This window comes from Dermacentor silvarum, chromosome 9 (assembly GCF_013339745.2).
Source record: "Dermacentor silvarum isolate Dsil-2018 chromosome 9, BIME_Dsil_1.4, whole genome shotgun sequence".
NCBI classification, from domain to species: domain Eukaryota; kingdom Metazoa; phylum Arthropoda; class Arachnida; order Ixodida; family Ixodidae; genus Dermacentor; species Dermacentor silvarum.
In genome coordinates, this window is record NC_051162.1 from 11,689,678 (window position 1) to 11,761,766 (window position 72,089).

General features: G+C 48.8%; 1 long non-coding RNA gene across 1 annotated transcript; it reads left to right on the forward strand.

Annotated features, from left to right (window-relative positions):
• The first annotated feature begins 12,880 nt into the window (after positions 1-12,880).
• Positions 12,881-57,774, forward strand: LOC125940172 (uncharacterized). Its single transcript, XR_007463406.1, has 3 exons — positions 12,881-12,943; positions 49,894-50,000; positions 57,754-57,774. It is a non-coding gene; the product is annotated as an uncharacterized LOC125940172 (long non-coding RNA).
• The last annotated feature ends 14,315 nt before the right edge of the window (positions 57,775-72,089 follow it).

Sequence of the window (72,089 nt, forward strand, 5' to 3'; positions counted from 1 at the left end):
TTCCCATCGAGGCAGGCCCTTTCATGAGCGTCGCCGAGACGGCGACAGTGCCAGACACCGACGAGACAGGCAAACAAGCGCCCCAACTAGGCAGTGCGCATTCTTTAGGTGCTTCCCCCGATGCCACCCCCTTCATCAGCCGCCGCCTACTTGTCGACGCGGCGCGACACCAGCTGGGACGCGATGACAAAGAAGCTCACGAAGCTTGCCCCCCTTCGTTAGACGCGGAGATTAGTGCAAAGGCCATTCTCCTGACCCGGGCAAGCTGACCGTCGGAGGGCAAGAAACAGGTCACCGACTTTCGTAGGAGTGTCAACCCCCTGTTTCCGGATTGCCTCGTCCTTGCTTCGAAGGTGCAACATTCGAGGCGGAGTTCAGCGAACAAGACGGCCCGTCTGATTGGCCGCATCAAGGTCATCTGATTCCCTAGTCGGGTCAACTAGGGAAGACCGATGTTTTATAAGGAGACACCTTGCGTGCAGTGGTGTGTCCTGACGTGTTCCGATATGTGCTCAGACATGTAGTGAGCTTAGACTTTCAAAGTGCTCCCCCATGGAGTGGGCTTCGATATTTGGAGCCACTGTAATTATGTAAAATAAACCCTTTTTTCTCTCGCTCTTACTCCCGGACGTACTCATCCCTCTGGCTGAAGGATCACCGGCCTAAACGTTACCCGAGTCTCAACAAACTGGCAGCAGTGGCGGGATAAATTTCCGACCCGCAACAACGGACGGCAGCGCTGAGATGAAACGCCAACCCGTCCATCACAAACTGGATGGCAGCTATGGGATGAATCCTAGCCCCGAGCAACTGGATGGCCATGGTGAGATCGACCCTTCAGTCAACGCCAGTCGCCGGCATCTCTTTCGCGACCAACTGGATGGCCGTGGTGAGATGGACGCTGCAGCCGACGCCAGTCACCAACAACTGATTCACGAGCGACAGGATGACAACGACAAGATGGAACCTGCAGCCAACGCCAATCGCCAACTGGTTCGCGAGCGGTTGGATGAATGCAGCGCAGCATGACTGCACGGTACAGGGTGAGTGCCTGGCTTTGCGCTTGAGTCATCGGATCTTTTAGCCTAGACTTTCTAAAAACCGATGAAGCGTGTACAACTGCCCATTTGATACTGTGGTTGTTGCGCATCCAAGCAGAAAGCAGCTTTCAGCATAGATCTGAACCAGCTACTAAAGCCAGACCTCATTCTTGTGTGGGAGTAATTGGGAAGTGGAGAACTACCGTAATTCTTATCATTTAAAGGCGGCCCAGGATTTTCGTCTTCTTTGAATTGATTCGATGCGGTGGAGCAGTACTTGGCGACTTGGTACTACTTCTGTGTGTAGGCATTTGGTTTTTGCTATATTTTCCAGGCTTCAAGTTCTCTTGGGAAAACAGAATTGAACCGCTGGTAGTTTTTTTTTACTTGCATTGTGATTTGTGCGGGTTTTGCAGCAAGTATTGTGGAATAGCTGAGCCAAAGCCTAAAGTAGTGACCATGGACCTCATGAGTTTGACTAGAGCTAGCTTGTTGCGTTTGTGTGAAGAGCTCGACGTAGAAATAGAGGATGATAAATCAGAAGCCGAAATTAGAGCCATTTTAGAAAGCAACAGGAATCAGGAATACTTTGAATACTTCGGCAACTCAATTCTAAAAGAGCAGGAACAGGAAGCAATTGAGAATGAGGAGGAGTTGAAAAGACAGGATTGGATTAGGCAACAACACGAAGAGATAGAAGCTCTCAGTCAGGAGGTTGAAAGATTTGAACATCGTTTTGAAGTGGAGGAACAGAAATGTCAGGCACCCGTAAAAGTAGAGCACGGAAAGTGCAAACAAGTAGCACGCACGGTTCTACCGATGGTAGAAAGCAAGGCTGATGCCCGTGAGCCTTATGGTACGTTCACAGGTGTGGACAGATCCGTAGACCGTGGCGTAGCTGTTGAGGAGACCGTTAATGGCGACCGTATTGAGCGCGACGAGATACTGTGCCAATGGAATACTAGAGAAGCAGCTAGGCCAGCTGTGGACGATTTGGCACAGTTATCCGAAGCCCGAAGTGGCCCCGAGTCGTCAGACAAGAGCACCAGTGCAGAACCCAATCGGTCAGGAAAGTGCGTTAAAGCACAATTTAGGCAGGGCAGTGCAGTTGTGGACAGCTCCCATGAATACGAGCTACTTTGCGCAAATGTAAATAGCTGCATTGACCCTGAGTGTTTGAAGCTCTCCGCCAGTCGAGGTAGCATTGCGAGGAATGATTTACCCGCAAATCATTCAGACTGTGCGGTTGAGACGGAAATAGTGACCGATGAAATAAGTGCCGGTCAGCACGAGATTCAAGCGGAAGGCTTGAAAATGAGCACTACAAAGCGTGCTAGGATGAAGCGGCGTCGCAAACTCAGGAATGCGGCAGACAGGGCAACGCGGCCGAATAAAGGCGCTAAACCCAGTGGGGAGCGCAGGCAAAGAGTTGGAGCGGCGCGTTTGTTTCTTGGAATGTTTTCAGAGAGAATAGCGTCCGAACCGCCGAAGGACGAAGAAGGGAAAGGGCCGTTCGGCGCGGAAGTTGACAAAAGCGAAGGCGGCGCGAAGGGGGCAATTAGGTTCCCCCTCGTTCGGTTCTTTTCGAAGTGCACAGGAGAGCGAGCCGGTACGGCGACGCGAATCGGTCGCGCGCGGCAGCGAAGTCGTCGCACGGCGCTCAGACGGTATGATGCCTGCTTGCACAGTGTCGAAGGTGGGCAGTGAGGAGATTAACCTACGTGCCCTTTGTATTCCCTCATTGACAAGACAGGCTCTCAGACCGCGCCCGCCTCGAGTAAGGCTCAAAGATATGGCGCCACCATAAGCTACTCGGACTCAAAAGCGACTCAGGTTTTGTGGAACATAATTTTATTGGTTTGTTTCTTTATTTTTGTGTTTGGTTATACGTTTTAAGATCTCCGGAATACAGATCGTTTCGATAGGCAAGTTTTGAGCTTTTGTTTAGTTTGTTTATTCTAGAAACTCAGCAATATTCCGAGATGGTTTGCGCGCGTTTAAATTTTTGAAACATTTTTCGACGTGTCGTTCTTTTTTAAGCCGACAGTCTTCTTTTTTTGTGTGTGAGCTACGCTTGCCGCGTCAGGTCCAGTCTATTGGTTTAAAGCCTGTAGTGGCACGCTTGATTATCACTTCACTTTTTAGAAATGTTCGCCAGTCTTGTAGTGTTAACGCAAGATTTTTTGTTGTTGTTGTTTCTTTAGTGTGTGTCCTATATATGGACAAGAGAAAGAAATTGTTAGTGCGTGAGTCGCACGTTTTACATGTGAGTTTCACGCAAAGTTGAAGCGACTCTGACAGTGCATCCGTGATGCTAATAATGTGGCTCTGCGTGGCACTAGTACGTGCGATGCTAGCGGATGTAAGGCAGTTCATCGCGTTTGTGCTGCGTATGATATATGATATTTCATTTATCATTTATTTAGAGCATTTTAAAGTATTCTACATTTGCTCTCTGCAGCACAGTGATCTGGTTTTGGCGAACTCAGAGGTTCATGAGAGCTCGCTTTGACGGCACAAAATTTTGGGTCCAAATTATTGGGTCAAGCGAAGCCTGGTGGATTGAACGGATTTCGGGCGCTTGAGCGCTATGTGGTGCTTTGTCACCAGGACTGCTCTTCTCTGTCGGAGGTTGCGAGAAGATTGTGAATCCTGGTCTAATCTCAAAATGGTGGGCTTCAGCGAAGGTTCAGTGATTTGATGGCTGCTTTGGTGCTATTATTAGATAAGGGCAGGTGCGTTGATTTGCTCGCTGCACCCGATGGCTCTCGGTGCGAGCACGGCGCTTTCCTGTGCCCTGTGGTCGTGTGTGTGCTTGTGTATTCCCAGGGAGAAGGCCACAACGAGGTTAATGCTGGGACCTCATGCTCGAGTGTGTCATCGGCCATCATTTCAAGAAGAAACCCCGAGCTCTCGACCGAGCACCGACGCTTCGGGCAACCTGACAGCTGGTCACCCTCAGGTCGGATCTTCCGGCGGCGGAGGAGTCTGTTGCGTCCCGAATCGGCCGGGCGCATTCTTTGATTGTTTCCCATCGAGGCAGGCCCTTTCATGAGCGTCGCCGAGACGGCGACAGTGCCAGACACCGACGAGACAGGCAAACAAGCGCCCCAACTAGGCAGTGCGCATTCTTTAGGTGCTTCCCCCGATGCCACCCCCTTCATCAGCCGCCGCCTACTTGTCGACGCGGCGCGACACCAGCTGGGACGCGATGACAAAGAAGCTCACGAAGCTTGCCCCCCTTCGTTAGACGCGGAGATTAGTGCAAAGGCCATTCTCCTGACCCGGGCAAGCTGACCGTCGGAGGGCAAGAAACAGGTCACCGACTTTCGTAGAAGGAGTGTCAACCCCCTGTTTCCGGATTGCCTCGTCCTTGCTTCGAAGGTGCAACATTGGAGGCGGAGTTCAGCGAACAAGACGGCCCGTCTGATTGGCCGCATCAAGGTCATCTGATTCCCTAGTCGGGTCAACTAGGGAAGACCGATGTTTTATAAGGAGACACCTTGCGTGCAGTGGTGTGTCCTGACGTGTTCCGATATGTGCTCAGACATGTAGTGAGCTTAGACTTTCAAAGTGCTCCCCCATGGAGTGGGCTTCGATATTTGGAGCCACTGTAATTATGTAAAATAAACCCTTTTTTCTCTCGCTCTTACTCCCGGACGTACTCATCCCTCTGGCTGAAGGATCACCGGCATAAACGCTACCCGAGTCTCAACAAACTGGCAGCAGCGGCGGGATAAATTTCCGACCCGCAACAACGGACGGCAGCGCTGAGATGAAACGCCAACCCGTCCATAACACCGCGCACTCTGATAACCCGTTCTTCGCGAACACAATCGGCTCGACCTGGCTGGCGTACCCTCCGTTACCGTCACTACGTCACACTAACTGAAAATGGCGCACCTGCGTTCTTACTTCTGCAAAAAGGAAACGCAATAATTATACTATAGCGCATTCGATTATCCTTCCTTTGATAAAGCCGGTGGGCCGGCAATATCTGTGTTTCCAAAGACTAGAAGGGCAAGAGGGGACGAAACAGCAGCGGTCCTCCACGCGCTACGTGCCGTGGCTACCGATCTTGAGATAACGGCAGACGACGAGCGAGTACCAAGTACGTCCACCGCAAGTACGAAGTGCGACAGTGCGCCCGTGCCTGTGCCGAAGTTCGTGATCATGTGGGAGCCTCATGCAGGACATTCACGCTACCTTAAAATATCCTCCTTCTCAACTGCAATATTTTAAATTCTGAATAGCTTTATGCTTTGCAGCTGGAATGCGGAATGAATTTCTGACATATTGTAATAGTGTAAGAAATTTGCCGAATTTCTTACTCCATTTCGAAACAACGCACCACCAGACGCTCTTAAAACCAAATATGCGCATAAAGTACAATTTACCTTTGAAAGAGGGGTCCTTCTCCAATTCCTTCATATATGCACGGCTGTATTTCGCCTACTTGCCCATGCTTAGTTTTGAGGATGGTATTCTTACTGAACCACATGTGCAGCGGCAGCAGATGGCGCCGAAACCAAAACAAAAAGAGAGCTTAGCCTGGGAAGACGTGTAAACACGCCAGCGATGACTTAACGCTATCCACTCAGCGCCGACATTGCCTAAAAAAATGTCACAGTTTCGCCCTAAGGGCGAAGCGATGAATGCGATAGCAACACAGCAATGTCATACGAAGTAAGGTGAGCGGCTTTGGTAGCAATATGAATTGTAGTAAACATGAGCTGATTAAGTAAGCAGGTGTGCTGCGGCGTAAGTAGACCGACATGAAGAGAGACTCGATGACCACGAGAAGGCGCGTGTGAAATCGTGGTGTTGATGAGAAGCGCTTCCCGTGGGCAGCGCGTGCGAAGGGACACACCTGTAGCGCTGCACTGCCGATCCGGGCAGCATTGCATGTGTAGCGTGCGTTGGAAAATGTGGCCCGACTATTACTAACTGATTGAAGAAGCGTGGTGTGAGCGCGCACAAACAAACATGAATAGATCACACTGAATGACTGCAGACAACGACCGTCAAAACGCTGGCAGCGAGCGGATATATACGCAGCAGGAGCGGGCGAAGGTACGTGCGGTCTATCGCTTCAACGGAAACTGAGCGGCGAATGCGCATAAAGGTCAGAGCCGTGTGGAGATAAGAGACGGCGCGGTCGAACGAACGACGAGCGCGGTTGTTGGCAGCGTAGAAGTGCGCCCCCCCCCCCCCCCCCCCCCCGCTCCTTCCGGCGCTGGCTTCCCGCTTCCTTGCTTGCGCGTGGGAGAGATAAGAGACTGTGCGGACGAGCGACGAGCGCGGTTGTTGGCAGAGAAGTGCCGGCGCTGGCTTTCCGCTTCCTTGCTTGCGCGTGGGAGATTGAGTGCGTTCGCTCTCCGTGATAGCGCGCGTCCCCGCACGCTGCCTCTGGGGCATACGGCGCGCGGCGAAGATTTTATCTATACGGAACCTCACGGCGACGGCGACGGCGACGGCGACGCCGACGGCAGAAATCCGGTTGAAGTGTCCATATAATTGCTATCGCAATAAAACACGGTCTTTGAGATTGCGTACATAAGTTTTTCGCAGCAATGAGCTTTGGGTTTTCATAAACCGTCGTTCCCAAATTTTGTCAGTGCTGACGTCCTTAATACAAAAATAGCCCAAATATTATAGCCATGTAGCCAACTCGGAATTTTAGACGCCAAGCCGGATAAAAAGTAGCCCAGTTTGGCTATTAATAGCCCAATCTGGCAACCCTACACACAAGCTGGTACCGCGGACTGACCTCAGCAACTGACGCCGCGGACGAGTGCAGCCCTCCTCCCATCAGGCCACTCTGTCGTCCGCCTCCCCCCCTTCCGAAGTGCAGATGAGATCGCCCACGCGGCGGATGCCGTGGCCGCCGGCAACTCAGCGCGTGCGCAAGCCGCCGCCCCTCCGCACCTCCTCCGTTTTCCGCGTCACGTTCACACCGAAGGCGTACCCGCCAAAGCGGGCAGGCGGGTGCGCGCAAAGCGTCGAAAACCTCCTCGCCGAGCGGGTATACCAGGCGGAAAACGCGGCGGCAAGCCCGATCGCTCTCGGACCGATTTTTTCCGCCCCGCCGGAATTCCCGCTTTGCCGCAGCCAATCAGAAAGCCAGACGACGGTAGCGCTGGTGTATCTCGGCGCGAGATCTGCGCGCGGGCGGACGACCGACGCCACGAGATGGCGACACGTCCCCCGCGAAAGTAGGGTGCCTCGATGCCAGCGCCGCTGGGCATCGAGGCACCCTACGCGAAAGCGCTTGATGCTCCGCCTCCTCGGCGGCGCGGGCAACCAGGCAAGCCGCCTGGTCTGAACAAGCCCGCGCGCTCGCCGAATCGCCGCGTTGAAAACCCGCTTGGCCGCTTAGACGCTCCGCTTTCGGTGTGAACGTGCCCTAATCTCCCGCTGCGCTCCGCGTTCGCTTTCATCTTTCTCCTAGCTCGTCCGCTCGGTTACGAGGTACGACGCCAAGGCGCGCGACGCACAGCGCAGGAACGGGCGCCTAAGAGCTGCGCTCTAAAATATTTGGCCGTTAGCCTATATTGCTTTACTATACAACGAGTTGTCTGTCCAATCTAATATACATGTTTACGTAAGCCAGGTAAATGAGCATAGCTGTAATGAATAGGTTATTCATAAGCTTGCATAAACATAGCACCAATGTATCTTAACAGTCACCTGGGAAATACAAATCACGGTCAAGACGAATAGAAATCAAAATCATTAAAATAAAAAAAAAACACCGCCCAAGCACTCTGTACAGATGGTTAACCATCGAAGCTGAAACGTGCGCCCCGGTGTTTAGCAGTGGGTTAATCCCGACGCTGTATTGAAGCGTTTCTCGATTATTGGTTACATGTTTGTGTTTCTAATGGAAAGCAAGCGCCAATGGCGGGCGAATGCTGCTAACCACGACGCCAAGCTACCTCGAGATATCGAACGCTTGCGACAACGGCGAGCCGAGGAGGAGGCGTTGCGGGCAGAGCAGGTACGACGCAGAGAACGACGTCACTAACGGCGCTGCCAATAGCGCGCGCGCTTAGGTGCGACGTAGAGAACGACGTAACTGACGGCGCAGCCAATGGAGACGTTTAGAGAAACATGGGACGAAAGGTTTTTTCGTTTCGCCTAGCCATATACAGCTTTCGCTATAAAAACAATGTCACGTAGTAGTGACATTGATGAAAACTGTCGCAAAACTGTGAATGACGAAACGGACTTTTTATTGGGTGAACCTGTGCCCACAAAAGGAAGCAAAAGCAACAGCTCATTTTGGTTTCAAGAAAAATAGAAACACAATCGCACTCCTGGAAGAATTTTGATTACGTTCATAATGTTATTGTAAACAACCGTGTCGCTTTAGCAATTTTCACGAACCTGACCAAGGCATTCGATACTGTAGACCACGCTTTAATGATAAGCAAGCTTAATAGTTTAGGCTTTAGAGGTCCGTTTAACAGGTTCCTTGCTAACTAGTTTTCCAATCGATTACAGTGGCTTAGAATTGAGAATGAATACAGTAGCTATAAACTTATAAAGTAATAAAATACGGTCTACCGCAAGGTAGTCCTTTGGGACCAATACTTTTTAACATTTATGTCACTGACTTGGGCAATTTACAACTAACTCCAAAATATTTCAATATGCAGATGACACCGCGCTTATTCTAGGTACCACGGAATATGAGAGAGGATGCACGCGCCTTCAAGAAGATATACATAAAATCATGGAGTGGTTTGGGAAAAATAGTATTTTTGTCAATCCTCATAAAACCAAATTTTTTATGTTTCAGAAATCCACATAAAGATGTATGCCTTGACCGACCCTTATACTTGCACAAATCTACCTGCGGCCCTTGTGAATGTGTTCCCCTGCAGATTGATTCAGTGGTAAAATATTTAGGACTTTTTCTGAACGAACACCTAACTTGGAATAATCATGTGGAACACACTTGCGCAAAAGGTTACGAACTATGGCTGCTTTAATTTATAATTTGCGTGGGAAATGTCCTCTCAATTTAAGAATTACAATATACAAAGCATTAGTGGAGTCTGTTTTGCGCTATGGAATAACTTTATATGACACATGCTCAGAATACAAAAGGCAAACGATTAATAAACTTATCAAACGAATAGTAAATAGTATATCTTATAGAATAATCTTACACGCGGCTTCTGCGAAAGAAAAATACTCTAAACTAGGCATACTCAAGGTAAGCGAAATGTTTCGGTTTTCAGTGGTTCTGCGGCACTATTTCAGGGTAGCTGTCCATAAAGAATAAACACTGAGGAAAACAGACACATACGTTAAGCCAAGAGTTTTCGCAAACTATGGTAAAAAAAAAAACGAGGAAGTATTATGTCCCAGCGGTATTTAATGATCTCAGTGACTATTTATGCAATATTGTAAAAACAAGAACACTGGTGAAAAAGATAAGAAAGTGGTGCTTAGAAACAATGCAAGAATGACATTTCTGTGTGGCTTCAGGGTTATGAGCCGTTGCATGTTTACTTATACTTCATGCGTCTAGTCTACGTATCGCTGCTTGTCAAGTTATACTTGCTTTCTGTTCATCGATTGTTTTTCTTTATTTATTTCTATTTCCTTTTTATGTCGCGCCGGACGGGATCCTGCTATCCGATCTTTGTGTTGTGCATCATTGAGCCTTTGTAACTGCTGATGTATCCACCAGTCGCCAGGCCAGCCAACAAGCGCTATGTGCTTAGGCTGACCAGCAGATTCATGTGTATGAAAAACGGGCGAATAAACTGTATTGTATTGTATTGGATTGTAAGTGATTTTATTTATTCATTCGCCGGGCATAACGCCACAAAAGTGGTGACTCTTGGACCATGAATCCGGGGACTGAGAGCGACGAGCCCGAGCTGCCTGTTGATCGACCAGCACTCGAAGTTCCTTCGGTAACCTTACATGTGCCGAAGTTCTCGCGCTCCTATCCACACTTCTGGCTGGTCCAGGGGTACACCCAGTCCGCCGTTGCAAGGGTCTCGTGGCAGACGCCCATTATGATGTTCCCGCCCTGTGGGCCGAGATTGTTAGCCAGCTAGGCGACCTGTTTCTGTCGACTCCACAGTCCAACCCACATGGCACTTTGACGTCCTAGCTTAATTCTGCAGAGCGCAAACCTTGTCCTGGGATTATCGACTGTTTGGCAGTAAAACTTTCACAGGTAATTGGTATTGATTGTCGCAATCACCATGTACTGCCACAAAAAGTCATGATGCTTATTTTTAACAGTGTTTCAACCTCGCCTTAATTGTTGTCATTTAGTTTCGGCTACTACCACTCAAGAAAATCTGCACAAGATTCATGTCTTGCAAAAACGGTTCTTACGTATAATTGGAAATGTCCCTAGTTACTTCCATACCCATGAAGTTTACGTAAATGATAACGTCATGCCAATCGCAACAATGTACGATTACCGACTGTGTAGAGCATATAAACAAGAGTTAAAAACTGGATCGGGTTTTCTTAAGCAAACTGGCCAAGTTACAAAACAATACCACTATATATGCAACACGCAAAAATGAATCCTGGAAAGTACCAACAGTAAAAACAACATATGGACAACAGACGCTTCTAACTAACCTATAAAGATTACTAAATAGATTAAACAGTGAAGCGATAGTATGTACTTGCTTACAAATACGTATGTTTTTTTATGCTAAGTTGCGAACGAGATTTTTTTTCTTTCGTACTAACCAAGTGTTGCTTTCAATCTATACTGTTTTTCTATATGCTCTATGTGTTCCTTATATTTATACTGTGCATTAATGTGTCATTAACAAGCTTACTGCCACTTACATATTTGTAAATGACCCCACTACTAGCCTTTGGCTAAGGGGCCATACAGTGTTTGCACACAATTTGTACTAACTTTAGAGAAATAAACTTGAAAATTGAAACTTGAATTGGAGAACCCGACCTTTAAGGCTATTCGTAGTTACTTAAACTTAAACTAGATAAAGTTCATTGAATGTTTTTTTTTCTGAGCAAATATTGTTGTTGGTCTGGTGCTTTTTTTTCTTTTTCTTTTTTCTTTTGATTTGGGCAACAGTATGTTTGCTTTGTTTTCGTTCTTGCTCTGCGTCAAGCAGAAATATATTTGCATAATAATGTATATACCTTGTGCATTTTTTTGCGTCTTTTTAGAAGAATATTTGTTTGTATGGGAATATGTGATTGTAGTCCTGTAAGGGGGTATAACGTTATCTCTGTTTTTTTTACAGCGAAGCTGAATACCTCTCGTTGGTCGGAAAATTTGGTGGTGTAAACCAAAACGCCAGATTAACAATTGAAGGCATACGGCATATCTTATTTTGCAATCAGGCATACAACATATGTATATATATATATATATATATATATATATATATATAGCTAGTAGTGGGGCCATTTACATATATATATATATATATATATATATATATATATACATAGTGACGTCACCACGCTTTCATATATAAAAGGGAGACCCGTCTAGCAACTCATTCAGTTCATTCTAAGACTGCCATGGGTAGACCACAGAAATATAAAAACAACAAAGAACAGTGTCAATACAATGCACGACCATGTGTGGTGTTAGATACAGCTTCGCTGGAGATTCACGTTCGCCGGGCGGGATGGCGGCCTATTTTTTTACACACACTTTTTTGTAGTTATTTGTGCAACTTTTGTAAATTTTAACGCGATAGCGTTTAGGGCCCCATGTCACAGAAAATCCGGCGTCGGCCACCAGCGTGTGATCGCGGGTGGCGGAGAAAATCATCCAACCACATCGACCGCGCAGACCCTCCACGTGGTGCAAGGTTTTGGTGAACAAAAATTGAATTTCTCACAGTGAAATTCCTCAGAAAAATGGTAAAGGACGACTTTACCATTCGTAGTCGGATTCGCCGTCGGATTGTTTACCAATCGGCATCGGATTGTAATTTGAATGTACGAGAAAACCTAATTCTGCTACGAGGAAACTCAAACACTTCTACCAGACCTGTACGCGTTGGGGCAATAGCAAACAATTAATAAAATAATAAAGAAATGTGCTAGGGCCTTCACATTTTAATATAAGACCACTTATATTGCCCCTGGAAAAACGTCTGTCCAGCAATGCAGTTTAAAAGTGAAGCCGACTTTAAGGGGATCGGTGTAAGCTTGGTCTTTGTAAGCTGCTTTTCCCAGGTTCAGTGTTGTAGTGAATGAAGCCTACTTGTCGCATGCGAACGATGCGATGCGAACGGGTGCCGATAACGCTATCGCGTTCTATTCTTGAAGGCGAAGCTTAAGCGTTCTCCAAGTTTTGTATAATTCTAAAATGTTATAGGCTGATTGTGCTAAAGTCAGTGCCATGAACGCCAATGCGGGGGCCTGCGGCTTAAGAATAAAAAAAAGCCGTCGAAATGACAGCTTTTTCCGCACACTCCTTCGTGTCATTACGCTGTACTGATGCGAAAATAAACATCATTGTCATTGTCATATCGGTTGTTCTCATCTCATAATACAACTTATTTTATTTGTGGCACGCGTCCGTCTTCGGCTCACTCAGCACATTTTCTGTCGTCTCCTTCTTTGTTTTCAGACTTTGTGCGTTGCCCCCCTCAGTATTCAGTATGTCCACACATTGCTTTCTCAGCTTCCTCTAGAAACGCTTTCACAGTCTATACATTCCTAGGAAAACTTCCTATTGTTTCTTTCGAGTCACGTTTATCAACCTTTTATCGGAACTCTTCTTATCAATCTCCTAGCTAGATTGTTCTTGCAACCGGCACGTTATAACAATAGCGGAAGATATCTCCTCTGCGAGCGTGGATCACTTGTAGCATGCAGGAGCGTAGTCGCCAGGTTGGGGAGCAGAAGACTTAGCTGCATCTCCGGTAAGCAGTCCCGTGTCTCTTGGCATTTACTGTCTTTTTAATACTGCGCCGACACTCTCTATATTGAGCGAATGGGTGTTTGAGCGGTATTTCGGCGCCACGTGTTTTTTATAAGCGTAATCGAACGTGCCTTCATCGCTTCGGCTTGAATGTTGCTTACTATTTATTTAAAACTATTTTGTCCTGCATGCCATAGAGTCCCACCTGCAATGAGGACGAGCACATAGATCACTTACTTTTAGTGATGGGTGACAATTGAAAGTTCCAATATGAATCGAATACTGTACATTAACTACTGGTACATTCGTATCCTATAGCGAACAATTCCGTATTTTATAATACTGGAAGCTAACCAAACATTTCGCAATAACCAGTTTGGTAGAGTTTGTTTATTAACTGCACAAATTGTATTTACTGGACTACCGTCTGCTTATCAAGGCAACGAAAATTATCACAAGTGAGACAACGACAAAATTTTCGGAGCAATGCAGAAGCAAAATGGTTAATGCAAGCTTTGTTTTTGGTTTCGCGGCGGAAAACCTGTGATTTTTGCTTGCATATTCATAATCTGTCATTCCGTGTTTTTGGAATTCTAGTAACGTAGCAGTTTTATTCTTCACGTTACAACCTGTGATGTTTTCGTTGCGACGGGCTCTTTTAGATATGTCTACGGCAAAGAAGTCCTTCAGCAGCTTTTTTTAAATTAAAAAAAAACATTCCTTTAGCGTTTTTACAAAGTAAGTCGTACATGGACATTCTGTCTTCAAAAGCTTATTTGCAGCCAAGCTCTAAAATTCTTAAAAGGCTATTCGTGCCGATTTTTTTCTCTGATTACAATTATTTAAATAAATTCTGGGGTTTTAGTTGCCAAAACCACAATCTGATTTAAGGTACAACGTAGTACGGGACTGCGGAATAATTCAGACCACCTGGGCTTTTTTTACCGCGCACCCAATTCACGGTATACACGAGCGTTTTTGCACTGCTCCCCGCATCCGAACGCGGCGGCCGCAGCCGGGATCGAACCCGTGACCTCGAACTCAGCTGCGCACCACCATAGCCTTTGGTCTGCTGCGGAGGGTGACAATTGGTGACCGTGTTCTTAAAACTGATCCTTTGTCCCTGATAGCTGTCTTCTTTAGACGTGCACCTCAGTACAAACGCGGTATCCAATTATACTGAAATAAATATGCTTGCTGAAAATGTATGTGTCTGCGTTTGAATAATACATATTACAGAGTTTTATATTAGGGGGACGCAAGCGTAAGGGCCCTCTAGCGCTTCGGGCCGCAGTACTGCGCACGTGCAGACCGGTCTACGCATGCGCAGTACCGCGGTCCCAAGCGCCAGGGGGCCCCTACGCTTCGGTCCCCCTAATCTAAAACGCTCTATTAACGCGATAGCGTTAAGGGCCCCGTGTCGCAGAAAATCCGGCGTCGGCGTGGATGTCCGCGTCCGTGGCAGACAAAATCATGCCCAACCACCCCGACCGCGCAGGCCCTCCGCGTGGCGCAAGATGTTAGCGAAGGAGAAAATCATCCCGAACCACCCCGACAGCGCAGGCCGTCCAGGTGGTGCAAGGTATTGGTGAATAAAAATTGAATTTCTCACAGAGAAATCCATCAGAAGAATGGTAAAATACAACTTAACCACAACATACAGACATGGTGGCGTCGTATTGTAATTTGCATGTACGAGAAAACATAATTCTGTTACGAGGACACTCAAACACAAACCCCTTTTGCCATCATTTCTAATATACCAACAGCGGTGCGCTCGGGTAGTTTACTTGCGAAAATCCTATACAGATGGCGCTCGCATCCTCGGCAGGTCAAATTGGAACTTCGCCTGCCTAATGCGTTTTGGACACGCGCGCGCGTCGGGGCAATAGCAAACAAATAATAAAATAATAAAAAAGGTGCTAGGCCCTTCACATTTTAATATATAAGATGACTTATATTGCGCCTGGAAAAACGTCTTCCCAGCAATGCACTTCTGTTTAAAAGTGAAGCCAACTTTAAGGTTAGGTAGGTAGGTAGGTAGGTAGGTACAACTTTATTCGACGACAGGTGTCGTTCAAGGGGGGAGGTGGTCTGTCAGGTCGTGCCTGCCAGCCACCTCCCCGGCTCTGTCCACGATCCGGAGCTGATCCTCCAGGCTGGTCACGGCGACGATATTATTCCATGCCCGGGATGAGGGAGTGGCCATGAGAGAGTGGGGGGAGGGTTCTTACGGCAGTCCCAGATAATGTGGTTGAGAGTGGCGATCTCTCCACATAGTTTACAGTGGGGGTCGATTAGCTCCGGGTATATGTAGGAGAGGATCTGTGGGCAAGGAAACGAATGCGTCTGTAGGCGACGCCAGGTGATTGCTTTACACTTGGTCAATTTAGGGTGAGGTGGTGGTCTCGATCGTCTCGAGATTCTATAGTAGGTGGTGATGTCACTGCATGAGGTCAAAGGTTCTCGATTCAAGTCCTCCGGGTCGGAGGCCTGTCCTGCCGCTCGGTGGACGAATCCTCGAGCATGTTGATGGGCACCCTCGTTCCCCGGCTTCCCCGAATGGGCCGGGACCCATACAAGTTCGATGGGGCAAGTGAAAACCTCCGCGTCATCATAGTCCTCCCCGCTTCCATACTCAGGGCGAAATTAAGAACGAGAAGAGAGAAGGGGGTGAAGTAGTCGTAGCGTTGTAGGAGCTACGACGCCACGAGTGAAGTTGCTCATGGCGGCCTTGGAGTCGCTCAGAATTGTGGTGAAGCCTGCCGCTGCTGCAAGTGCGATGGCGACCTCTTCGGCTTCAATTGCGTTGGGGGCTCTCAGCGAGCATGCTGTGCGTAGACGGGACTCGTAGTCCCAGTTGTTAGGAAGAGAGACCACACTGATTGCAAAGTTTTTATTGGTTGGGTATTTGACGGCATCTACGTAAGCCGCTGAAGAATTCTATACTGACCTGTACAGTACCCAAAACAGCCAACCTACTTTCATTCGAAATAGTGATGAACCGGATACAGAGGCTCCTTCCATAACTAGCGATGAAGTTAGAAGGGCCTTGAAAGACATGACCTGGGGAAAAGCTGCTGGAGTAGATGGAATAAGAGTAGATTTAATCAAACGTGGAGGAGCTATCATGCTTGAAAAGCTTGCGGCTCTTTATACGCAATGCCTCACAACTTCAAGTGTACCAGAGAGCTGGAAGAACGCCAACATTATACTAATCCATAAGAAGGGAGACGTTAAAGAATTGAAGAATTATAGACCCATTAGCTTGCTTTCAGTATTGTATAATATATTCACCAAGATAATTTCCAATAGAATCAGGGCAACACTTCATCCAACCAAGAGAACAGGCTGGCTTCAGGAAGGGATATTCTACGATTGATCATATCCATGTCATCAATCAGGTAATCGAGAAATCTGCGGAGTACAATCAACCTCTCTATATGGCTTTCATAGATTATGAAAATGCATTTGATTCAGTAGAGATACCAGCAGTCATAGAGGCATTGCATAATCAAGGATTGCAAGAGGCATACGTGAATATCTTAGCAAATATCTACAAGGATTCCACAGCTACCTTGGTTCTCCACAAGAAAAGTAGAAAGTTATCTATCAAGAAAGCGGTCAGGCAAGGAGACACAATCTCTCAAATGCTATTCACTGCATGCTTCGAAGTATTAAGCTCTTAGACTGGGAAGGCTTAGGAGTGAGGATCAACGGCGAATATCTCAGCAACATTCAGTTTGCAGATGACATTGTCCTATTCAGCAACAATGGAGACGAGTTACAGCAAATGATTGAGGACCTTAATCGAGAAAGTGTAAGAATTGGGTTGAAGATTAATATGTAGAAGACAAAGATAATGTTCAATTGCCTGGTAAGGGGACAAGAATTCAGGATCGCCAGTCAGCCTTTAGAGTCTGTAAAGGAGTACGTTTATCTAGGTCAATTACTCACAGGGGACCCTGATCACGAGAAAGATAATTCACAGAAGAATAAAATTGGGTTGGAGTGCATACGGCCGGCATTGCCAAATCCTGACTGGGAGCTTACCACTGTCGTTGAAAAGAAAAGTGTACAATCATTGCATTCTACCGGTGCTAACATATGGGGTAGAAACTTCGAGGTTAACAAAGAAGCTCGAGAACAAGTTAAGGGCCGCACAAAGAGCAATGGAACGAAAAATCCTAGGACCAACGTTAAGAGACAGGAAGAGAGCGGTGTGGTTCAGAGAACAAACGGGGATAGCCGATATTCTAGTTGACATTAAGCGGAAGAAATGGAGCTGGGCAAGACACGTAATGCGTAGGATGGATAACCGATGGACCATTAGGGTAACAGAATGGATATCAAGAGAAGGTAAGCGCAGTCGAGGTCGGCAGAAAACCAGATGGGGTGATGAAGTTAGGAAATTTGCAGGCGCAAGTTGGAATACGCTAGCGCAAGACAGGGATAATTGGAGATCGCAGGGGGAGGCCTTCGTCCTGCAGTGGACATAAAATATAGGCTGATGATGATGATGATGAGGTAAGCCGCTTCCGGGTTAGACCCGTGAGTTTTGTGGAGAGTCCTTGCTCTCGCTTTTCTTCTTCTATCGTGGTGGCCGGCCAACATGTTCTTTGGCATTGGCTTGATGAGTAATTTCCTCCTAATTTCTGGTGGAATGGTGGCAGGTTCATTGCGCGTTGGAGAAACCCTGTGCCCAATGCGGTTCAGGATCCGATGACCCGTCCTGCTTCCTTAAAGCCGGTATATTTGCGCAGTCCCTTGCGCTTCTAGGAGTTCCTCCAGGGTGTTGTGTAGGCCCAAACTGAGGAGGCGTTCAGTTGAGTTATTACGGGGAAGTCCCAGGGCGGTCTTATAAGCCTTGCGTATCAGGCGGTCTAGGCGATCGCGTTCGCTTTGTCGGAGTTGTAGGTATGGCAAAGCGTACGTGAAGCTCGGCATGACAAAGGCCTGAATGATCTGGAATAATTCCTTCTTCATGCCCTGCCTGCGCACGCTCACCCTGTGTATCAAGCGAGCCGTCTGATTTACCGATATGGCAAGGTGGTCTAGTGTGATATTGTTGTGGTGGTTTTTCTGCACGATGAGGCCAAGTATCCAAATGTGCTCCACTTGGGGTATTTGCATACCATTAACCAGTACGTTGATAATGGGCAGTGGAGATCTTATTCTTCGTAGGTCGGGAGGTCGGAGGATCATCAATTCAGACGTGCTTTGTGAACACTCGAGGCCTGCGCCACCAACATGTTGGATGACTACGTCCGCGGCCCTCTGGAGGGTCTCCGCGATCTGCCCGTCGGACCCGGTGGTCGTCCATAACGTGATGTCGTCCGCATAAAGTATGTGGCGGAGGCCCGGGGTTGAGTCCAGCTTGGGGGGTAGTGACCTCATTGCGAGGTTGAAGAGAAATGGTGAGAGAATGGCTCCCTGAGGGGTGCCGCCGTCACCGAGTTTGATCAGCTGGGAAGTGAGGCAGCCCACCGATAGCTCAACCGTTCTCTCGGAGAGAAAGGTACTAATATAATTGTATGTGCGCTCTCCAGGTTGTAGCGCGGCTAGACTGCTGACAATGGAGGAGTGCTTCACGTTGTCGAAGGCATTGTGAAGGTCGAGTTGCAATAGAGCTTTGGTGTTTTTGCCACTGTCTGGTTTGATGAGGTCATGGGGCAGCTGGATGAGGACATCCTGGGTAGAAAGATGTGCACGGAAGCCCAGCATCGTGGGGGGAAGAAGGTTGTGCTCTTCTGCGTAATTTTGTAGGTGACAGAGCACTACGAGCGCCATCAGCTTACCCAGGCACGAGGTAAGGGAGATGGGTCGGAGGTTGCCGAGCTCGAGTTTCTTGCCCGGTTTCGGAATGAAGGAGACCCTGGCGTGCTTCCACTCTGCAGGTATTTGGCCAGATCTCCAGCATTTATTCTGTACTGAAGGCCCTGGGCCACGGTGCTGGTGAAGGAAGAAGACAAGAAACGCTTGCTCGCCCGCTCCACCATAGCTCCCATTGACTTGTTTCGCTCTACCGGGGAAACGCTAGGTCGAGTGCTGCTAGACAAACATCCCCATTGCATCTGGTGGAGGCGCTGGGTTTCTCTTCCACATCCTGGAACTCCGCAGTCGGACGCTACCACCTGCTCCTGCGATGAGTGATCCCGGACCATCCCAGGCTGCTGCTCCCGTACCCACGACCATTGTCTGCCTGGCGTCATTCGGCAGCGCGATCCTGCTATATTTAGCGGAGCAGATGACCTCGACATCGAGGACTGGCTCACTGAATGCGACCGTGTAAGCGCATATAATAAGTGGGCCGACCGCGACAAGCTCACTAATGTAGGCTTTTATTTGATGGGCGTGGCGAACCTATGGTTCAGAAATCATTAATCAAGTTTTACCACCTGGTCCGCTTTCACGAGCACTTTGACTGAGGTCTTCAGCCGTCCCGCCGTTCGCCGCCTCCGTGCTGAGCAGCGATTGCGTGGTCGGGCTCAACGCAATGACGAGAGCTTTACCAGCTACGTTGAAGACGTGCTCTCGCTCTGCAGGCGCGTCAACTAATCCATGGACGAAGCTCACAAGATCAAGCACGTCATGAAAGGCATCGATGACCACGCCTTCCAGATGCTGGTCGCCAAGAGTGCCCAGACGGTTGCCGAGGTCATTCAGCTCTGTCAGCAGTACGACCAGCTGCGCAAGCAGCGAGCCTCAACACGCTGCGCTGCTCAGCAAGATACCGCGGATCTCGCTCCCTTGGATTTCAGCCGCGACGCTGCCGACACTTCTGCTTTAATGCCGCAGATAAAGCAGTTCACCTGCCAGGAACTCGCGCGGCAACTGTCTCTGGCGACCAGCCCTCCTGAGCCGGTGACATCCTTGGCTCCTTCGCGTCGTCAGGTGCTTTAAACACAAGTTGCTGAAGCGCTGCCACCTGGCTTTTCTGCGCAGCCCGTTGTCGGACCAATGACGTACGCTAACGTTGTCGCCCGACCTTATGTTCCTCGGGCTCCTGACGCCTACCAGACCACCGGAACTTGCCATGTACCGCCACCACCTTCACGTCCGGTTCCTGTTCCTTTCTCGGCCGCAGGAGCCCCTGTCGTCAACCCGTGGCGCACACCTGATAACCGGCCAATATGCTATTCCTGTGGTTTCCCGGGCCACGTAGCCCGATTCTGCCGCAGTCGCAACTTCCGTTTCCCTGACAATGGTGGCGCCTCCGGCTACATGCCTGCTCGACTTTCGCGTTATGATGTGTCTAATATTCCTGTGGACTCGTCTTCTAGTCCCCGCCCCTTCGATTCACGTCGGTCGCCCTCCCCACGTCGCTGATCCCTTTCCCCCATGGTTCGTCGACTCAGTCCAAAACTCGAGGAAAACTAAAAGTCGCAGTTCCCGAGGCAAGAACTGCGTTTACGTCGAACATTTCAAGGCCTCATTTTTTTCTCCTGCGAACGAAATTGAGCTGTCCATCGATGGCATCACCGTACACGCCCTTATTGACACCGGAGCCACCGTTTTTATTATTAGTGAAGAGCTTTGCCGCAATTTGAACAAAGTGACCACTCCACTTACCTATCTATCACAGCCTTTGTACTACGGCAACCTCGCATCGCATTCAGCCTTCAGCATCACGCACAGCCCAGGTCGTCATTCAAGGCGTTTTGTATGTGGTCGAATTTGTTGTCCTATCCCGTTCCTCGCACGATGTCATTCTTCGATGGAATTTCCTATCTGTAAATCAAGCTGTTGTCGACTGCGCTCGTGCCGAACTTACGTTATCAGTGCCGTGCTTTGACCCTGACGACCACCATTCTACTAAAGTTGTTGCTGCCTCTGACATCGACATCGCACCTTTCTCAATCGCTCTGGTCCCTGTGTCGTGTGACTCTGTCGCGAACTCATCTGTTTTGTTTACGCCGTCAGCCCCTTGTGCGAGCCATCGGAACCTTCTGCTTCATTTTGCTGTCGTCACTTTTTGCGGCGGTTCTGCTGCCCTTTACGTGTGCAATCCCTCCACGTGTCCTTCATCCATACTCCGCGGCGAGTGCCTGGGGAGCTCTGAATATTTCGACTGCGTCCTCCCGGCTACCATGTTTGGCGATGCGGCATCACTTCCACTTTGCGCCGTCAGTCCTCCCGAAGCGACCGATGCCCCTGTGGACGTCTTCGGTCATGCCGTCGACTCAGCACTCACACCTGTCCAGCACGCGGAAATAATCAAGCTCCTCCAGCGTTTTCGGGCCTCATTCGACATTGGTCAACCGTCCTCGGGTCGAGCGTCAGCAGTCGTTCACCATATTGACACCGGTCAACAAACGCCTTTGCGCCAGCGTCCGTATCGTGTGTCGGCCGCTGAACGCCGGATCATCGACGAACAGGTTGACGACATGCTGCAGCGTGGCATCATCCAGACCTCTAACAATCCCTGGGCACCTCCGGCTGTCCTCGTTAAAAAGACAGACGGCTCCATAAGCTTCTGCGTCGACTATCGCCGCCTTAACCGCATAACATGCAAAGATGTCTATGCTTTGTCGCGCATCGACGATGCCTTGGACAGCCTACAGGGCGTGGAATTCATTTCCTGGCTGGATCTGCGCTCCGGGTACTGGCAAGTGCCGATGGCAGAGGCCTATCGCCAAAAGACAGCCTTCGTAACACCTGATGGCCTATATGAATTCACCGTGATGCCCTTCGGCCTCTGCAACGCGCTTGTCACTTTTGAACGAATGATGGACACCATTATCCGAGGCCTGAAGTGAAACACGTGCCTTTGTTACTTAGATGACATTGTAGTTTTTTCTACCGACTTTGCGTCACACCTCAGCCGCCTCGAGCAAGTCCTTGCGTGCCTCACCGCTGCAGGACTGCAGCTAAATTTGAAGAAATGCCACTTCGGCGCTCGCAAGCTTACTATTCTCGGTCATTTGGTTTCAAAAGACGGTATCCTCCCGGACCCCACGAAACTTAGTGGCATGTCCGTGTTCTCCAAACCAACTACCCTTAAAGAGCTTCGCAGCTTCATCGGCTTATGCTCGTATTCCCGACGCTTCGTCCGCAATTTCACCTCCATAATCGCGCCCTTGACCGAGCTTCTTACCGGCCGTTTTGACCTACCGGACTGGTCCCCGGCTTGTGATGACGCATTTCAAGAACTGCGCCGCCTTCTCACTTCACTGCCAGTATTGCGCCACTTCGATCCCTCTGCTGCAACTGAGATTCACACGGACGTTAGTGGTGTCGGACTAGGCGCTGTTCTTGCACAGCGCAAGGATGGCTTCGATGAGTACGTCGAAGCGTACGCCAGCCGCACCCTTACCAAAGCTGAAGCGAACCACTCCGTTACTGAAAAGGAATGTCTAGCCATTATTTGGGCTATCGCAAAATTTCATCCTTACGTGTATGGGCACCCTTTTGACATCGTGACCGACCATGATGCCCTATGCTGGTTGTCTTCACTCAAAGATCCGACTGGTCGGCTCGCTCGTCGGGCATTACGCCTACAGGAATAGGACTTCCGTGTCGTTTATCACTCAGGCCGAAAGCATTCCGACGCAGACGCTCTTTCCCGGTCACCCCTGTCACCTGATCCTGTCTGCTCGTCTATTTCCGCGTGCGGTGCCTTCGCCCTCAACATTTGCGACATGCCATCAGAGCAACGCAAGGACCCATGGATCTGTTCGCTTCTAGACTTCCTGTCTAGCCGGCCACCAGCGCCGATCTCTCGGACGCTCCGTCGCCAAGCCACGCACTTCGATATTCGGGATAACCTGCTTTACTGCCGCAACTACAATTCCAGCGGCCGCAAGTGGTTGCTTGCTTTTCCCCGACACCTCCGCTCCGACATCTGCGCCACTTTCCACGATGACCCACAATGCGGCGGCTGGGGTATTGAAGACATACTCTCGCCTCCAGGTTCGGTACTACTGGCGCGGTATGTACCGTTTCGTTCGCCAGTATGTGCGGTCATGCCCCCTGTGCCAACGACGCAAGACGCCACCTAAACATGCTGCCGGCCCCTTGCAGCCTTTACCATGCCCCGCTATAGAGCGTTCGACCACGTCGGCGTCGACCTATACGGTCCGCTTCCCAGCGCTCCCAGCGGCAACCGCTGGGTTACTGTTGCTATCGACCACCTTACGCGGTACGCTGAAACTTCAGTCCGCTCATCTGCCACAGCAAAAGACGTTGCCAGTTTTGTCCTTCAGAACTTGATATTACGGCATGGAGCACCTCGAGAATTACTGAGCGACTGCGGTCGCGTTTTCCTCTTTGACGTCATTACAGCGTTGCTAAAGCAGTGTCGCATCATTCACCGCACTACCACGGCATACCATCCCCAAACTAATGGCGTTTTAATCGCACTCTTGGCGACATGTTCTGTAGTTAGACATGTTAGACTGTAGTTAGACATGTTCTGTAGTTATACCAGTGACAATCGCTTCATAATAGTGCTGCCTTGCCCAAAGGTGTTGTATTCTGTGTTTGCAAGTTGGCGTCTTTTGCTTTCTGGAGACGTTGAGCAAAACCCGGGGCCAAATACACAGGCGCTCCTAAAAGAATTATGTGATGGCCAAAAGATTATTCAAACCGATCTACAGGGGCTCTGTACGCGGCTTAAAAAGGTCGAAAACAGCCTACAAATCCTCAAAGAGCACGAAAAAGCTATCTCTCAGCTGACGAAAACAGTGAAGGAATTAGATGCCACAATTCAAAGGCAACAGGAAAGGCTTGTTAGCTTCGGGGATAGGAGCAGACGGAACAATTTAAGGATATTTGGAATATCGGAGGAGGAGAGTGAGACACCAGATGACCGGCGCAATAAAGTGCTAAAAGATGTAATGCAAAAGAAGCTTCACGTTACTCTGAGCAGTGTCGAGCGCCTGCACACAATTGGAAAAAAGCAAAGCGCGAGGCCTCGCCCTGTTGTCTTAAGGTTATACGATTGCAGAGAAAAGGCAGAGATCTACAAAAACTGTAAGCATCTGAAAGGAACTGGCATTTCAGTTTCAGATAACTTCTCAAAATAAACCTTGGCTAAACGTAAACTGCTTTGGAACTCCGCTGGGAAGGAAAGAGAGGAGGGACAGCGCGTGCGTGTTGACTACGACAAACTATATGTCAATAAAGAGGCGTTTTATTGGGACTACTCAAGAAACCGCAGAGTCAAGGTTAAGCGTAGCACACACCCACCAGCGCAAAGAAACCAGGACTGAAGGTGTGCGCACAACAAAAAAGATGACTTCCGCCTTGTCAGTTTAAACGCTAGAAGCCTCGTAAATAAAATTCGCGACCTGGAATACATTCTAGCCAGCTATGACCCACACATTGTCACGGTAACTCTAACGTGGCTACATCCTGACATACGGGACAATGAATTACTCCCACTCGGTTATAAGATAATGCGGAATGACCGCGAATCCCGAGGAGGTGGTGTTGCCATAGTTGTCAAAGAAGATGTTGAATGCATACGTTTGCAAGGCATCCAAAACCACGAGAGTGTGTGGTGCAACGTTATGATTGACAATGCCTTAGTCCTTCTCGGGGCAATATACAGAGCGCCTAGCAAGCCAGCTTCGTACCTGCAGAATATCAAAAGTTATTTAGATGAACAAAAACCGCAAAATGGGCATATTATTCTTTCAAGAGACTTTAATTTACCAGGTATTGACTGCGAATCTTTCATTATAGGCTCCCAAGAGCGCGCAGAGTGTGACTCACTGATTGATATAGCCTTTTCCCATGACTTATCACAAATAGTTCAGGAAAGCACACGCACGGCAGGCGCAGCCGAATCTATCCTAGATTTAGTATTTCTCGACGGGTGCTTTGATAAATACGAAATAGCAATTGACAAGGGAATATCGGATCATAAATTAGTATTCGTTCAAATAAAGCACGACACTGTGCGTACTAAAATCGAAGAACTCGCTGTATATGTGCCAAATTTCTCGAAAGCTGATGACACTAGTATAATTGATTATCTGTCATGCTCCATGGATCATTTCAACGCTGAGGCTGATGTCAAGGTAACGTGGGCTAAATTTAAAGCAATTATCTTCCACTGCATTGACAGGTTTATACCAGTTACAAAGAAAAAGACAAACAAACGGAACCCATGGATTTACCCGCGATATCATCCACCTTAAGCGGAGGATCAGTCGCGAAAGAAAGAAAACAAAAAGAGATCGTCAGAAAATATCAAGTATGTCAGCGCTACCACGAAATATGCAAACTGAAGCGAAACAGAAACAGAAGCCAAAAATAAATATGACGCAGAAACCCTCACAAATTTCATGAAATCATCCCCGCAACGTTTTTGGCGCTACTTATCGGGAAGTGATAGCAAATCTTACAGTGTAGTTGTAAACGATGCGCTTGTGACTGACCCCACGGTGATATCGTCATGCTTCAATTAATATTTTCAGTCAGTTTTTACTGTTCCAGATCAAGTGGGTTCATTGCCCCTTCCTCGATATCAGAGCCATTGCACCCAATGTCTGACATAACACTTACGTACGAAGGAATTTTGTCTCTTATTGTAGACATAGATCAAAAGAAATCTGTTGGCCCGGACGAAATACCTAACACATTTTTACGAAGATATGCGGAATTGGTAGCCCACTACTTGGAAATAATATTTACTGCATCAATCGCTCAAAAACAACTTCCGGACGATTGGCTAGTGGCAAAAGTAATCCCAATACATAAGACAGGTGACAAGCAGCAAATTGGAAATTATCGTCCCATATCTTTGACCTGTGTTTGCTGCAAACTACCAGAACATATAATATCCAAATCCATATACACTTACTTTGAACATAACAAAACCTTCTTTCCAAATCAACGGGGGTTTAGGCAACGCCTTTCTACCACCACGCAGCTAATCGAAACCATCAACGACTTTTCTAGCGCTTTGAACAACAAAAGATAACTTGATGCGATTTGCTTAGACTTCGCTAAAGCTTTGACAGAGTCGTTCACTCTCTGTTAATCAGCAAATTGGCACAAATGGGAATTAATCTCAATTTGTTAGAATGGATCCTCGCATTTCTACATACTGCGTTCCGGTAGAACGCAGTATGTAGAAATAAATGGCATAAGATCGAACACCTTAGCTGTGAGCTCAGGCGTGCCGCAGGGGTCTGTTTTAGGTCCTGTTTTATTTTTGGCATACAATAATGATATCAGTTCCGGTATTAGTGAAGACATCACCGTTCGTTTGTAAGCAGATGACTGTTTACTTTACCGGGAAATTAACGAAGCTAATGATCAAAAATCGCTGAGCGACGCTCTTGCTGCCATTGAAATATGGTGTGAAAAGTGTAAAATGAAGATAAACGAGCAAGAAACAGTTGTCTTCAGGGTATCAAACAAGATAAAGACTCTCCTGGATCACAAATACTTTGTGAACTCCCGAATACTCGCTACAGCTGATACACTGAAATATCTAGGGATAACGATCACCAAGACCCTAAGCTGGAAAACGCATATTACAAGTATCACGAGCACTGCCGAAAAAAACTTTGGTTTCTGCTCAGAAAGTTGAAGCTTCCGCCTCAATCAGTCAAATTAACCGCTTTTCTAACCTATGTGAGGCCAACGTTAGAGTACGCAAGCACTATATGGGATCCGTTCCAGGTGGGTCTAATAAACGAAGTCGAAAGGGTACAAAGAAAGGCTGCACGGTTTATTTTGTCCAAATATTCCTCCGCCGACTCGGTAACAGAGATGTTAAATCAGCTTCAACTACCCCCTCTATCACAGCGGCGTCTAGTGGCAAGACTAAAATTCCTATTTTTGCTTTCTAAACACCATTTTAACATGGATATTTCAGATTACTTAGCTCCCCCCAAAAAGCGAACTCTTAGGAAACAACATGACTTGACGTTTGTTTTGCCACAGCTACATATCGACGCATATGCAAATTCATTCCTACCCCGAACCATAAAAGACTGGAACCATCATCCGTTATGCAGTGCACCTCAGTTGAAACCTTCGAAAAATGCTTAATTACATCATTACAAATGTTTGTTTGCTTCCATTCTTGTACATAATGCACATGCTTCTTTTTTTCCTTTTTTTGTGAACTGCTACCATATACCATGTATGGTTTGTTTTATGAATTTGAGTTTTTTTATGAATCGGAGGCTAGAAAATTGATTGCCGAAGTGTTAGACTACTCTACAAATTGTCATTCTACGTGTTTTTTTTTATCACGGTCACTTCGTTGATGCAATGTACTTTACTGTTGTAATACCCAGCTTATATTTTGATAACTACTGTTCAACTTATGTGTTTACCCATTTTCTATGACTGACACTATATTGATCTATTTTACTGTTGTAACACCCAGTTTGTAATTTTGATAAACTATTGTTGTAACAGCGAAATTGTCTTTGTGATGCCTTAAAACCCACCTTGTAACGGTCTTATGGCCAACAGTATCGTAAATAAAAAATATGTTGGCCATGTATGTTTCATCTGACCACTCGAATTGGGATCGGAGTCTGCCTTTCGTAACATACGCTTACAATACTGCAGTGCAAAGCACCACAGGATTTTCACCTTTCTACCTTCTTTACGGACACGAACCTTCATGCACCATGGACACGTTCTACCCTACCGGCTGGATGCTTCGGAGTCGACGACTGTTTCCCGAGCGGCTGCATACGCCGAAGAATGTCGCCAGCTCGCTCGCTCGTTCACATCCCAGGACGAGTGGCGCCAAAAGCATCGCCACGACGCGTCCACTACGGCGATATGCTTTGCTCCCGGCTCGCTGTTCTGGTTGTGGGTGCCGTCTACCCCACCGGGCCTTTCCTCCAAGCTGCATTCCAAGTGCCACGGTCCCTATCGGGTACTGCGACAAACATCCGCAGTCAACTACCTCATCGAGCCGATGGACGCGCCTTCCGACTATAGCGTCGTCGCGGCCAGGAAATTGTCCACGTCTCCCGCCTCAAGCAGTGCCACGACCCCCCTGTGTTCTCCTGCCCCTAGGTCGCCAGGACGGCTCCTCTTTCGGTGGGGAGTGATTGTACGGTGCTGGTGAAGGAAGAAGACAAGAAACGCTTGCTCGCCTGCTCCGCCATAGCTCCCATTGACTTGTTTCGCTCTACCGTGGAAACGCTAGGTCGAGTGCTGCTAGACAAACAGCCCCATTGCAATTCATGTATTTGATGATAGCCCCCGTGATTTCGAGTCGAGATTGCGGAGCATTTTGTTGGTCACTCCATCTGGACCTGGTGCCGATGTTGTGTGCAGCCTAAGCAGTGCCGCACAAACCTCGGTCTCTGAAAAGTCAGCATCGAGTTGGGGGTTACGGTTTCCCCGGTATTCTGGTAGCGCCGTTCTGCTGTTACTACCGCCATTTAAGTTGGCTTGGGTATTGATACAGATATTGGCGAGTTCGTCAAGCAACTCCTCGTCCGAACCTGGGTATTGGTGAATGATGCGTTCAAGACGTTTCCGGGTCTCGGATTTGGTGCTGTTAGGGTCGAGGAGATTGCGTAATAGATGCCACGTTTTTTTGGCACCCATTTAACCATTCAGAGCTACATGTTTGTTCCCACTGCTGACGCTCAAGTGTGGTGCCATGAATTTCAATGTCGCGTTCTAACTTCGCGATTCGTCGTCGGAGTTTGTTATTGTAGCGTTGCCGCCTCCACCTTCGCATGAGGCCTTCTCGTGCCTCCTATATGTTTAGGAGACGAGAATCTGTGGACGCCAGATTCTCCGCACTCATTTCCTGCGTTGCGGTTGTGACATCGCTCTTTAGGATCTTAATCCATTCTCCGAGGTCAAGAATTGTGTCGGGGGCTGTTTCCCCCTGATACTGGCGGAAGTGATCCCATTTGGTTACGCGTGCCGCCATGCGGGTTCGTTTGTTAGGTGAGGTGAACACTGTTGTGACTAGGATGTTATGGTCACTGCCTACCGTTAATCCAATATTTTACCACTTGGTTCCTGTCACATTTCTGCCCAGGGTAAGATCAGGGGATGTGTCCTTACATACGCTCTTTCCTATCCTTGTCGGAGGTTGCTAGGTTGAGTGTCTGGCTAGGTTGAGTGTCTGGCATTCTGGCCAGCGGAGTTTCTTGTAAACCAATAATTTTGGCGACTATCTTGGCTCTCAGCCTTTTTTCAAGGGAATTAATAGCCTCCTGCGCCGCCTCGTGTACCTCGGTGGTGATGTCGGCTTCTGCATATAGTGACGCTGTGGTAGAGGCAGCTTTGCGTTTCCCAGCCGCTTTCTGCGCCGACCCTGACTCGCTATTGCTGGTCAAGGGAGTGGTGCAGGTTTCAGTTTGCATCGGGGTAGGGGGGTTGCATTGAAAGAGGGGGATTTGGAGGACATAGCGTTATTAACTATTGTTTTTAGGGTTAGAAACAAAAGTTAATAATGCTATGTCCTCCAAATCCCCCTCTTTCAATGCAACCACCCTACCCCGATGCAAACTGAAACCTGCACCACTCCCTCGACCAGCAATCCCATACACCACAAGAGTAGAAGACAAGCTAGAGCCAACGCCATCAAACGAAGATTCAAGCAAGACCCAGATGCCCGCTACACCGACGCGGCCAAGTATCCGTATCGAAACGCGTACGCTCTCAGCATCGTAGACTCCCGAGGCCGCGAGTTAGCATCGGTAACCATCAAGGCACGCAACCCGGAAACGGCGGAAGAAGCGGCAATCGCTCTCGATTGCACAGACGCAGCAGTCATTTTCACCGACTCTCAGGCCGCCTGTAGAAATTTCTCGAGGGGCCGCATCTCCGCTGATGCACTCAAGTTACTACAACGACGTAGCACTCCGCTCCCGTACACCTGCGTAACGTGGGTACCCGGACACGAGGGACTACGGCCCACGCCGCTGCCCGCGAGCACGTCAGCCGGGCTCCCCTCGCCCCACCCGCCCTCCAACCCGCGGCAGAAGAGGTGGAAGCCGTACCCAACAACTATTCGGCGATATTGCAACACTACAGGCTCGAGCGCCGCGTGTACCCTCCACCGCACCCAAACCTCGGTAAAGAAGAAAGCGTGGTCCTCAGACGCCTACAAAGTAATACTTACACTCACGGAACTATAATGCACCGCCTCTACCCGACGCTCCACAGCTACCTCTGGCCACTCTGCAACGTTGCCGACACCCTGGCACACTTGCTCATGGAATGCCCGTGGCATGAAGACAGCGAAGTGCCGCCGGAAATTGACGCAAACCGAGCACCACAAGCAAACGAAGACCACCTATTCGAAACGTGGGAGGCCAAGCTCGCCCTCGGGGACCTGGAAGACCAACGACAACTCGTCGCCAGGGCCAAGAGGGCAGCCGAAGCCAGAGGGTTCCTGGACTAAGGAACCTTCCCCCCTCAGGGTGATACCGGGCCTCGCTCGGGACACTGTTTCAAGAATAAACGTTTCTCACTCTCTCTCTCTCTCTCTCTCTATTGTTTGAATATAGCCTGTTAATCGCGTTATCTGGGACTGCAAGGAGGTGATATTGCTCCTAAGAAGGGCATTCTCTTTGGTCTTCTCCCTCACCTGGGGGTCCGTTGATGACGACCGCTGGTGGTCCCGTCAGTTTGGTAGAGCCCGTGGGCCCCTCGTCCTAGTCCACTCTTGGGCTGCTGTTGGCTGCTGGACGACTGCGGCTGTGTCGTAGTGGGTGGCCTCCCGTTGGAACGAGATCTTCGATGTCGGACCGAGCGGGATCTCGAACGTCTGTCGGAAGGGGATCGCGAGCTTCTCCGCGAGTCCCGGGATCTGGATCTGCTGGCTTGTGCTTGGCGTCGGTCCCCTCCTCCATCTCCCGTATTTGGAAGTTGCGGAAAGGAGATTGACCGGTCCTTAGAGATCGAGCGGTTACCACAACCACTCTGTCGAGACCCGGTGTTGGTAGAGGTGGGCGTAGAAGTGGTGATGGAGTTGGCCCATGTCAATGAAACCCGGGCTTGTCCTGCGGTGTGCTTACTGGTTGCGTTGTTTGCAGAGGGGCTCTTGCGCTTCTTAACGAAACGATATTTGCAGTTAAAGCTGTACGTGGAGTGCTGTCCATTGCAAATTATGCAATGGGGAGTGCAGGTGGGTGTCGATCCTTCGGGTCTTGGGGGATGGTCACCTCCGCAGCGTTGGCAGCGGTCTTGTCGTGGTTTGGGGCAGACACCAGTCTGGTGGCCTGTTGAACGACAGTTGAAGCGGGCCTCTACCTTGTTGGGAAAGGGTAGAAGGCGAAGTTGGACCCCGTGATAGCATATCCATCGAGGTAGTTTAGTGTCGATGAGGGTGGCCAAAATATGGGGCGTTTTCCCCATGCGTCGACCGTTTACGACGGATAGCGTGGGATTGCTTGCCTGGAGATCTTCCACGGTGGCTTGGTCCGTGAAGTCGTCAAAGGCATGGTATAGTATGCCCCGCAGATCATCATACGGAGGTGGGGCGTAGATATGGACGGCGATGGTTTTGCCGGAGACTGTGAGAGAAGTGATCCGCAGATAGGCTTGTGCACGAGCCGACTCCGCTACGCTGAACGTGAAGGTGTTGTTGATTGGGTGAATACGCACCATGTCACGCGACGCAGGCGGGAGATCTTGTAGGTTCGCTGCTTGTAATAGTGCGGTGTAAAGATGCCAAGGTTGAGACTTTGTGAGGTCCACGGGGGCTTTTCGACGACCCACAATGTGAATCGTATCGGCTGGGAGGCGTGAGAGTGGAACATGACGCTGTAGTGAAGGAGGCGAAGCCTGTGTGTGCTTCGGTGGCCGTGCCGACGAAGGTGAGGAAGCCGACGCGTCGTTTGGCGTTGCTGCGGCGGCAGCGGCGAGACGCAACGCTGCGCCGCTGTTATGTGTGTGTGTATGTGCGTGTCTGCGTGCGTATATGTATGTTTGTGTATGTGTGTGTGTGCTCTTCCATCTCGATCCCTGTCTTTCATATATCCTAGAGGTTGGAATGCGCAACATTTTAGACGAGAGACACAGATGAGGAGCACACACGACAGAGCGCTACTGGCAACAATCGATTTATTCCCTTGTTAGCGGAATAAATGCTGGAAGACACTCAAAGGGGAAGAGCGACAAAAGAAACTTTACAAACAGGGCCATCTACCAAACAGGACCATCCACCATTCGTGGATGGCCCAGATTGTAAAGTTTTTTTTGTCGCTCTCTTCCTTTTAGTGTCTTCTAGTATTTATTCCGCTAACAAGGAAATAAATCGATTGTTGCAAGTAGCAATCTGTCGTGTGTGATCCTCATCTGTGTCTCTCGTCTAAAATGTTGCGAATTCCAACCTCTAGTACGCTATACGAACACGCCCAGTCTTCAACCTTGGCAAGTTTCATTCATCACCATATCACGTTGAATGCCAGACCTGCAGCTTGTCTAAGCTCTGCACCAACTTTAAGGGGAACGGTCTAAGCTTGGTATTTGTAAGCTGGCTTTCCCACGTTCTGTGTTGCAGTGAAGATTACTGAAAGAAAAATGCGATGCGAACGCGGCCCGATAACGCTATCGCGTTCCACTCTCAAAGGCGAAGATTAAGCGTCCTCCAATTTTATTGCGATAGCAATTATATGGACCCTTCAACCGTATTTCTGCCATCGGCGTCGCCGTCGCCGTGAGGTTCCGTATAGATTCCAAGGGCGATAAAATCGTCGCCGCGCGCCGTATGCGCGAGCGAAAGCGCGCGGGGCACGCGCGCTATCACGGAGGGCGAACTCCCCCGCGCGCTGTCACGGAGAGTGAACGCACGGTGGAAAGCAAACGCGACCGTCGCGCGAAAGGCCGTGGGAGTATGGGAGGGAGGCGCGGCGGCGCTGTGCTCCGGCAACAAAGGTGTATCTTGCCACTCAATCTCCCACGCGAAAGCAAGAAAGCACGACAGCAAGCCCGGGAAGAGGGGGGGGGGGGCAGCTTCTCCTCTGCCAACAACTTCTCCTCTGCCCTTTGCCCGACGGTGCCGGTCGCCCGCACCGTCTCTTATCTCCACACGGCTCTTACCTTTGTATGCGCTGTGCATTCGCCGCTCAGTTTCCGTTGAAGCGATAGACCGTGCGAACCTGCGCTTGCTGCCAGCGTTTTGACAGTCGTTGGCTGCGGTCATTCAGTGTGATCTATTCATGTTTGCTTGCGCGCGCTTACACCACGATTGTTAATTCAGTTAGTAAGCCAATGTGTCCAAGTTTATGCAGCCGATAAAACTACCATCCCTACTCCGCATAGCTCTCTACTAATTTGCTATCGCAATCGATGCTTCGCCTTTCGGGCGAAATTGGGCCATTTTTCCATTCGATATTCGATAGTTATTATTGATATTCACAAACTTGAGATATTGAGTTACCTCTATTTGATTTGTATGTGTAGTCGCTTTACAACTTCGAGGGCTACTTTTAAAAACGATTGAAAGATACGACACGACAGGGGGCTTCCGCTATAGGACGTTCTTGAACCACGGCAATGTCCGGAATCTACATTGCGCACCACTGAAGCGCAATAAATATAGGCTGATGATGATGATGATGAAGCGCGTAAAGCACTCCTGCGGGATAGAGGCCTCAGTTTAACTGTAAATAACTTATGCGTTAGTGTGCGTGGATGAGTGTGTATGCGTGTGAGTGTGCGAGTGTGCACGCGGGTGAGCGCGCGCGCGCGTGTGTATGTGCGTGTCTGCGTGCGTATATGTGTGTTTGTGTATGTGTGTGTGTGCTCTTCCATCTCGATCCCTGTCTATTCATTTATCATCACCTCACGTTGAATGCCAGATCTGCGGCTTGTCTAAGCTCTGCACCATCTTTATCTCACCATCTCTTCTGGCTAGCAGATATTTTTTTATACAAGGTCTTCTTTGCTGAGTTCAGATCGATCGAGGTTTATTGGCCACTTTCATCTCGTAAATTAGACTATTTGGACCCTTCTGGTGCCCGTAGGACAAGCAAGAAGGTGTCAAAATGAAGCTTGGAGCGAAAAAGATGCACCAAGGTAACGTATAACTATGTACGAAGCACTAATAATACATTATTAGCGAAAAAAAAGCCTAATGCGTTCAATAAAACTGCGCTTGGCTATAACCGAAAGCAGAAGTGTGGCTTTACTCAACGACAAAAGGGGCCGATCACGGAGACATCGCAGCAGTCTTTAAAGTCGCAGTTTCTCCCTAAATTAAAAGGATCGATAGCGATAACAGATCATTAGACACCTATACGAAGGAAGGTTAGTAGATTTATTGGCTGTATAAATTGCAGTAAATTTTCGCTTACTAACTAAATTAACAAGCATCGTGTCACGTGTGCACAGGCAAATATGAACAGAAGGCCCCGTATACACGTACAAAGTGCCTCGAACGGCCAGTGACGCGTAAATTTTGTGTGTATTCGCGGGCTTCGTTCACGCTCGGATAAACACTTTTTTGTAGCACGTATTGAGCAACAGAAAGCTGCATGGGGAGTTTTTCATGTCACGCTACAATTTTCTCACTCACGCTTTTCATCTTGTTATAACATTTGAGAAGTTGATTAATTCATTAAGGCTAATTATGTAATTAGGGATAATGCAAAAAAATTATCTGAGTATCTGCACGCGGCGGGGAACAACATTACATTGGTTCTGCCGAGCTACGTGGAATTTGCATATTTTAAAACCTTGGTGCATGAAAGTTGGGACACCCTGTATATAGCCTACACGTATGCGCACCTTCGTACAGGCACGTGTGCGACATTAGCCTCGTTGGTGGTCCCGATGGAGACGACCCTGGTGCTGCGACTCTGTACTGCCCTGACCCTGGCGTACCCAGTGAGCGGGACTAGCCAACAGCGACTGGTGGCCGTGTCGTGGGACGCACGCGAGGACCGGCTCATCGCTCACAATGACACGAGCGCCAAGGACATCATTGCCGTATGCACGTTCAGCGACAGCCGAATGGACTTCGGGTAAGTTCCGGGACTTAATTGTTTGGCTGCCGGTGGGGTCTCTTTTAACTGAGGCAACAGCGCGCATGGCTGTACGACTGGCCTGCCTGAAGAACAATTTATGTCGCGCCGCCAAAGCAACGACGAAAGCGCGGACGTTTTGAATATGCCGAGCCGCCCGCAACCGTTAAAACCAGCCTAGAACGCAACGGCGAAAAGACGTTCGAGTTCGTGCGCGCATTCTGGTCTCCTTCCCCCACGGAGCGCGCGGCCCCCTGATGCATCCCTGATGTCTGCTTATAAGATCCGCAGCGCTGCATCCGTTGAGCGAGCGGGGCGGTTAAGCTTCGTGCCTGCTTTCGTTCCTCCTCCGCAAGGAAGACGCCGGTGGTGTCTATGTGCGCGTGTGTGCGCGTCAGTGCATTTGCCTGTGGTGTACCTGGGGAGGTTCAAATAATCGTCGAGCGTTCTTCATGCACGGAGCGGCGGCCGCAAGCGGGGAGAGCGTTTGCTCTCTCCTGCCCCTGAGCGAGGGCGCTCCGGACTCTATAAAGCCCGCCCCCGCCGACGAACTTCAGCCTTAGCTTTCGAGCAAGCTTGACTGTGTGTCGCCCCACGTGAGCGGGCTTGTAGAGCTGACCGCTGCGTAACGATGCATTAAACGTTTTCTTACCGCCTTTCGTCTCTGCCTGGACTCCGTCATACTGGTCAAGCTCCAGGCCGCCAGGCCCACGCGACCGCCCCCCCCCCCCCCCGGTCCTGGGTAAAACATCCTTAAGACCTGCTATAATGAACATTCATTAGCGATAAAAATGGATCGATATATTCGGTAATTCACTGTACCTCACTCGCCAATTGCAATCTGAAGCGAACTTATGTGATGTGTGATGCACTAGTTATGTACGGATCTGTTATTGCAGTGCTGAAGCAGGCAAGGATATACATTTCTTGAAACCATAACTACGCGTAATAATAGGCAGCAGTTTTCGCCTGTGTCTTGAACTAAGTAGCGGCACTAAGAATGGTAATCTACATGAGCGAGATTTTGTACGCTTGCCCCTAGTCTATTTCTTTATAGTCGGTACAATACCGGTGCAGCACTTCAACCGCAGAAAATGCTCGAAAGAAAAGTGGGAAAAAAGAACTACAAATTCATAAGGAAAACTTCCCTGAACGTGAACTTCCCTGAACTTCGTGCCATATACAAGCGTCTTGATGGCACTGGCAGTGGACGGCCTGATTTTGATATATAAAATGCCCGGTTGTTTATGAGGTAGTTATTTTACATGAATGCTGGTCAGTAAGTTGACGTGGTAGAAATCAATTATTCTCTTTATTCGGGTTCATTATATTTGGGGTCGACAGTAGCCCAGCCTTCAACCCTCGCGGGCTCTCATTTCCCAATGTGTAAAATCAGTGCGGGAACAGCCTTTGCGGTCCCCTTGGCACTTCTACTTGAGCCGGATAGAGTTTCAGTGTGGCAGCAAAACGTAGTCCATCGTTCGTGTATGTTTGTCCGGTCACGCGTCGTGGCAGACGTACAAATGAAGAAAGACCCTGGACAGAGGGAAGGCGCCAAATTAAATTCAGACCAAAAGGGGTATATCTTTATTCACTATAGATAAAAGGAGTACCTGTAAGAACAACTGCTACATTACTCCGTGATGGGCCACCTGTCACTATAATTAGCAGCAGTGTGGATTACACGTTGCAGGATCTACATGCAATGAACAAGAAAAAGAGGAACCATAAGGCCCGATTTTTAAATCCGAAGCATTTCTTGGCGAACATTTGCTACTTTGACAGTATCTATCTATCTAGCCGCCTCCGTCTTTGTGCTCTCATGGTCGTTTCGTTAACTTGGTATGTACCAAAATTGGCATACTATGACAAGAGTATATGACGAATATAAATGTCATCCCATGAACATCATCCCATGAATATGCGTGTCATGTAGCTCATGAAACAGTCGTCTATGTCTTGGTGCTCCCGTGGTAGTTTCGTTAACTTGGGAGGTACTCCTGTCATACTATGTCATGACATAGTATGACAGGAGTGAATGGCGAACATAAGTGATAGGTCATCACATAAATGTCATGAAAGGTATGTAACGTAGGTCATGACAATGACCCAGCGAAAAGTATTAACACTCAAAAACCACTGAAATGGGTTCGGACGTGGGTACAAAGTGAAGGAAATACTAAAGGATTCTGGTGTAAGTCATTGTCATGAGCATGACTGCAAAAATGACAATGGCATTGAGAAAAAACATTAACACTAAAAAACCACTGAAATGGGTTCGGATGTGGGTACTAAGTGAAGGAAACACTAGAAGGTGCTGGTAGAAGTCAGTCATGAGCCTGACTAAGCAAAAATGAAAATGACTCCGCGAAAAAAGATTAACACTCAAAAGCCACTAAAATATGGGTTCTGACGTGGGTACTAAGTGAAAAAAAACACCAAAAGATGATGGTAGAAGTCATAGTCATGACCATGACCGAGCAAAAATGACAATGACTCAGCGAAAATATTTTAACACTCAAAAGCCACTGAAATTGGTTCTGACGTCGGTACTAAGTAAGGAAACACTAAAGGATGATGGTTGAAGTCATAGTCATGACCATGACTGAGAAAAAATGACAATGATTCAGCGAAAAATGATATACCACTCAAAAACCACTGAAATAGATTCGGACATGGGTACTAAGTGAAGGAAACACTCAAAGATGATGGTAGAAGTCATAGTCATGAGCACGAGTCAGCAAAAATGAGAATGACTCAGCGAAAAAAAAATGTTAACAGTAAAAACCAATGGAATGGGTTCAGATGTGGTACTAAGTGACGGAAAACGCTAAAGGTTGATGATCGAAGTCATAGTCATGAACATGACTAAGGCTTTTTCCTTAAGGTCTCTTAGGTGTAGCTAACTGGACTCCTGAGAACTCATCACATGAATGTCATGACATGCGTGTCATATGGGTCATGAAAGAGCCGCCTACGTCTTGGTTCTCTCATGGTCGTTTCATAAACTTGGTAGGATCCCCGCACACTGCTTCGCATAAGATTGACTCCCACAGTTCGTGGGATCTACCGAGACTTTTGTTAATTACAGTCATATAAAGCCAGCACACCATAAGTCAAGAAAAGCATATGTAAATATTCTAAATGAATTGTAATGAACGAGAAGAAATGGAACCGAGGGGCCCGATTTTTGTTAATCATATCATACGAAGCCAACAAACAATGACACCAAGGACAACATAGGGGAAATTACTTGTACTTACTAATTGAATTAAAGAAATGATAAATTAACGAAAATGAAAACGGATGAAAAAACAACTGTCCGCAGGTGGGGAACGAACCCACGTTTTCGCTGGCTAACACTCCCAGGGTTAGTTCTAGATGTAAAACATAACTACCCCAGAAAGTGGATGGGAAAGCGGCTTCGCGGTAGCTCATGGTGAGAGCATCGCACGCGTAATGCGAAGACGTGGGTTCGTTCCCCACCTGCGGACAGTTGTTTTCTCATCCGTTTTCATTTCCATTAAATTATCATTTCTTTAATTCAATTAGTAAGTACAAGTAATTTCCCCTATGTTGTCCTTTGTGTCATTGTTTGTTGGCTTCTTATGATATGATTAACAAAAATCGGGCGCCTCGGTTCCCTTCCTTCTCATGCATTACATAACGAGGGCTCGAATCCGGCAACATTGATGCCTTCAGGTAGCATATGCGTGGGTTTATTGACCAGTTGCCATCACCCAAAAAGATCACGTGCTCGTGACGCCTGGGGCAGAAAGGATGTTCCACATCCACCCCTAGGTTTGTGAGTGGAGGCGCTGTCTAACACTCCCAGGGTTAGTTCTAGTCTTAAGACATAAATACCCCAGAAAGTGGATGGGAAAACGGCTCCGCGGTAGCTCAATGGGGAGAGCTTCGCACGCGTAATGCGAAGACGTGGTTTCGTTCCCCACCTGCGGACAGTTGTTTTTTCATCCGTTTTCATTTCCATTAATTTATCGTTTCTTTAATTCAATTAATGAGTACAAGTAATTTCCCCTATGTTGTCCTTGGTGTCATTGTTTGTTGGCTTCTTATGATAAAATGAATGGTAAGAATCATAAAGTAAAGCGAAATGAAAGTAGAGGAAAAAAGTTCGTCGGCACTTCCACTCCGTGAAGATGGCTAACCAGCGAAGCTGAAACGTGCGGCCCCGGTGTTTATCACTGGGTTAATCCCGATACGCTTGGGAAAGGAGCTTGCGCCCTGCATTCCCATCGAAACCATCGTGAGCCGTACCGAGCGCGTACACCGGAAGCCGCAAGCTCAATGCCCATTGCATCGACTACCCATGGCTCTTTCACTTGGCTTCTCCGCATTCGACAGAGCATGACATAGGTTTGATGTTCTGCCGTCGCCCCCTCGCCGTTCTCAATTTCTCTCCCATATTATCTTTTCGGCAAGGCAATGAAAATGCGGCTTCTACAACTACGGTGACACGCGCATCAGTAATGCCACGTGAGTACGCCTCCTTAATATTCTTCATGTGTAGGGTTAGCCTCGTAAAAACACATACGCTAAGAAACCGCGCTTCATACGGAGCACGTTTTGAGCTCGTCGCGGGAGTTGTTCCGCGTTCAATGAATTGAGGCACTTTGGCGGGCCACAGAAGGCGGGCGATATAAGACAACGCGTTGCTCCTCGTCCTCTGGTCGCACTGTTCAATTTAGTATCGATCACCAAAATGTCAATTCCTGTATTCTGTCGTTTTCGCGAGCTTGCGGGGTAGGCTAAAGGCGCAACCGCAAGGGAGAAATCTTCGACGGATTCAGCAATGGCTGGTTGACCGTGCCGAGGCGGTGGCTGCTACCTATGGGGCCTCGGACTAAGGGCTCCACCTTCGAAGCACAACTGGTCTCCACGATATTGTAATAAAGTTTATTCTCTTCTCTCGGCGCATTTTCGGCGTCGGCGCCAACCGGTGGCACACGGCGGCGGCCGGCGGCATGGAGAACAATGCGCCGCCGGTTCAGGCTCGCTCGGCGCCTCAAGACCGAGCATGCTAGGGTGCCTCGATGCCAGCGCCGCCGTTCGGCGCTGGGCATCGAGGCACCCTAGAGCATGCCAGAATGCAGCGCCGATGGTGGAAGTGGCAGTAGACGCAAGAGGCAAACAAACTATGGTCTCCGAGACGGCACGACGCGCAATGTGAGCGAGCTCGGAGGCTATTTACAAAGCGAGCTTCAGGCGTTGCCGTCCGCGAGTGCCTCGTCCGCGTCCCAAGCAGCCGATCGCTCGCGCGTGCTTCGGCCATTGCAAATGGTGCAGCTTTGTACGATATCATAGATAATGATGTACTCTTTCCAGACAGCGACATGCAAGGAACGCCGAAGTGCACACTTAAGGCCCGTCCACGTTACCGGCACGCCAACTCACCGCACAGCGTTTGCCGTTCGCGGGCCGTCGTTCAACGGTGGTTTCGCTCGCGAGCGGCGAGATTTCCTTGCCGTAGACAGGATGGGACCGGAACCCGTTTGTGCGGCATCCGCACAGCGATGTGGCCAATCAGTGACCGAAGAGGTGTCACTCTGGCACCGACGGCAGCCTCACCGCAACTGATCGTTCGGCGGCGCCGATATCGACGCAAGGCCTACTCCGGCTCACTCGAAAGCTAAAGCTGACGGTGCTTCAGAATGAATCACCGACGCTCAAAAGCCGCAATATTTTCTCACCGTTGTTGTCGCTTTTCGCAATAATTATACACAAAGAAGAAAATGCGCACACATAAGCGGCGCCGTCGGCTGCGATGCGGGCACAGCCGAGCCGGTTGTCTGCCGTCGGTAGCCGTGCACTGCAGCTCAGCTCTCGGATCGTGTTTAACGTTCGACAGTGGATATCGTTTTATTGCGATAGCAATTATATGGACACTTCAACCGGATTTCTGCCGTAGCCGTCGCCGTCGCCGTGAGGTTCCGTATAGATTCCAAGGGCGATAAAATCGTCGCCGCGCGCCGTATGCGCGAGCGAAAGCGCGCGGGGGACGCGCGCTATCACGGAGGGCGAACGCATGGCGGAAAGCAAACGCGACCGTCCCGCGAAAGGGGGTTGGGGTATTGGAGGGAGGGAGGCGGGGCGGCGCTGTGCTCCGGCGCCAAAGGCGTACCTTACCACTCTCTCCCACGCGAAAGCAAGAAACGAGAAGAGGGAGGGAGGGGGGGCAGCTTCTCCTCTGCCAACAACTTCTCTGCCCGGCGGTCGCCCGGCACCGTCTCTTATCTCCACACGGCTCTGACCTTTGTATGGGCTGTGCATTTGCCGCTCAGTTTCCGTTGAAGCGATACACCGCGCGAACTTGCGCTTGCTGCCAGCGTTTTGACAGTCGTTGGCTGCGGTCATTCAGTGTGATCTATTCATGTTTGCTTGTGCACGCTGACACCACGATTGTTAATTCAGTTAGTAAGCCAATGTGTCCAAGTTTATGCAGCCGATAAAACTACTATCCCTACTCCGAATAGCGCTCTACTAATTTGCTATCGCAATCGATGCTTCGCCTTTCGGGCGAAACTGCGATATTTTTTTCATACAATGTACAATTTACGCGTCATGTTATCTAGCGGAAAGTATTTTGCTAGGAACAGAGGCTGCAGACGATGTTTACGTTCGCCGGTGGCGGGGGCGCGCAGATTCGCGGTCGTCGATTGGCCTGGCGGTCGTGCAGCGGGCAGTGCGCCGGCCGAACTGTCGTCTACTTCGGTCACCTCTCTCGTGGCAGATGTTCTACGGCACTGGAGGCCGATTCGCCGATACGGTATGTTTGCCACTAGCGTGGACGTGCCTTTAGAGCGAACACGGCAGCTCTATCCATGGTCTGTCACTGGTGCTGCGTTTTTCAAGACTACAGACAACCAGCAAAACACTGTGTATGTTTGCACTAGAGCTACGGCTAATTTTTATGAACTTTTAAAACTACAAGAAGTCCTTATCAAGTAAAAACAATTGTTCTGTTAGCGCAACATTTTGCAAAACTGGCCGGCTAAATTCGGGGCCAAGAATCTGTCCACATTGCGCCACGCTTGAAATACGTCGAAGCCGAGAGTCTCTTGTGGTTGAGAGCCATCAATAAACCTCGTTGAGCGTTTCCGTCGTGTGCCGCCGGCCGGCGCCAACGCCGAAAATCCGTCGAAATCCATCCTTGTGGTTGGGCCTTAATGAAGGATAAAACGACCTATCGCTTTCGGGGCTCATGTAACGGCTTCTGTTATGGGTTTGGTGTCACCTTACGGTCAAGTACCTGTCGTAAGATATTCCCCGCATACTTGTCTCACTCTGTTGCATTATTCTCACAATGTCGACTTGTTATAACACAGTCATTTTCGTTAGTACAATTAACGGACTCTGCATCCCCTTTCAGGTGGTCGTCGGTGTACGTGAAGACGGACGGTCGCTTCAAGGATTCCCAACAGGCGTACGCGGCAGGCTACGCCGAAGGCACGGCTACCAGTCTTATGACGGATCAGCACTATGCCAACATGTACGGCCACTACTGCGACGCCGACCCGGCCTTCTGCACACGACTGTTCGCTTTCTACCGGGCCAACCTGAGGTCGCTGCTCGAAAATGCCATCCAGTACGGCGACAAAGACCCCTTCTGGCATCAGGCATGTCTTCTATACTCATTGTTCTTGCCAATCATTACTGGCCCCAGAAATATAGCGATATAACAGCAAATATTTGCGGATACGTTCCCCGCTCACGCGTTTCTTAATTGCTCGTTACACCCGAGCTTGGCGCGTAATACAATTCCTGGGTATAACTCGGAATATACCTCTCTTTTTCGGATCTTTTAAACACGTATTAGAAGGGTTATGTTACATATCATCATATAACTAGCAAACATACACACTTATGGGAGAGAAGATATGTTCATACTTAATACAAACATACGTACATGCGAAATACCTTGAAAATTGAAAGTAAATAAAATATTGCGCTTTAATGTCATTCTCAAAAAAGCTGGCCTCAGAGAACAAGCTCCCGCGGTAACCTCGGTTAACACGTGTTTGTCTCTACAAGCCAGATTCGGGCACGCGCCTTTGTTGTGAGCGACGGAGATGGAAGTGCTATGGGGTGGCCTCACGACATTGATTTACGTTCCTGCGATATGACATACTTGGTAGGAGAAAAAATATCGCAGTTTCGCCTGCCAGGCGAAGCATCGATTGCGATAGCAAATAAGTTGACAACTATACGAACTCAGGATAATAGTTTTATCGCCCATATAAACTTGTAAACATTCGCTTACCAACTAAATTAACAAGCACGGTGTGACGCATGCCCACGTAAACATGAACACATTTCGCTCGGTGACCGCGGAAACTCGCTGTCAAAACACTATAGAGTGAGGAGGCGCGATAGCAGCCGTGAGCGAATTGACCTTGGTGCCGTCTGTCGCTTCAACGCGAACTAAACGTCGAAAGCACAGCGCAAAGGAAGCTACCGGCACTAGTTGCACTTTATCCACATCGCAGATCGCTTTGAAGATGAGGCCCGCGCGGGCGCGCACATTTTCCATGTCGCAGATTGCTTTCAAAATGCAGTGCCACGACAACGACCACTACTATGGCCGGAATGCGCTTGGAGTGTCCATATGATTGTTATCGCAATAAAAACATCGCAGTTTTTTACACGAACGGAGACAGTGTAGACCCACGCCAGCGCAGAACTAACAATTAATGTTTACTGAAGACATAAAAAAGGAAAAAAAAGAAAGAAAAAGACGGCATGCAGATCCCACGCCCTCCACTGAATCGTATTAGAATTTATTCGCATTATTATATTTACCAAAATTAGACATTTGCTAAATTTATTCACTTAGCACGTATATAAAATCTGCCCGACTCTTGGCCGATCCCCGTGAGTGGGTATGCGCCAAAGGTGATAAGGTCATCATCATCATCATCCACGCACTGTGGGAAACGATGTTATGCGAAGCAGTGTGCAGGGAGCCTACCAAGTGAACAAAACAACCATGAGAGCACCAAGACGTAGGCGGCTGTTTCATGACCTACATGACACGCATTTCATGTCATGACCTATCATTTATGTCCGAGCCCAATGCCGTGGTCTTGAGTGTTAATATTTTTCGCTGAGAATTGTCATTTTTGCTGAGTCATGCTGATGACTATTACTTCTACTATCATGCTTTAGTGTTTCCTTCACTTCTTGCCCACGTTCGAACTCATTGCAGTCGTTTTAGATGCGAAGCACCTTATGGTCGGGGCTATGTCACTCCCTCCCTCCCTTCGCCGTGCGGCGTCTACACCCGCACAGCGCATCCTCCTCCCCCTCCTCTCCTTGTCTCATCTCCTCTTCTCTCGGCATTCCTCCTCTCCTCTCCGACACTTCTCTCCTCTCCGGATTGCGCAACGAATGGCAACACCTACGGCTCCGCGCGCGACAATGCGAAGCAGCTTAGGTTAGAGGCGCGACGGTAGGCGTTGCATACTCCGCTGGGGGGCGCCACAACGCGCAGAACTGTTGTCAACGCCGTCGGCGTTTTATCCGCTTTCGCACCGAACGCGTGTGGCGTTGGTAACTGTTGCCGGTGCCTCTGGGGGCGGCTTGGAGGTTTTCGACGAGATCAGCCATTACTCGTCGAGCAGCGTCGGAAATCTTACCTACGCAACGCCGCGATGAGTGCCACGGACAGCGCCAGCGTCAACGCCAGTGTCAGCGCCATGGTCGACCCCATGGCTGCTTCGCATACTACTCAGGGATCCCCTATGGGAAGATGGTGTAATTTTTTTTAGTGTTAATATCTTTTTTTGATGAGTCATTGTCATTTTTTGCAGATTCATGGTCATTATTGAGTCATTATTGTATTCTAATATCGTTAAGAATTGGGTTTTACGTGCCAAAGCCACGATCTGATTATGAGGCACGCCGTAGTGGGGGACTCCGGAAATTAGGACCACCTGGGGTTCTTTAACCCTTTCAGCCCTGGATTTTCTATTTCTTGCATATATTTTTTGCTTTGTATATTTTACACCACAAGGACTCTAGAAACATGCCTGAGCAAAAAATAAGTCATTTGTGTTATTATTTGCTGATTTACAGTTATGTCGTCAAAACCGCACATCAGGGCTCAGTGGTTCAAGAAACGCAGTGAAAAGCTCATTTATTCAGAGGTGGAAAACACAATCATTGCAAACACAAACTCCACTAATTGTTCATGTGGAAGCCTCTGAAGCAGTTTCGAGCCTTGGCAAGACACAGGTGCACGTTACATTTTTCGCACATGATACGGGTTTGTCCTGTGCATCCCTCAAGCTTGCAACGCTGTTCCCTGCTGTCGGTACGAAGAGGCCAGTGTCCCACGTGATCAAACCTAACGCCTTGTACAGGCCTATTTTCAGCATATCTTGCTTTTGTCGAAGTCACCAGAGGGGAGAGTGACGGCCTTCCTGGCTTTTGCACCTTTGGCCGGCTGTCGGCTCGTGCAAGTGCTTCAGTAATATGGAGGGTGAAGTCCAGTAAGTCCAGTTGCTTGCCAGGCATCAGTCCTCGTGCAGCTGCATCACTTATATACTCCAGCCATGCGTTCACAACTGATGCATTGAAAACGTGAAATATCTGGCTCAGGCTGCTCAAACTCATCACCGCTGTCTGAAGATCCGTCGATTTCTCCCTCCACATCAGACAAGTTTTCATTATCAAATTCACGTAAAATTGCGCCCGTGCATTCTTCCAGATGCCTATAAAGCAAGTTCTGGCGGGAATAGAATGAATTTGTCGGTATACACGGTGTAGCGCCCACCGACGCCGCAACGCTGGGCGTTTTGAGGCGCTCTCAGCCGGTGCCTTGGCGCCGGCTGTCAAAGAAGTGAAAAAATGGCCGCGTATCTGCGTGCTTCGCTGCAAATATCGTCGAAAGACGATAGTCTTCTGCCGGCTCGCTTGGCTCGCTTGGCTTCACGGTCTTTTCCACGCCTTTGGGCGCCATCTTCTGGAGTTTCTGTTTCCCTGCGTTTCCGTTGTGCCTGGCGGCCCTTGATTACCCGTTCGGCACGAGCTTCGGGCGTCTCTTCTGCCGCCCGGTACGCTCGCTTAGCCTCTCGGTCGCTGACGATTCGCGCGTCCCGCACCTGGTCTGTGTCCTGTTGCCTCCGGGTGCGCCTCGACTCACGATCTTGCGCTAGCTGCTCGGCTCGTTGCTCGGACGTTTCCTGGGCACGCTTGAGACGACGAACGTCGGCACGCCGGCGCTTCTCCGCTGCAATTTGGTCGTCGGCCTTTCCCTGCGTTGTCTGGGCATGTCTTGTAGAGTGGGTTGTATTTCATCAAGCGGCCATTTATCTTTTGCCCTGCCTCAGACAGCGCTGCCTTTATGTTGAATCGGCCGCATCTGGCTGGCATTGATAAAATTGAGGAGGCGCTGCGTGAGACATGGACGCCATCTGGCAATACATCGGGAAACATGAGCTTGTGCAGAGGGTGTCCTTCCTCCAAGGCAGAGGGCGCTCGTCGGCGAGCAGTCGGGGAAACACGAGCTTGTGCAGAGGGTTCCCTCCCTTCGTGGCAGACGTCGTTCGTCGGCGCGCATAGCATGGCATTTTCAGCGTAGCTTAAGAAACTAGGGTCTTTAGAGTTACGTATCTATGTATTTTCTATTAAAGGAACACACCTCCTAATACTTACCTAGTGATGTTGCGCCTCAGATATGCGTAATATTTACTTTTTGATCGATAACGTTCACAAGTATGAACAGCCGTACCAGTTTAAGTAGTGTGGGCGGTAAGCAAGTGGTCCAACTTTGGCCGGGTGGCTGAATCGGTTGACAGACAGACAAACAGAAAGACAGACAGACAAACCAAATTTTCAGCGTTTAAGTTCCCCAAAAAAGACTATCGTCTTTAAAATAAGGAAGCGCAGCGCGTGCTCGAGGCGCAAGCTCGGCACGCGCAGTGTCGTTCCAGAAGCTTGCCACGCTGGTCGTCGCAGCCACCGCTCGCCTCGCCGCCTTCGCCCTTCTGAGTAGGAATGACGGCATGGCTCGTACAGCCGTCGTACTACCCTCTTCCAATGGCTGACCGCACGGTGCGCGAATCGCTGCCTGCGTTCCCACCACCAGCGCTACCCGCATCTCGTCCTGTGCCCGTCAGCCACCATCAGACAAGCCTTTCTCCCTCGACTTGCCCCGATACAGTCTCGTCGACCACCCGATGCGATACCGCACCGTCTACGGCCTCCGGCTCTCTCCAGGGTCTCTTTCGTGCGAGTACGTGCACAATGTCCTCGACACGACCATGATACCGGCCACGTCATCGCCCTGAAGTCCCTCTTACAACGGTATAGGCGTGCCTGAAAAAAAGAAAAAAAAAAGTTGTCGCAGTTTCACCCGAAAGGCGAAGCATCAATTGCGATAGCAAATTTGTAGAGAGCTAGCTATAGGGAATAAGGATAGTAGTTTTATCAACTGTACAAACTTGGACATGCAGCAGCAACGGCAACACACAGAACTGTTGTCGACGCCGTCGGCGTTTTGCCCGCGTTCGCACAAAACGCGCGCGGCCTTGGTGACTGTTGCAGGAGGTTTTCGACGAGATCAGAACGGGACACTCGTCGAGCAGCGTCGGAAGTCTTTACCACCTTCTCGCCTCGCAACGTTTTTATATAGATAGGCATTTTGTGCCGCAGCTAAACGTCGCCTCCCTTCTCTCCCCCCCCCCCCCCCCCCGGCCTTCCGCGTGTCTGAAGAAGTCGCGTTTGCTCTACATATATGGTGATTGTAAAGGAGGAAAGAGACGCTTGATTCTGCAGCCTTTAAGGGAACATGGCGCAGAACGCGCGTTTGTTCTCCGCCTTGCGCTCACTCCCCGTGAAAGCGCGCGTCCCTCGCGCCCTTTCACTCACACATACAGCGTTCGGCGGCGCGCGGCGACGATTCCATCTCCATTGACGTCATACGGAACCTCACGGCGACGGCGATGGCGACGCCGACGGCAGAAATCTGCTTTGGAGTGTCCATATAATTGCTATCGCAATAAAAACACCCAATGAAATTGGACGCAATGGCATGCCGACGGCACGCCATATACAACCACAAAGCCCTGCTGTCGTCAAAACCGCACACGGAAAAAACATCTTCTTACAAGTAATATCACCAAGCAATGACCCTTATTCAAGTACATGCGTTCTCTGCAATCTGTTTAGACACTATAAAAAAACCGCAACGTAAACTACGAAGGGGTTATTCAATTATAAAAGAAAAAATGTCGCAGTTTCGCCCGAAAGGCGAAGCATCAATTGCGATAGCAAATTGGTAGAGAGCTATTCGGAGTAGGGATAGTAGAGTAGTTTTATCGGCCGCATAATCTTGGACACATTCGCTTTCTAACCGAATTGACAAGCGTGGTGTCATCGCTCGCCCGGCACCGCGGCCACCACGGCCACCGGGGCACAAACAGATCCGAGGCGCCGCCGTGGTTCACGTTCTCCCGTGCGGCGGCGCCACAGTCCGAGTGCCCAGCTGCCCTGGATAATAAATTACACTACCGGGCCCTGGCGCAGGCGCGGAGGGAGGACGTGACGGCGGCGACGGCGGCATAGGTCATCGCTTCCCGCACGGGAGGTGGCGATTCGAGCTGTACTTGGGAAACTCCCAGTGACCGTCGAAGTTTGTCCTTGACCATGTCAGTGATTGAGGCCATTTGAGGCTGCAACGAAGGTAACGTCTTGCGCATTTCGCGCACAATGGCTCTGATGGTCGCTTGGAGGTCGTGGGAGCCCAGTGCTTGGATTGCGCACTGTGGCGTGAGCCCTTGGCGGTTATATTAGACAGCTTTAGTTCAGCGTGGTTACCGGAATAGCGGGCGTACCGGAATAGTGGGATCCAAATGCGCATGCGCAGAACGCTAAACGAGCCATACCGTTTACCGTGCGCACGCTATTTCTCAGAGTTAACGCTACCGTGTTAGCGTGTTTACGTAGTGTACGTAAAACATGGCGGCGGTCCCGGCCGCCCACTTCGAACTGAATTTGGAGTTGCTGTTGAATAATTCACTTTGTTGGTAGGAAATGACTGCTGGGCCCTCCGACTGTGCTTTCGCTTACCTTCAGGCAAGATCGACAATATGTTTTTATGGATAATTCAGCGGAGTTTTCGAGATCGCTTCTCGTTTCGAACGCGCCTAAGCCTAACGAAAGAAATTTTCTCCGAGATGTGAGCGCCAACTGTCGATAAAGTCGGGAGATAGGCGCGACGACGGCATATGGCCTCTGAGATGGGAGGATTTCGGAGGCTATGGTAGACAGCTTGTACTGCTTGTCTGTTTCGTTGCAGATCGACGGACATGTGAAGTAAAAATACAACGCGCTCCTGGCTTCCATTGCGCTGCTTATCGCACTTTCCGGACGCACACACACATATCTTAGGTGCCCTATGTATGCGAAATTCAAAGCGTAATAGAATAGCGTCGCACACGTAAACTACGCTATCACGCTATACTAAAACTCTCCTTCTGCAAAGTTCGTTTGCGGAACGGTAACGCTATTTCCCGTAACCCCGCTATTACGCTAACGCTAAACTAAAACTGTCTATTATCCAGTGCTAATTTCCAGAGTTTTCTCAATCGTCGTTGCCTCTGTCGAAAACTATGCTATGGTCTTCGGTGGTCTTACTCGTGTCAATACGTAGGAGGTGGAGGTTCTTTAAGATGCTGCAGACGCAATCTGAAACTTTGCGGCTCTACATATTCAAATGGCTTCTTCGAATGCTTCAATAATCGCATTCCGACAAGATCTGTTGAGCATGCTCGCGATGCTCATAAAAAAAAGTCTGATCACATGGACCTTTTTTTCCAAAAAATCTAATAACATCTGCGACCTCTTTAGAAATACGGATCGTGAAGGAGCATTTCAGAGGTGATTCCAAGTGCCCTTGATAGTCGGCACACTTTGTCTTTTTACAGTGTTATCTTGTATTAAACCATATAGCAGTACCCCTACACAGTCATCACACCCTATAGTGTTTACCTGCTCACATCTGCAGGTGGAGTTGGCTGTACTTCAAATATCAGGCATGCAGCGGGGACTGACCGGAGCTACAAGTGTCCCCTACGACCCCTACGGATTGCCCACCGACTTTGAGAGACTCGTGTGAGCCAGGGTCCACTTTTTGAATAGTTAGTGCGATAGCTCGTTCAGTACGTTAGCCAGACGACCATCTTTTTATTAATTTGCACGAAAACCATGCATATTATCGTCATAGTAGGACGCTATATTCATTACGGATAGTATTGGGTGTATCATTAAAAGCGCACTATTTGCATAAAACACGCTAGAGCACTGCACGGGCCCGGGCCGGCCCGAAAGCCCGGGCCCGGCCCGGCCCGAAGCGTTTGTCGGCGGGCTGGGGCCGGGCCCGGGCTCGGGCTTGAGGCTGCGGGCCAGGGCCGGACTCGGGCTTGAAGCCACGGGCCCGGGCCAGACTCGGGCCCGCTCATTGAATGGCCTAAGTAGGCTTTCGAGCACATGCGACCGTTATGCATTGCATGGTTCAATGCATTCTGTGCCAAGCTGAAGTGACACGTGCAAGATGACTGTCATCATCATAATCAGCCTATATTTATGTCCACTGCAGGACGAAGGCCTCTCCCTGCGATCTCCAATTAACCCTGTCTTGCACTAGCTGATTCCATTTTGCGCCTGCGAATTTCCTAACTTCATCACCCCACCTAGTTTTCTGCCGTCCTGGACTGCGCTTCCCTTCTCTTGGTATCCATTCTGTAGCTCTAATGGTCCACCGATTATCCATCCTACGCATTACATGGCCTGCCCAGATCCATTTTTTCCGCTTAATGTCAACTAGAATATCGGTTATCCCAGTTTGTTCTCAGATCCACACCGCTCTCTTGACTGCATATGTTATCAGATGACTATTTCTCATCAAAGAAAATAGTAAAACAGATGAAGTTCTCATTTTTAACAGCGGAGCTGTTTCAGCCGGACGTAATGTTTCCGCCGAATCCAAAAATGTGGGCCGATCCTGGCAGCAGTGCAGAAAGGGTCCAAGAGCAATGGCACATACCCCTGTGAACTAGCAAAAGAGAGAGAGAGATATAATTTATTTGAAGGAAGGCAGAGAGGTCGGCCTGAGCTAGCATGCTCTAGCCTGCTACTCTGCACAGGGGGAGGGGAGAACGGGGACATAAAAGCTGGATGAGGGGTGATGATGACATAGAAGAAGGATGTACAACGGTAAAGGCAAGTTCAGCATCCTCATGGCTAGCAACAAAGTCCAAAAAGGTCCTTCAAACGTGTCATCTACCTTCTATAGAGCATGGACGGAGTCACGAACACAATTGAAAGCTCACAAAAACTCGCCGCGAAGAAGCTTGTGTATGGGCTTCTCCTGCGTGAGCACCACAGGTGCCAAGCAAGGTAATTAGATTATGTAAAGAGCAGCGATCAGCTGCTCCAGTACGGCGAGGACAAAGCTGAGCCTGGATATGTCTAGCTAAGAATGGTGGGGACTAATTGCCTATCGATAGGCAATTGATAGCCAATCAATAGCTAGTCGATAATCGATCAATAATCAATAAATTCCCGGAAATGCTGGGAATTACTTGGTAGTGCTTAGCCTAGCCCAAATACTTGGCCAATACCTTACGATAACCAATCAACAGCCAATCAAGAGCTAATCGATAATGGATCAATAATCAATAAATTCGGGTAACTTGGTAGTGCTTAGCCTATCCCAAGTACGTGGCCAATATCTTGTAATAGACAGTCGATAGCCAATCAATAGCTAATCGATAATCAATCAATAATAAATAAATTCCGGGAAATGCTGGGGATGACTTGGTAGTGGTCAGTCTAGCCCAAAAGCCAGGACTAGCTAGGTGCCCATCATCTCCGCTGTCTCTTTAGCATTGCGCCGCCAGTGCAAGCTACGCAATTTTTTTCTTTTCCGCAAAAACGAACATTGTTTCCGCGTAAAGAAAAGTAAATTATACAAAGAACCACTCCTCAAACCATTTCCATGTTACCGCTTTTGCGATCGCACTATTATCAGTGTCGATACTATGGCATTATTTTAGCGCTAAGGCCAGTTACTTTTGTGCTTCAGTGCATAAAACAGCGTTTTCCTCAAAAAGTTAACTCTCGAAACTAGTTCAGTCCTTAGAATACGTTCCAAGTGGATGCGCCTTGCGAACTCAGCGACTATAATTCGTAGATTGAAAGATGTTCCGTTAAATAATTAATTAAAAAGTTAATTCGCGTAATTATGTTAAATATTCAATTAGGCGTTTTGACCATCTATTAGGCCATCCATGTCAGAATTACCTTGGAACTACATAAAACAATTAGCCTCCTTAGAGCATCGTCGCATTAATGCGAACACAAGAAATCCTGAGATATGGTCAATTCCATACTTCAGAACACTCTATAAGCATCAGTCGTTAATACAGTACCTACCATTCACTTTGAACAGATACAAAAATGGCGGTAATTTCAGTGAGAAAGAACTCAGCTGACACTTTGGTCGCTTGTAATGTATCTGATGTGATTATTCTGTATTTGTGTATGGTTCTGGGTATAAAATGCAAATCCTGTTTCGTTTTGTTAACAAATGTTGATCTTGTAAAATTCAGTCTCATGCTATGCTGTATAGCTGGTGTTGCGTTGTTTTGTACAGCATTGTAGTGTTGTTTAAAATGCATTCTGTTAAAACTTTTTCCAATTCTGTTAATCGCCGTGACGCAAATATTCTTTGCCTTTCCGTTCATAGCTATTTCGTCTATGAGGAATTCCAGCGATAGCTGGAAATATATGTTTGCTGTACTATTGCCCCGCCTGGTCTTTTGAGTCACGTCAAGCTGCACATGTATCTTTTAGTCCAAAATGACCGTCCAGCATGTAAACTGGACAATAAATTGATTTGATTTGATTGATTTCGTCGGACACTTTGAAAATTATTATCTCGAAACTGGTTTAGTCCTGAGAATTCGTTCCAAGTGGATACGCCTTGCGAACTCGGCGGCTATAGTTCGTAGATTGAAAGATGTGCCATAAAATAATTATTTAAAACGTTAATTAGCGTCATTATGTTAATTCTTCAATTAGGCGTTTTGATTTCTCGTGGAAGTAATGGCCGCCTCATCGAGTAGTTTAGATCAAGGATTATAACTGTGCTATCTGCCACAGGCAATCTTTAAAAATTTGGTTCAGCTAAAATGAAATGCCCTGTATATTTGCATGCTAAATGACATCAGAGAACCATACCGTACAAATCAAGGTAAGTGCATGCCCACCAACAGAAAATAGTAGCACAGGCAATGGGCCGGATTACTGATGTCCCTGTGGGAGAAACAAAGATTTCGGCCTTTTATTGCTTATATATTTCAGCTGACTAAACCTCGAGAAGGTGAGGCTGACAGATACAGTACAATTTGTAAGTAAAAAAAAAAGAATTTTTTTTCTTACAGGCCGGGCCTGGTCATGCACGCGCGGGCCCTAGCTAAGCTTAGTAATGAACGCCCGGGCCCGGGCCGGGTCCGGGCTCAGTAACACGGGCCCGGGTCGGGCCGGGCTTGGAACCACGGGCCCGGGCCGGGCCCAGGGCTGGTCTTGGTCATGTACGCCCGGGCCCGGGCCGGGCTCGGGCTCTGTATTACGGACCCGGGCTGAGCTCGGGCCTCGTAAAGCGGGCCCGGGCCGGGCTCGGGCCGAAAAATCAGGCCCGTGCAGTGCTCTGAAACACGCACATAATTGTGTCAAAGATACAAAATAATGTGGACAGTTTAATAAGAAGGAGAGAAATAGAAAATTTCAGAACAGTAATATTTACAATACGTCAAAAACACAAGCAAAGAAGTAAAATATAACAATGGTTTCATCGGAGCGTTTTGTGACATACTCCGACGGCACTGCTGTGCACCGCCTAAATTTATGGACAGCAAAAACGGAGACAACACCCCACATGACTGTTTTTGACACTAAGTAACAAGAATGCCATGTCCCACGTTGCCTGCGTTCTTTTCCCTAGGTCCACAAATTAAGGCTGTACGCTATAACAAAGGAAACATACCATGCCAAATACTCTCTGCGGCAATCTGCAAGGAGTTGGAAGATTTATGAAAGAGAAATCTTATCCACATGACCGTAGCACGAAGCGACAAGTTTAACCCATACGGCTTTCTCAGAATGACAGCTTCACTTTTGAAAACTTCGTCCAGATCCGGGGATCGAAAGGATCCGGGGATCGAAAGGATCCGGGGATTGAATTGGCCCTTTCTTGCGCTAGCTGATTCCAAGTTATGCCTTTAAAAATTTCCTAATTTTATCACACCATCTGATTCTCTGCCGTCCTCGACTTCGTAGCCGTCCTGGACAACAGTGCGGTTTCATCAGCTGCCGAAAGGATTCCTACAAGGCCTGTGCACGCATGCCAGTACGTGTTGCGCAAGACAACGCACATATTACGCCGGACCAATAAAGCACAACCAGACCTCTTATTGGTGGCTCATCGGAAGAAAGCTTCCTACCTTGCCACGCCGCGAAGCGGTAATTGGCTCGGTTTGAGAGGCTAGGCTCAGTGACTGCATACCTAATTTCATCACAAGTTTTTTGATACGTTTGTTGTCGCCGCCCCGAGCACTCAGACATGGTAATGCAGTACGTTCGCCTCAAGGAGCCATCCTTTCCTGAGTGCTCTTTCTCAAGGCTAACCTCGTCTGGTAGTTCGAGGAACTGGGCGGACTCCAATTTACAATCTACGATATTTACGATAATACGCGGTGTAGGTCTTGTGCAAAAAAATTGCCAATCAAGAGGCTGCATTTCAGAATGCTGTGCTCATGATAGCGCAGTGTTCCTGAAAACAACGGGTATATGACTTTCCTCTGAGAAGATCATATGCACCTCCATTGTTGGCCATTCTTCTTTCTGGGGTTTTACGTGCCAAAACCAGTTCTGATTATGAGGCACGCCGTAGTGGAGGGCTCTGGAGTAATTTTGACCACCTGAGGTTCTTTAACTTGCACTACAACGCAAGCACACGGGCGTTTTTTGCATTTCGCCTTCATCGAAATGCGGCCGCCGCGGCCGGGATTCGATCCCGCGATCTCGTGCTCAGCAGCGCAACGCCTTAGCTGACTGAGCCACGCCGGCGGGTCATCTTTGGCCATAGCGAGTGCCCATGCAGCGTGCCTTACATGGCCTTACATTTCGCGGGGACGCCCCCTCACCCTCTGCTCCCCGAAGGCTGCTTAAAATTATCGGCGTACCGGTTGTACCAGACGGGTGGTCCAACTTCAGGTCAGATATAATTCATTTGATACGCCAAATATTATGCAGCAACGATGAATTTCCTTATCCGATGGAAACCTGGATTTAAAGTGACATTCATGTGTTGGTCCACGAATTAGGCCTCCCCCCTTTACACACACGCGCACGCACGCGCACGCACGCACATGCACACGCACACGCGCACGCACGCACATGCGCACGCACACACACGCACGCACATGCACATGCACGCGCACACACGCACACACGCACACGCACACACGCACACACGCACACGCACACACGGGTTTCGTGTTTGTGTGACCTGCCCCACTCATGCCAAGAACACGCTGTTGTGCCTAGCGGTCTTTCTGGACAGAGCGTGCTCACCGGCGAGCGTGCAGCTATGGAATGCAACGCTCGCTTCGTCGTCCTTTCGACGCGAAGGAGCTAGCGACGACGGCAGTGTCCCCTGAAGCTAATTAACAGCCGATTATGTATCGTATCTTGGTCTGTTCGATGACCCAGGGCTGACAAACGAGATGAGTTCTGGGACCCCAAACTGCAATGGATCATCGGCCTTGTACGTCGCTAAACGGCAACGTCGTTCTTTGTGTTTCTCGTGAAGCACACGGGAAAGCTCGTAGTCCGGGACCCCGCACAGACTACGATGGGGTCCAGCGCCGAACCCCGTGCGGACAGACACAACCTCCATTCAATGTGACCACAACCGCCGCATTCTTTGGAAGCAGTGGCGTCAGTCAAGACGACAATCGCTACAAGCGGGCGGTTACGGAACGCCTAGTAATTGCTGCAAAGAGCCTACGGTGACGACTGCGTGGGAATAGCGTCGACCCCGGTTTCCCATTAAATTGCATCTTCATTGCATCGAGTGTGGGTCGAAGGGTGAACACAAGAGGCGGAGTCCTGCGCAGGAGTGCAACGCTATGGGTGAGATTTTTCGGAATGCGTGACAATCCCAATTTGCCGACAGGACATTGAATTCTCTCGTCGAGTGAAAAAGGGAAATGAAGTGCAAAAAAAGCGGAGCTTGAGTGGTATGGAGGGGCCCTGACACGCAAAGACTTTAGCAAGTAGTATGCTCCAGGGATCATGGAGCTGTTCTTGTAAACGATAATCATGTAAATTTTTAGATCATCATCATCGGTCTATATTTATGTGCACTGCAGGATGAAGGCCTCTCCCCGTGATCTCCAATTACCCCTTTCTTGCGCTGGCGATTCCAACTTGCGCCTGCAAATTTCTTAACTTCATCACCACACCTAGTTTTCTGCCGTCCTGGACTGCGCTTCCCTTCTCTTGGTATCCAGTCCGGAACTCTAATGGTCCACCGGTTATCCATCCAATCCATTACATGGCCTGCCCAGATCCATTTTCTCCTCTTAATGTCAACTAGAATATCGGCTATCCTCGTTTTCTCTATAATCCACACCGGTCTCTTCCTGTATCTTAACGTTAGGCCTAACATGCTTCGTCCCATCGCTCTTTGTGCGGTCCTTAACTTCTTCTCGAGCTTCTTTGGTAACCTCCAAGTTTCTGTTTCATATATTAGCACCGGTAGAATGCAATGATTGTACACTTTTCTTTTCAACGACAGTGGTAAGCTCCCAGTCAGGATTTGGCAATGGCTGCCGTATGTACTCCAACCCAATTTTATTCTTCTTTAAATTCCTTTCTCATGATCAGGGTCCCCTGTGAGTAATTGACCTAGATAAACATACTACTTTACAGACTGTAGAGGCTGACTGATTATTCCTGAATTCTTGTTCCCTTGCCAGGCTATTATGTTTATCTTCTGCATATTAATCTTCAACCCCACTCTTACACTTTCTCGGTTAAAGTCCTCAATCATTTCCTGCAATTCGTTCCCACTGTTGCTGAATAGGACAATGTCATCTGCAAACCGAAGGTTGCTGAGATATTCGCCGTTGATCCTCCCTCCTAAGCCTTCCCAGTCTAAGAGCTTGAATACTTCTTCTAAGCATGCAGTGAATAGCATTGGAGAGATTGTGTCTTCTTGCCTGACCCCTTTCTTGATAGTTAACTTTCTACTTTTTTTGTGGAGAACCAAGGCTGCTGTGCAATGCTTCTAGATATTTGCCAAGATAGTCACGTATGCCTCCTGTACTCTTTCATTACGCAATGCCTCTATGACTGCTGGTATCTCTACTGAATCGAATGCCTTTTCATAATCTATGAAAGCCGTGTAGAGAGGTTGATTGTACTCTGCAGATTTAATCCGACATCTCATCCGACATCTAATCCGCTAACCACAATTTACCCAGAAACCCACACGACCTCTTCTACAGTGTACCTGCTGGCGACAGACTTGAGTGCCCCAGTAAAGATACGGCACACATTGTGTACTGGGTGTGATTGATCTTAACTCCTATGTTATCTGTCTCGAGCTCTCTTTCACTTCTCCGTGCCCTCCCCACGTGTAAGGTAGCAAACTGGACGAAGTCTACTTAATCCCTCTGCATTTCCTGCCTCCGTTGTCTCTTTCTCCACATTTTATTAAGGCATTAGTATGAATAAGCATTACCTCCTCTTAAGTAATGACTAGCACCTTCGCGTCTTTCTGCCGTTGTATGCGCAGGCTTCTAAACTTGCACAAGGATGTGGGTGACCTGGAATGGGCGTTTGGGAGGCGCGGACCAAAAGCACCTAGGGATCCCGGCATTGCCTTTTTCAAGACAACGAGCAACAACGGCGAAGCGATTGCATCCCACGCCTCGTGGGGGCATTACAGTGCTATGAATAAGTTGCTGAAGCAGTACGTCTTCAACTACAAGCCTACTTGCCGGCTCAGGTGGGAATTAATCTTTGTAGGTACTATCAAAAGTTATCGTATTGTCCCAAACCTAGCAGGTGAGCGCGCCTCCCGACAATAAAGAAATATAACCGTCGTATATTGACAGCTGTATCGTATACGTCAGGGGTTCCCAAACTTTCTGACCTTCAAGGTACCCCAGCTACCTCCCCTGAGTGCCGCGGAACACTGCCCCCCCACCCCCCTTCCACACACTCCATTTCTTTTACCATTTATGTGCTTATACGCGGGTTCACGATGATTGTTCTGGTGAAACAAACTTTCTCGTGAAGATTACGGAAGTGCGGATGTGATGGTTTTTATTGTTCAATTTAAACTCTAATGTAAAAATCCACTCAAAGGGGGATGGCGTCGGAATAGGTGTTCATGGGAGTGGCTTGTTGGGCTAGTTGGTACATGGTTATACTTGGAGAATGCTAGCAAACTTGAAAGTAGAAAAAAATCGAGAGGCAGACATAGACAAAGTGACAGGAAGGTGGCCGGTTAGGTTATACTTGGAGATTGCCAGCAAACTTGAAAGTAGAAAAAATTGAGAAGCAGACATACACATCCAGCCAGCTTCCTGTCACTTTGTTAGTGTCTGCTTCTCGATTTTTTCTACTTTCAAGTTTGCTGGAATTCTCCAGGAATAGTTGTGACCACTCACGAAACCCTTAAATGCTGTTCGCGAAACCCCTGGGTTCCGTGGAACCCAGTTTGGGAACCCCCGGTATACGTAAACGAATTTATTTGGTATGTAATGAAGACGACGAACGCTGGTGAATCATCATCACCAGCGCTAAGCAGGGGGTTCGCCGCTCGTGCTTGGTCTCTTGCTGCTACTTGACTGCTGCGTTAACCGCTCTCAGTCCACAGCCAATAATCCTCTTCACAATAGGGGACCCATAAAACGAGCAATCGCAGGGAATTGTGGGGCGCGCCGTCTGCTAGCAGCTTCCGGTTCGACGGACGACGCGGCGGCATCAGCGGCATGCCCGGCGCACCAATACCAGGAATTGGGGACATTTCGTACAGTTTCCTTTTTTCGCCACCACGTGGCGTATCGACCTTAAAGAACTCGAAATTCCCGCTATGTCGTATGCTATGACGCACAACTAAAGAAAGCGCAATACAAAGAAACACACCCTGAAGCCGTCGCTTCACCTCGGTGCTTGAAAACGAGCGTGCTTGTGTATCAGCGTTATCTCGAAGACGGCCAGCTACTTGCTCTACTGACAATGAATCGACGGTTTTGCTAGACACCTGGCCAGAAAGCTCGTCCGCATTCTGGAGAGATGTCTGGCCGAGATAAAGGCTCCCGCGAAGCTGCCATTGAATATATATTTTTTTTCCTTGAGCAGACTTTTTATTTGTGCACCACTGTGGCCACGGTCTTGCATATGCGTCAGGGTTCTGTTCATGGGTTTCCTATAGAACTGGCGTGATCCATTGTTTAAGAGGAAGCTTTAGCTCGGGCCGATCTTCGATGCCGGATTCACTAATTACACAATTACACGTAAAATGCAGGAATGCTTTTATGAGAAAACCGCTGAACCTATTTGAATGAAATGTTTTGCATTAAGAGGGAAAGTTAAATTGCAGAGATTGCAACAAATAGAATTTTCGTTTATATAGTGTAATGTTTTCAAAAAATCGCAGGATGTTCGTAAATTTCAGAAAAAAAATAGAAGCATGAAGTTTCCAAATCCGCAACTCAGCTATTAAAAACAAATATGGCATTTCTATAAACTGCACCCGCTGGAGCATCAAAAGGGAACAATATTTTTTTTTGCTATACCTTAAAACTTACGTGAATTTGTTATAATGTTTGGAAGGGTTTTACAGATGCAACATTCACAACATAGTGGTATATTTCAGGATGGTGTATGATATATGATTGCTATGCGCTTTGGATTTATTATTAGGTGCAGTTTACAGAATTCCGATTTCATTTTAGCTGCTGAAGTACATAGCTCTATAAGTCAAGTTTTCTTTTTCGAAATTTGGCACTTCTTTAAAATTTTACGTAAAAAAAAAAGTAGACGGCCTATAATAAAATATCCCTTTCTGCAATCACTACATTTTAACTTTTTCTCTAAATTCAACATAACTCATCCGATTTGGTGCATCGGTTGCTCCGAGAAACTATTGCCGATTTCCCATGTATTTTGATAGGAGCCCCCAAGCTCAATGTTCCCCCTAAGTTCGAGCTTGAATAATATACTTGTTGGCAAGATATGTTTGTAAATGTGTGATCGTGGCCTAATGAGCTAGAGCACCGGCGTACTGAGCTCAACGGCCGAGGATATTTTGTAAAGCGTCTTGGGAAGGAATAGGAGAAAAGAAACGGAGAAGGCTGGTATGTTATTCAGAAGAGTGTCTGGTTGGCTAAAAATTTCTAAATGCTTTGGTCGTCATACCACCTCAGGTTCCATCAGCATAATTTCTATTTCATTCCTGTAGTATTGTGCAATTATTGTCAATCAATCGAGATTAGAACACCGGCGTCATGGCATTGTATTCCGTCGCAATTATTTATCGCCATCACTTCAGAAACATCTCATCGTCGTCATGCTGTCGTCCTTATATGCTTTCGTCGTTCTATCGACATAATTCCTACCTCGTAATTCCATCGCCGTCACTGCAAGCACCGTCGGCCTGCGGTCCTTGTTCTACCATCGTGAGGTAACATTGGCGAGCGATGGCCATAACAGAGCGCGTCAATCAGGGAGACAGTGTATGGCCGCATATAGCCGATTCACTTGAAACATCAGGGGAAACACTACGGATTCTAAATAAAGGTGTCTTAGCTAACACGGTGTGTCGCTTCTTGCTCGCTAGATTGCGTGAATGTTAATCGCATTAACTTCGATAATCATCTTAACATGGGTTCTGCAGGAATTATTTCGTCTTCGCGACACTAACGAACTCTTGTCCACATTGTTCCCAGCCTATTAACACCTCGAATTCCTAGAGGTGATCGTGCTCAGGCATGTGACGGATGACCCGGAGTTTGATGGAGGTAGCGGTATGATTTCGACAGCGGCGCCGCCTGTCGACAAGGGGAAACACATTTGGATGGGTGGGAATAGCGGCGAAAGGCACACTTCAAGAGTTGCTAGGCATCAGAGATTTGAATCAACCTGACAAAGACTTATAAATATATATGCATTGCAGTCGCGGTAAAGAAATGGAAAACTATTGGATTGCTGTGAGACTCGCTGCAAAAACATTCATTAGACTGTTTCAGGTATCCGAGCTATCCTTAACGGGAATCAATGAGATGAGTTTCGATAAAGCTCGTTACATTTTTCAAGAGCAGAAGACGTGCCTAGAGGCATAATCGAGTGCAATGTTTGTTGCTGCACAAAATTATAAAGATTTTCGGCGCGATCATTTTAAAGGAAAAACAAAAATAAATAAGTGTTCAAGAATTACTTAGAGTACCTCGATAAAATTGTAGCAAATAAATTCTGAAAAGTTCATTTGCAACTTTTTGCATCTTAAGGCACAAGGCAACTTACTATTGGTTTCCATTAATTTTCTTCGTTATATTTTCAAACGAGTTGAATATTCTGCCATAGGTTAATTCACAATTAGCCTAACTAATTAAACTGGGACTTTCAAGTGTATATTGTTCTTAGACAAATGCTTTAAGACTACGCGGATGCTGCAAAATTTCTCGACATTGGGGTAGGGGAATATGAAAAACAATATAGCAATGCAGAGCATTTTATTGCCTCAGTAAATTTTTATTTTGAATGCTATTTCCACTCGTTAAGTGGCTCGACCCTCGTGTTCGCAGCCTTGTATATGTTTTTGTAGCACTAGGTGCGTTGGCTGCGAATTTACGTGAATAAGCAAGCACATCATACTTTAATCTGGGCGGAGAAAAAAAAACAAGGAAAGCCTACGTTGTAGATGCACTGTACTGAAATACAATTAGACAGAGTATAAATTTGCATATATTTCTTAATAAGGATGCCTAAATTGTCGATTAAAAATTGACATAATTAAAATGAAGCCGAATAAAGCAATAAAAATGGCATGTTCCGTGTGAAAGTCAACAGCTTCTGTTTAATGAAAAAAGAAAAAAAAGCTTCTAGTGGCCGTGTATTATCACATTCCTGAGAGCCTGTAACCAGCGTATCTAAATTTACATTCGCGCCAAAATTATTGGCTCGAGTTCCATCGCTGTATCCGAATGACTATAGGAGATTCAAAAATGAGAATAAATGGCGGGCCGCGGCGTGTACGGTAGTGTTCACCTATGCCTTCGCTATAGTATGTTGCCGCACTCTTTAAAGCACGAGCATGATGATCAACCAATGCGCTTTTCTACAACTTCATCCCTAAATGTAAGCCGGGGTTCTGCCGCTCCCGGTGCTTGTGAGCCTGATCCCTCCCTATTTTCTTAACTGTTGGTTGTATGGTTTGTTTTCATACCAAATATTCACATAATAATTTTTGCGTGTTCGGCTAGTAATAAAATGTTTATTTCTCTCACAGTTAAATTATCAAGTAACCAGCAAGAAGGGATGCAGGGCAAAAACCTGCTTTGATGCAGCTTGAAGACCGCCCGGCGGCCGTTGATCACATGACAGTATATTCACAATAATCGAGAACTCAAGCTAGCTTCGTAAAGGCAAAAATGCTAATGGGTCGAACAGAACCGGGCCGCCCAAAGTATGGTACTTTCGGGCTCGGGTAAGGCCCGGACTTGAAAAACCGGCCCGTGCCGTGCTCTGCTTCAGAGCACTACTACCGTCACGTAGTAGTGACGTTGAAGTAAACAGTCATAAAACTGTGTATGACGAAAGTAATTCTTTATTGGGCGAACTTGTGCCCACAAAAGCAAGCTACACTTGAAGCACAACGAAAGCGGCGAATACAGTCGGCGATCGTCGAAATCTGATCAGCGGCGAAACGCGTCGGCTTTTATACATGAGTCGTTGAAGGCCCCAGAATAATCCCTGGTACCCGCATGTCTTCCAGAAAGTTCTAGATACTTCGCGTCGCTCATACAATGAAATTACATGAGTGTCGGTGACAAGAGACAACGGATAGAAGCATCGATAACGTTCGAGAAACTTCCGATACATGCAGGCGCGTCCTGTGCCTAGCGATAACGTTTAACATTTGTTAGCTGGTGAAAAGCAGTCACCGGTGAAAGATAAACATGTATACGTGTCAATACACTCCGCTGAAAAAAGCATCGTCCCGCTGCTACAAACAAGAAAGCGAAACCAAAAGCACGCGTACAGAGAGAGAGAGAGAGAAAACAACAAACAATAACAAAGTAATAAAGTACCGAAGTTCTTTAGCGGGCGTAGAAAGGCTTCAGACGCACCACGTAGATGACTTCAGGTCGTGCCCGGCGCCGCTGTGCGAAATGCCATCTGGCACGAACTCATAGTCCAGTGCGCCAATACGTCGGATTATCTTGTATGGTCCGAAATAGCGACGTATCAGTTTCTCGCTAAGTCCTCGTCGGCGTATCGGAGTCCAGTCCCAAACACGGTCGCCGGGCTGGTACGCGACGTAGCGTCGTCGAAGATTGTAGTGTCGGCTGTTGGTCTTCTGCTGGTTCTTGATGCACAGGCGGGCGAGCTGTCGACCTTCTTCGGCATGCTGCAAATAGCTGGCAACGTCGAGATTTTCTTCGTCGGTGACGTCCGGTAGCCTGGCATCAAGCGTCGTTGCCGGGTTCCTTCCGTAGACCAGGTTGAATGGCGCCACGTGCGTCTTTTCTTGCACGGCCGTGTTGCATGCGAAGGTCACGTGCGGAAGGATGGCATCCCACGTCTTGTGTTCGACGTCGACGCACATTGCCAGCATGTCGGCGATGGTCTTATTTAGGCGCTCGGTGAGGCCATTCGTCTGCGGCTGGTAGGCGGTGGTAAGGCGATGACTTGTGTGGCTGTATCGCAGGATGGCTTGAGTTAGTTCTGCCGTAAAGGCCGTACCTCTGTCGGTGATTAGGACTTCTGTGGCACCGTGACGCAGGAGGGTGTTCTCAACGAAGAATCGGGCTACCTCGGCAGCGCTGCCTTTGGGCAAGGCTTTTGTTTTGGCGTAGCGGGTGAGGTAGTCCGTAGCTACGACGATCCATTTATTCACGGCCGTCGATGTCGGAAAAGGCCCCAGTAAGTCCATCCCGATCAGCTGGAACGGTCGGCGAGGTGGCTCGATCGGCTGTAGAAGTCCGGCTGGCCTTGACGGCGGTGTTTTGCGTCGCTGACAGTCTCGGCATGTCCTTACGTAATGGGCGACGTCGGCAGAGAGGCGAGGCCAGTAGTATTTTTCTTGTAATCTCGTGAGCGTGCGGGAAAAAACTGAGGTTTCCAGCTATTGGGTTGTCATAGAGAGCTTGCAGAACCTCTGGACGCAATGCTGAGGGTACCACGAGGAGGTAGTTGGCTCGGAGAGGCGAGAAGTTCGTTTTTAAGAGAATGTCGTTTTGCAAGAAAAACGACGCCAATCCTAGCCTGATCACCTTGGGCACAATGACGGTCTTGCCTTCCAGGCTCCTTAGTTCCGGGTCAGCTCACTGTTGTTGGGTCCCAAGAAAGTGTCGTCATCCTGGTCGTCCTGTGGCGGCGGTTCGACGGGGGCACGAGACAATCAGTCGGCGTCAGAGTGCTTTCGCCCTGACTTGTAAACGACGGTGATGTCGAATGCTTGAAGTCTCAGACTCCATCGTGCGAGGCGACCTGAAGGATCCTTCAAGTTAGCTAGCCAACACAAGGCGTGGTGGTTGCTCACAACTTTGAAGGGCCTGTCATAGAGGCAGGGGCGAAACTTTGATGTAGCCCAAATGATGGCGAGGCACTCCTTTTCGGTTGTGGAATAATTTGTTTCCGGCTTCGACAGCAACCAGCTAGCGTAACTTACAACCCTTTCTAGTCCGTCAGTCCTCTCAACAAGCACGGCGCTGAGTCCTACACTGGTTGCATCGGTGTGCACTTTAGTATCGGCGTTTTCGTCGAAATGTGCAAGTATTGGCGGCGATTGCAGGCGTCGCTTCAGTTCATTAAATGCTTCGACTTGCGGCGTCTCCCACTTAAACTCGACGTCGGCCTTCGTGAGGTACGTCAGTGGCTCAGCGATCCGTGAAAAATCCTTGACGAAGCGCCTGTAATAGGCGCGCAGCCCAAGGAATCTACGGACTGCCTTCTTGTCGGTGGCCGGAGGAAAGTCAGCGATGGCCGCAGTTTTCTGTGGGTCAGGGCACACTCCAGACTTGTTGATGACGTGGCCCAAAAGCAAGAGCTCCTCGTGTGCAATGCGGCACTTTTCTGGCTTTAACGTGAGTTAGGAGGTCTTGATTACTTGAAGAACTGTTTGAGCTTGGGGCAAACACAACGACGTCGTCCAAATAGACGAGGCAAGTCTGCCTCTTCAAGCCTGCCAGTACATTATCCATGACGCGTTGGAAAGTCACAGGTGCCGAGAAAAGACCAAACGGCATGACCTTGAACTCGAACAGTCCGTCTGGTGTTATAAAGGCAGTCTTCTCCCGGTCCCTCTCGTCGACTTCGACTTGCCAGTAGCCGGTTTTGAGGTCCATTGACGAAAAAACTTTGCGTTGTAGAGTCGATCCAAGGCGTCGTCAATACGTGGGAGAGGGTATACGTCCTTCTTCGTGATTATATTGAGGTGACGATAATCGACGCAGAAACTTAGCGTTAAATCCTTCTTCTTTACTAACACCACGGAGGACGCCCACGGACTCTTGGACGGCTAGATGATGTCGTCCCGTAGCATTTCGTCGACTTGTTGCCTTATGGACTCGCGTTCGCCGCCAAAACTCGGTACGGGCTCTGACGGAGTGGGCGGATATATTCGTTGGTTATGATGCGGTGCTTGGTGACAGGGGTTTGTCGAACTTTTGACGACGACGAGAAGCACTCCTTGTATTGCAGGAGCAGAGCTTTTAGCTGTTCTTTCTTATGATTGGGAAGGTTTTGATTGACATCGAAAGTTGGTTCAGGTACTACAGTCGTCGTTGCAGGTGTACTAGAATCGGTGAAGGCGAAAGCACTGCTGGCTTGTACTATTTCGTCGATGTAGGCGACCATGGTGCCTTTGTTAATGTGCTTGTATTCGTGGCTGAAGTTCGTGAGCATCACTCTTGCTTTCCCTTCACGTAGCTCAGCTATGCCTCTAGCAACGCAAATTTCACGGTCGTGCAGTAAGTGATGATCGCCCTCGATGACGCCCTCCATGTCTACAGGCACTTCGGTACCGACGGAAATCCTTACGCTGGAGCGAGGCGGAACGGTGACTTGTTCTTCTAGCACATTCAAGGCATGGTAACTGATGTTTGTATCCGGTGGTATCACATTGTGCGTTGAAAGCGTTATCGACTTGGACCTTCAGTCGATGACTGCACTGTGTTGGTTTAGAAAGTCCATGCCTAGGATAACATCCCTGGAGCCGTGCTGCGGGATTAAGAAGCTCGCCGGATAAGTGCGGTTGTTTACCGTGACTCGCGCTGTGCAGATTAGAGCCGGCGGTATTAGATGTCCTCCCACTGTCCGGATATCGGTTCCTTGCCAGGCCGTTTTCACCTTCTTCAACTTGGCGGCGAATTTGCCACTGCAGACGGAATAGTCGGCTACAGTGTCGACGAGAGCGGTGAAATTACGACCATCGAATCGCGCGTCTAGATCGGAAGACCATCGTCTGGCGTTACGGTTAAGTCGTGGCGTCGGATCACGGCTGCGTCGGCTTGCTCCGCTGCTGCTACGTCGCGTTGGTAGGTCTATTTTCGGCGGAGAAGTGTTGTCTTCAAGGCTCTTTCCAGGCGGCGTGCTGATACCTCGTCATGATGATTCCCGAATCTAGTTCGTCGGCGGCGGAGTATCTTCAGCATTGCGTCGTACAGCAACCGCACCTCCATCGGTTGCTGCCTTTAGTTTCCCGGGTAAGGACTAGGAGATAGGCCCCGGGTCGGGCCGGCATACAGCCGGCGATGCGGCGAGATGTAGCGTCCTGGTGACGGCGAGCGTGAGGGTCGTCGTGGTCGCCAATGGGCTCTGGCGAGGTAGTTGGCGATGTCACGTGCCGCTCGCCAAGCTGTGGACGTGGCGCGTTGACGGCGAACCCTTGCAGGCCCACAAAAGCAAGCTACACTCGAATCACAAGGAAAGCGGCGAACACAGACGGCGAACGTCGAAATTTGATCAGCGGCGAAACGCGCCGGTTTTTATACATGAGTCATCGAAGGTCCCAGAATTATCCTTGGTATCCGCGTGTCTTCCAAAAAGTTCTACATAATTCGCATCGCTCATAGAATCAGATTACATGAGCGCAGGTGACAAGAGACAACGGATAGAAGCATCGATAACGTTCGAGAGACTTCCGATACATGCAGGCGCGTCCTGTGCCTAGCGATTACGTTTAACGTTTCTTAGCCGGTGAAAAGCGGTCACCGGTGAAAGATGAACATGTATATGTGTGAATACGATTATGAAAGATTGAGTAAAGCAGCTTAAGACGCAACCTGCTTCGCTGTTCCAGCAAAACGATCCAGTCAAGTTATTTTTTCCTCTTGAACTTAGAAAGCGGTTGTATATCCCCAGGTCGAACAGTGTCGCGACGGATTGGACTTTTTCTAAAGCATTATTATGCAAAAAATAATTGTTGGGCTTTACGTGCCAAAACCACGAACTGATTATGAGGCACGCCGGGGTGGGCAACTCCGGATTAATTTAGTCCACCTGGGGTTCTTTAACGTTCACCCAATGGTGCATTGATATGCACATCAGAAACCACATTCAACACAGAGCATGCCTACACCAACAGTGGTAAAACTTGTTTTTTACGCTGCTCTTTTACGTTAATATTTATGTGTTTTAAGCTTTGTTGCAAGAAGTGAAGGGCATGCCCTGCATTTCTAACTACGGTATTAACATGTTATCACCAAGAGCCATCCTCTGACAGCATAAGACCTAAATATTTCACTGGTGAATTATTTTTTTATTTCAACTGGCCACTTAAGAAATACTTATATCTGATTTTGTTACATTTTTCCAGTGAAGCTAATGTCTACATAATTATTTATGTTTAGGAACATGCTATTAGTGACACACCATTTTTATACTCGCTTCAAGTCGGATGCCAATAAAAACAATGACTCAGATACCCTTGCACACAGTACACAATCATCCACAAAAATTGTACACCGGTTCGATAATATCACACATATTGCTAATGAAAAACCTTGCACTCGGCCGCGCAACGCTTGAAACAGCGAAGCTGTGTGATCGTAGCCCAGCTTTTCCCGGAAGTGCACGCGAACTTTTTATCTTATCACTCATGTAGATGATAATTTCTTTTCGTGCGTCTCGGACTTACGGCCGACACTGCGCGTTGCACAGCGCAGGTTGCAACACCGACACCGCGTTCGAATGCCGACATCGCGTTCCAGGAGACCCGCTCCGTGAATGCGTCGCTCTCTCTCTCTCTCTCGCTCGCTCTCATAGCACGCAAAACCTCTTCACCTCGCAGAGCACGAGCATACAAACGCGCCAACTGTGGACGAATACGACGACGCTCGAACGCAATGCAGCCGTCGTGCAGCACGAGACGTACGGACAGATTGGCCAGAGTGCACTCCGGGTGATGATGGCCTGCAAAGACTCGTCGCGATGTTGTTCAGCGCGCAGTGTCGCACATGTCAGTGAAAGCCAACACGCTGGTCTCCGGATCATGTGCAACAGATCAGGAGGATCCACGGGATGACGAGAGAGGCAGTCAGGCGTCCTTGTGCAGACGTCCAGACTTGTACATGACAATAAAGAAAATTCCCTGACAGCGCAAAGGCCCAGCGACCAGCCGTCCTGTCGGGTCCCGGGAGGGGAAGACTAGCCCAGAAGAGAGGTCAATGGTTGTTCTGTAATGACCGAAAACGTGCGGCCGTACAAATATGGCCGGAACTTGGCGGCAGCCCACACTAAAGCCAAGCACTCACGCTCGGTGATGGAGTAATTCCTCTCAGAAGGTGAGAGCAGGCGGCTGGCGTAAGCTATTACGCACTCGGTACCATTCTGCTGCTGGGCGAGAACAGCACCGATGCCGTGGCCACTGGCGTCAGTGTGGACTTCGGTCGGTGCAGATGGATCAATGTGGGCAAGTATGGGAGGGGTGGTCAGAAAGCCGATGAGAGCGGCGAACGCGTGAGCCTGCTCCAGGCCCCATGAGAAAGGCGTGTTCTTCTTTAGAAGATCTGTCAAAGGGCGAGCAACGTCGGCAAAGTTTTTGACGAAACGGCGAAAGTAAGAACACAGGCCGAGGAAACAGCGCACGTCAGAAGCAGAACGAGGCACAGGGAAACTGCGAACGGCGCGAACTTTATCCGGATCTGGTTGTACACCGGTTGCGTAACGAGATGTCCCAACACGGTAATCTGACGGCGCCCGAATTGACATTTCGTAGAGTTCAGCTGAAGGCCGGCTTTTCGGAAGACCGCAAGAATTGCAGCCAGTCACGTAAGGTGGCTGCTGAACGTGGGAGAAAAAACAATAACGTCGTCAAAATAACAAAGACAGGTGGTCCATTTGTAGCCTCTCAAAAGAGAGTCCATCATTCGTTCAAATGTCGCATAGGCCAAAGGGCATTACTTTGAACTGATATAAACCATCAGGTGTTATGAAGGCAGTCTTCTCGCGGTCCATTTCATCAACAGAAATCTGCCAGTAGCCGGATCGAAGATCAATGGACGAGAAGTATGTAGCTCCGTGCAAGCAGTCCAAGGCGTCATCGATGCGTGGTAATGGGTAGACGTCCTTTCGCGTGATCTTGTTTAAATGGCGATAGTCGACGCAAAAACGCCAGGTACCATCCTTTTTCTTCACGAGGACGACTGGCAAAGCCCAAGGACTAGCTGATGGTTCGATGACCCCTTTGCGGAGCATTTTGTCCACTTCTGATTGGATTATTCTACGTTCAGCATGTGATACACGATAGGGACGCCGACGAATAGGATTCATGTCTCCAGTGTTTATACGGTGGTGAACAACAGATGTTTGGCCGAAAGGGCGGTCGCCAAAATCAAAGATGTCGCAGTACGATTCGAGCAGGAGACGGAGGTCCTTGGCCTGAGCAGAGGTGAGGTCAGTTGCAATCATTTTGGCGAAGTCATCCATGAAAGAATCATAGCTGTGAGCTGCAACTGGTGCTAATAATCCACTCTCGGCATCCATACTCTCAATGTCAAATTCGGACGTATTAGAAACGCTGGCCAAGAACATGCCGGCCGGAAGCACTTGAGGGCACAGGCTGAAGTTCAGAAGCGGGAGAACGACGTCATTATTCGTAACCGTGATCAGCGTATGCGGAACAGCAACGTTTCGGTTCAAAAGCACGTCGACGATGGGGCGAAGCACATATTCACCGTCAGGAACCTGTGGCTGTGCGGTCAAAGCGACGTAAGTGACTGCCTCGGGTGACAGACGCACATCTTGAAGCGAGCACAGGCGCGGTGGCGGCGCGGTGCTTGGAGCATCGGCGAGTTGAGGCAGTTCCAACTGAAGGACGCCGGTTGCGCAGTCGATGAGAGTATAATATGGTTGGATAAAAAGTCCAACCCAAGGATAAGGTCGTGAGGGCAGTTGTCGATCACAGCTAAGAGAACAGAAGTAGGGCGGCCGGCTATACTTAAACGTACAGTATACATTCCGAGAACAACCAGCACGCCACCGTCGGCCACACGAAGCACTTGTGCAGCTGCTGGGGTGAGGACCTTCTTTAAACGTCTACGTAGGCAAGCACTCATCACAGATATGTGGGCTCCAGTGTCGACGAGTGCTTGGACAGGTACGCCGTCTACTTTGACGTCAATTATACTTCTCTTTGTGGGCACAGACAGAGGATTTGCTGCAGTAGTTGTCAATGCAGCACCACCTCCGAGGGCTGCAGTTCTTAGTTTTCCGAAGGAACGCGGTCGAACGCCACAGGTGTAGAAAGGCGACGTGGCTGCGGCGAACGGGAAGATGGGCGACGTGTTTGTGGTGAACGAGACTGGTGTCCGCGACGCGATGGTGAGCGACTGTACCACGTGTTCATGGCAGAGTTGTAGGCACTGTTAGACTCGGCGGTGGCGAAACACAGCGGTAATTTCCATCAAAACGGTTCAGGTTGGTCGGCGTGCGAGGTGTTGAGGGCCACGAGTTGCGACAGTATCGGGCGACATGACCAATACGGCGACAGGTGAAACATATCCGCTGGTCGTCCGCAGTTCTCCACTCAGTCGGGTTGCGATAACGCGGAGAGAAGCGTCGCGGTGGATCAAACAGAGTAGAAGGGCGTTCGTTGGCTCTGGGTTGGCGACAGCACAGACAGAATGTAAACCAATGCTTTCAAGTTCCTGGCGAACGATGGCTTGAACGAGAGGAACTGAAAGAGGGGTAGCGTCAGGGCGACGCGAACAGAAAGCTGCGGGCGCCATCGCTTCCAGTTCACGTCGAACGATTCGCACCACGTCCTCTGATGGCGACGCATGCTGCTGTGCGGGCTGATCTTCACATGTCGACGTTGCGGCAGTATTGGCGAGTCTGGCGAATGGTTGTAGGACGCGGCGGCTTTTGGCCTGCTCGAATTGTCGGCACTCTTTAATGATAGCATCAACTGAAGAACAGCCTTTGCACATGAGCAGATTAAAGGCGTCGTCAGCGATTCCCTTCAGCACGTGCCCGACCTTCTCAGCTTCAGTCATGTCGTGATCGGCTTTACGACAAAGCGCCAGCACGTCCTGGATATACGAAACATAGGATTCTGTGGGGGATTGGGCACGGGAGGCGAGTTCCTGCTTTGCGGCAATCTTACGGCCGGCTGGTTGGCCAAACAACTCTTTTAACTTCTCTTTGCATGGTGCCAGCTGGTCAGCTCCTCTTCGTGGTTTTCGCACCAGACCTTTGCCGTGCCTCTTAGGTACAACAACACGTTAGCTAGCATAAGCGTAGGGTCCCATCTGTTGACTCCACTCACGCGTTAGTACATGGCCAGGCACTCTTCAACGTCGGCGTCATCGGTCCCACAGAAAGTTCCGGGATCTTTGGCTTGTACAACCACAGCCGATGGGGACGACGACGTAGCTGGCGACGGTGCCGTTGACGTTG